This window comes from Micropterus salmoides, unplaced genomic scaffold (genome assembly GCF_014851395.1).
Source record: "Micropterus salmoides isolate LMB-PRFRI ecotype aquatic unplaced genomic scaffold, ASM1485139v1 Ms_hic_scaffold_1, whole genome shotgun sequence".
In the NCBI taxonomy this organism is placed as follows: domain Eukaryota; kingdom Metazoa; phylum Chordata; class Actinopteri; order Centrarchiformes; family Centrarchidae; genus Micropterus; species Micropterus salmoides.
In genome coordinates, this window is record NW_024040040.1 from 16,998,927 (window position 1) to 17,071,015 (window position 72,089).

General features: G+C 40.5%; 3 protein-coding genes and 1 long non-coding RNA gene across 5 annotated transcripts; 2 read left to right on the forward strand and 2 right to left on the reverse strand.

Annotated features, from left to right (window-relative positions):
* Nucleotides 1–1,058: 1,058 nt before the first annotated feature.
* On the forward strand, nt 1,059–10,133 carry filip1l (filamin A interacting protein 1-like). The gene is made up of 2 exons (XM_038720934.1): nt 1,059–1,211; nt 6,534–10,133. Exon 2 carries the CDS (start codon nt 6,649–6,651, stop codon nt 9,388–9,390), a length of 2,742 nt encoding a protein of 913 aa, XP_038576862.1. The 5' UTR covers nt 1,059–1,211; nt 6,534–6,648; the 3' UTR covers nt 9,391–10,133.
* A 5,468-nt stretch (nt 10,134–15,601) lies between these two features.
* LOC119904332 (epithelial cell-transforming sequence 2 oncogene-like) lies at nt 15,602–26,266 on the reverse strand. The gene is made up of 21 exons (XM_038720923.1): nt 25,519–26,266; nt 24,248–24,360; nt 23,889–24,051; nt 23,300–23,555; nt 22,953–23,178; nt 22,259–22,394; nt 21,951–22,116; nt 21,307–21,435; nt 21,106–21,198; nt 20,075–20,281; nt 19,843–19,946; nt 19,535–19,690; nt 19,360–19,446; nt 18,745–18,854; nt 18,524–18,671; nt 18,286–18,359; nt 18,003–18,159; nt 17,861–17,926; nt 17,656–17,744; nt 16,743–16,915; nt 15,602–16,627 (listed from the first exon to the last, which is right to left on the reverse strand). The coding sequence occupies exons 1-21, from the start codon at nt 25,663–25,665 to the stop codon at nt 16,494–16,496; spliced, it is 2,934 nt and encodes a 977-aa protein (XP_038576851.1). The 5' UTR covers nt 25,666–26,266; the 3' UTR covers nt 15,602–16,493.
* Nucleotides 26,267–26,408: 142 nt separating this feature from the next.
* On the reverse strand, nt 26,409–34,178 carry ccdc28a (coiled-coil domain containing 28A). 2 transcript variants are annotated; one of them, XM_038720971.1, is made up of 6 exons: nt 34,151–34,178; nt 33,860–33,980; nt 28,856–29,037; nt 28,337–28,491; nt 28,018–28,040; nt 26,409–27,838 (listed from the first exon to the last, which is right to left on the reverse strand). In XM_038720971.1, exons 1-6 carry the CDS (start codon nt 34,161–34,163, stop codon nt 27,784–27,786), a joined length of 549 nt encoding a protein of 182 aa, XP_038576899.1. In that variant the 5' UTR covers nt 34,164–34,178; the 3' UTR covers nt 26,409–27,783. The 2 variants fall into 2 exon arrangements, with proteins under 2 accessions (XP_038576899.1, XP_038576908.1); XM_038720980.1 differs by lacking the exons at nt 33,860–33,980; nt 34,151–34,178 and adding an exon at nt 29,182–29,946.
* A 30,455-nt stretch (nt 34,179–64,633) lies between these two features.
* Nucleotides 64,634–67,403, forward strand: LOC119899564. The gene is made up of 2 exons (XR_005443870.1): nt 64,634–65,139; nt 66,911–67,403. It is a non-coding gene; the product is annotated as an uncharacterized LOC119899564 (long non-coding RNA).
* The last annotated feature ends 4,686 nt before the right edge of the window (nt 67,404–72,089 follow it).

The window sequence follows — 72,089 nt, forward strand, 5'->3', positions numbered from 1 at the left end:
TTGAGTGGTCGAAAAGACTAGAAAGGCGCTATACAAATACGGAGCATTTACATTTACATTACACTCTCATATCTGTCTGTTAGTTATGAAGGTGGACCTAGGACAAAAGTTAGCTTAGCTTAGCATAAAGACTGTTAACACCCCAAAGTAACTGTATGGATAAAACAAACTACACTGAACAAAATTATAAATGCAACACTTTTGTTTTTCTTTTGGATTTTTTTTAAACATTCTGTTATTTCAACTTTTGCTTGATAGGGATCTGAATACTTCCTCCATTACTGATGTATACTAACATAATGTACCAAATCTCGCTTTAAGGACTTTCATGGTATAAATGTAGCCTGTGTAAGGGACCATGCTGAGAGAAAAGATGAATTCCTGGCAACTAAATCAGCAACTGTATGCACCAAAACAACACCCCTATAGCACACTAGCAGTGTTAGCATTTCTCAGTAAGACTAAGAGGTAATGCCACCAGACAGCTAGAAGCTAGTAGCCCTCCATCATTTCAATGAGGAATGGTATTGCTAACAAACCATTTCAGTGAAACTGTCAAAATGTCAGCTCCTCTTGGGTGTGGGCTGTGAATAAACATTTCACAAGTCAAAGATGTGTTACATGACTTGTCTTGTTCTTCAGCATTGGTCTCAATTTCAAATCCTCATCCAAGAATTTCTTATTAAATTTGCAAGCCGATTCTCTTTTACTCCCACCTTGGCTGAATAAATGACTTATGTTGACAAGAGCCAGAAAGAAACAGTGTAACTCGAACTCCTTGTCTCTCTTCACCTACTGCCCTGCCCCCGGAGCAGTGACAGACCAGGCAGATATTTCACACATTACATACGTCAAGAAAAACCTTTCCCTCTTCTCTGCCACATGCTTTCATTAAACAGCTACTTTAGGAGGCTCGCTCAAACACTAAGACTCGGCACACACGTGTACACACCACACAGTTACACATAGGAGCAAGCACACCCCCTTCTTGCGAGCCTCTGCAATGCAAAGCTCCATATAAGGACATGTTGATGATGTAATGGTCCATAGGCAGGGAGCACATCCCTTATTGTTTGGTCTGACTGCAGGAATGCCCACATTACGGCTACTAAGAGAGTGAGACACACACAGAGAGGAAGAGTTGAGGGTCGGGTGTTGTACAGCAAGATAATGAGCTTATGGCAGTGAAGCTGGGAAAGCCTTTGGCACAGGTAGGCACAACAAATATCAAAAACTCTGAATTTTTGGGAAAAAACTTGTAAAACTTTTTAAAAAGTTGACGAACTCTTGATTGGCTTGGAGAAGTACAGATGTTCAGTGTAGCATCATTTCATGCTGGTGTTCTTTGTAATACTAAGTTTAATAATGTGTGTTTTTAATAATACTTCTTTTTGGCTTTAGCGTTCCTATCGTTGGTGTAGTTACTTCTGAAATGTTTGAGGATCATATCTTTAAAACAACTAATCTGAGAAGTTAATAACACTCAGTAGAATAATGTTTTTCAAGTCAGCAAAAGCAAACATTTCAAACGTTCCTCATAGTATTTAATGTGAAGAAGCTTTGAATTATTTTAAAAAATGTTTCAATGATAAATAAACTGTAGTGGGAACTTCATTAATGTCTCTAAGCAAAGGACTGTATCATATCAGTTTAATTTCACATTGAACCAAATTTTACATATCTGTAAAGGAATGCTGAAACATATTTTGATTTATTAATAAGAAACGGAGGGAGCAGCTATTCTAACGTGCCGAGGAGTACGGCTCAACTATTTAGACAGTAATGAGGCTTGAATCTCAGTCTTGCTGGAAAGTCGAGTTAAACATGTCACATTCATGGCCCTGCTACTTAACTGTGCACATATCTGTCAGGGTAAGGTAATTGTAGTAATACTGATAACTTAGTTTCGCACGCACAAAATACCAATAATAAGTAGTACAAGGATCATGGCACCCCATGTGCATAGTAGAGAAAAATGACGAAGAGATACAATTAGACTACACATATTCTGTGATTATACTATTATGATTTATATATAATAAATAAACATATAAATATTTTTTTCCCTGACTGACTGTGGTTGAGGAAATCAAGATGGAAATCTAAATTTCAAAATAATATATGGAAATAATAACTCCTACTCAGATTACTGCAAGCATGAACGTTTAATTACATTAACTGCACCAATATACATGAATTTAGGAGTCATCTCAATAACTTCTTTGTATTAAACAGCAGCTATGTTTTAAGGAAGGAAAGAATTACCTGTGGTGTTAAAATATAGCAGCAACATTTCCATTTTATATATATATATATTTAGCATTTTGGACTCACAAAAAAGAAAATTGTTGTAGGACAGTCACATCTAGGTCTCTTTTGGTAACACACCACTCCATTAACCATATTACCACTACCAGGAAGTTAATAAGTATCAGAGCTACATATTTTACACATGTTGATTGCACTCTGGGGGCATATCACTTAGCCTGTGCGGACTTTAAATACAGTCCATGCACTTCATCAATCAGCGTCCCCCTTCAAACTCTGTCCCACATGAGGCATCCGGCCTGCCATCTACAATTCTGTTAAAACGGAGGTGGTTGTGTGTGTATGCATAGGATATATCGGTCTTTACATACATGACCAAATCACTTGTGGTTAGGGAATGGCAGAGCAGTCCTGACATATGGAACGTGTAACACAGCTTTAAGCAGCGGGTGAGCCACAGTTTCCAGCTTCAGGAGCCACGTAAAGAGAGGGAAGCCCTCTGTAAAGCTGTAATGGTGTGCTGGTGTGGCTAGTTGTGACTGCACCCAACTGGATGTTTCCTTTTGTTTTTCTAAATGGCATTTATGTTGCTCACATTTGAGGGAAAGTCAGAAACAATCCTGTAAAGTTAAGATATCTCACTTTAGCACCCTAACCCACCAAATGACTCGGTGCAGCCCTTTTTCCATGACACATTAATGACCTGCGGTGGTGGTCATGTATCCGTTTTTAGGTACAGGCTGCAGAGTGGGTGGTAAGGTGTCTTGTAATGTTGATAGCCATGAAACTGTTTATGCCATTAGCTTTATGTGGAGCACTTTACAATATATTCCTCCAAAATAATGTTGTTTCAAGCTGTATGGATGTGTGCATAAAAGGGCTGAGATAAAACATGATGGGGATGGAAATGTGGATAAATGCTATGTGGAACAGAAATATTTATGTGTTCCCTGGGTGTATATGGCAACTGCCTCTACTGACGTATATCAGATTGCGAAAGCTGGTCAGTTGAGCTACTACTAATCATTAAAGTTTGTTTTCTAACATTAGTTAGGGGTCAGCTGCAGGATAATATTTTTTGACCAAAGGTCACCCATCTTTTGTCCCCCCAACTATATAAAATGCAGGCTTGCAAGTCTGCACTACATTATATCTAACAACAAAAATGGTCTCAGATGTGGCTCTGTTGGCAAAACACACTTATCTATGTGTGTGCCCTTGATGAGAAAAAGTTCAGGAACAAGTGATCTGGATAAACATTTCCTTATCTACCACAAAGTGCATCGGGAATACAGCAATATAGTCCCATTAAGACATAAGTGATATCATTGGTCTGAGGCGAGCTGTGTATTTTGGGCATAGGAGCCATGCAGTTTCCTCCCAGGATTTGCTTTTATTAGCGCAAATATAACCCTTGTGTCAGTATACAGGATTAATACCCAGTTAAGGACAACAAACAAGAGTTTCCAGTCCTACAAGGAAACAAAGTAAACAAAGCAACAAAGTTCTTTCTATTTTGGCTGATGACATCACGAGAAAAACAGTGGGGACTGAGATAAGAGTTTGAATAAACAGTGATTACAGGCCACAGGCTAGTTTGCAAGAGATATGTCTGCTTGTTTCACTTAGCAACCCAGTGTTTCTACATACAAAGTCCATTAGAAAAAAAAGTAATATTCAACACATGTATGTTTCTAGATAAGGTGGGCGTACTTCCTTGCGTGACATTCTTATCCAGAGTCCTTGAAAAAAGTATGAAAGATGATTAACATATTTTATCAACACTTCTAGCAGCCAGATTATAACAAGGTCAAACTTTATGTCAGCAAAGCTAGTCCAAAAAAAGAAGAATCGGAGCACCTGGAACTGTCTGTAAAATAAAAAGGGATCAACAAAAACATTTGTCAAGTACTCAAATCCTTTTTTATCAAAAGTAGCAATACCACTGTGCAGAAATACTCTTTCATAAGTAAAAGTCACATACTCAAAATTTTACTTAAGTAAAAGTACATAAGTAAGCATAAAAATACACCTCAAGTACCAAAAAAAAAAGAAGTACTTATTATGCATAATGGCCCATATAATTATTGAACATTCTTTCTGCAGGTAGCTGGCAATGGGGCTTACTTAATCATTTATTCTTTATTACTTACTGTATTTTGTGTTAATAGTCTGATTCTGCAATGCAACTAGTAAATAAAGTTGTTAAATACATGCAGTGGAGTGAAAAGTACACTATTTGCCCTAAAATGTTCCTCAAATTTGTACTTGAGTAAGTGTACTTATTAACTTTTCATCAGTGCAAAATGTTAACTGTTAAAATGTGTCCTCTTACATTTAATCTTTTATGTATGTTCTTTTGCTATTATTAATATTATGTATTGTGTTTTATCCTTAGTGACTGTCTTAGGAGACAGAACCTCTGGTCCAGCTGATTTGTGTTGTAGTACTTCTCTGTTTATTCTCTTTTGTTAAATAAATTCTTCAAAGACAACGGTTTGTTGTAACTCAATTATTTGCTCAGCCCCTCACCAGGAATATAATTTCCACGATATTAACAACCAACAGAGGCTGTGTCATCATTTTGTCCCAAAGTTGCTCGGACTATACCCTGTTTAAATGGCACATCCTTTTGGGAAATGCACTTTTAGTTTTAACGGGATCCAGTTTACATAAAATAAAGTTTACAGCATTATTCATAATAATAGTGTATTTGCTTCTTGAAACGTTGCCATAAAACAAACCAACATCTCCAATCAATCAAAACCACACTCACAAATTATTATCCAAATCCTATTTTTGTGTGTTTGGTCTACATCTAATTGCAACACATGTGTCCAGTCACATGTGTCCCTCTACCTGCTCCCAACCCTTTAGCAGCTACTGAAGAAAGAAACGACACGCACTCTACTGCTGAGAAGTGACCCGCCCTACCACACTTACATCATGACCCACAACCCAAGTATACATGTGGAATTAGTGATCTCTGAGAGTGTGTGTTTGTGTGAGTGGGGGGATTTCTGTATAAACTCTGTGAGACTGTAATTGCCTTTGGGAGCAGGGGGAATTCCTTTAAATGTATAAGAAGAAAAAAAAAACCAAGGAGGGTAGGTGGTGGTGGTTTTGGTAAGGGGGAGGAGAGCTGGTAGTAGAGGAACCCCTTAATTAAACAATTGTTCCATGCCAGTGGGCCATCTGTGTGGAAATGCCTGGCAGCTGCACACACAGCAGTCATAACATACCTTCCCCAGGGTCTGTAGGCACACTGGCCTGGTGATGTATGCATGTGCCAGACACACTGACCCCGGCTACGCACTATACTAAAAGCAAGTGGCACACATACAATGTACCTTGACATCATTTGAGTAATTTGTACCACATCTGGATAGTTGTTGAAGTAGTTGAAATATAAATAGCACATATTTTCACCTTTCTAATTGACATTTTACTTTACTGCCTTTGATTTTTGTAGTCTATAGTGGTGAATTTCAACAGTAAGTACTCTACACTTTAATACATAGTTGATGTTTAATGAAAGATACACTAAAAGCACTGCAGTAGATTACCAACAAAGAACAGCAGCTAAATCAAAGAACATCCTGATAGGAAACATCCACATTATTGCTCATCTTATATGGTGAGATCTGGTGAGATCAACATTTGGCTGTGTGTCAGTCTTTTCCCATTATTTCCCAGAGGTCTTAATAGGCCATATGGTACACCTTCAAATACTATGGAAACTTTTTGAAATTCACTGATTGTTAAACTTAAGGTCCAATATTTATAGCAGTAATTCAAGTTTCCAAACCATAGGAGAATTAGCTGGCAACAACGAAACAAAAAAATTTAACCACAAGTATTTCAGACTACCAACCTGAGAGAGTTAAAGTAATGCTTTTTTATGATGTGTTAAATTTTCCATGACATAAAAATTTTAGTCTTCCTCAGAAATGCAGGGAAAATAACAGTGTTTATGATGTGTCAGTGCTTGGAGAAGTGGGCCCAATTGGTAATAACAGTGGGGGTGTAGAGCTTCTTTAGCACCTTTATATATAACATAAGAAAAAAGACAGACAGTTTAGGCTTATCAATGATTTAAATATGTATTTCACTGGAAGGTTTATTGGAAATGTAAAAGGTACAATGGTATAAATAGAGTGCAACTACTTTATAATGCATCTGCAGAGGGAAAGACCGGACTTTCTCTATTTTGTATGCATTGGACTCCTCAAAGATCACCTTTGCTTTGCTTTTATTTTTTACAGGTTGAAGCTGTTAATTGATCAGGAAAAGGCCTACCAGGAAAGAAAGGACACAGAGAACAATAAGAAGGTCACAAGTCTAAAGGAGGAGCTGACAAAACTCAAGTCATTTGCGTTGATGGTTGTGGATGAACAGCAGCGTCTCACTGAGCAGCTGAATCAACAAACAACTAAGGTCCAAGAACTGAGTATCAGTGCTTCAAAAGCCCAGGAGGAGCTCAGCTCAGCTAATGCCCGTCTGCAGGAAGAGGAGCAAAAGGTCTTTCGCTTGGAGGCTGAGCTGCGTGGCCAAACCGGTCGATACCATCAGGAACAAGAGGCCATGACTGCCAAATTGACAAGTGAGGATGCCCAAAACAGGCAGCTGCGCCAGAAATTGTCAACTCTCAGCAGGCAGCTTGATGAGCTGGGAGAGACCAACAAGACCCTGCGCAGGACCGAGGAGGAACTGCTGGAGCTAAGGGACAAAATTAGCCGTGGTGAGTGTGGAAACTCTAGCCTCATGTCTGAGCTTGAAGAGTTACGCAAAAGGGTACTTGAAATGGAGGGAAAGGATGAAGAGTTGATCAGAATGGAGGACCACTGCAGGGACCTCAACAAGAAACTGGAGAAAGAGGCCAATCAAAGCCGGAGCCTGAAGGCTGAAGTCGATAAACTGAACCACAGAATTATGGACTTAGAGAAATTAGAGGATGCATTCAGCAAGAGCAAACAAGAATGCAGCTCACTGAAAAGTAACCTGGAGAAGGAGAGGATGGTGTCAAAGGTTCTCACCAGTGAGCTAGATGTCTTGAAAGTCAGGGTCAAAGAACTGGAGGCTGCTGAAAGCCAACTGGGAAAGACAGAGCTGACACTGAAGGAAGATCTAACCAAGTTAAAAACTCTGACAGTCATGCTGGTGGATGAGAGGAAGGCAATGGCAGAGAAGCTAAAGCAAATGGAAAACAAAGTCCAGAACAGCACTGGCAAACTTCAGGCTGAACAAGACAAAGTTACGTCAGTCACAGAGAAGCTAATTGAGGAGAGCAAGAAAGCACTGAGGTCAAAGGCTGAGCTGGAGGATAAAATGTGCAGCGCTACAAAGGAAAGGGACGATTTGAAGGCCAAGTTGGGGGCTGAGGAGGAAAGGAGCAATGACTTGGAATCGAAGATCAATATGATGAAGAAAAGGTTGCAATCACTAGAGACCATAGAAAGAGAATACCTGAGAAACAAAGCTAAAGAGGAGCACATCAAAACACCTGTTGCTAACCGCTTCCAGCAAGAAGACAACAAAGTAAAGGATTTGACGCAGGAGGTTGAACGCCTCAGATGCAAATTAAAGGACATGAAGGTGGTAGAAGGTGACTTCTTAAAAACAGACGAATATGAATCAATGGAGAAAAGATTCACCAATGAACAACAGAAAGCTAAAGTCTTGTTGGAAGAGCTGGAAATATGCAGAAATGAACTTTCAAAGTACCAACTGGCTGAAAAGAAAGAGTGCAACCAAGAGCATGTTCTTTATAAACGTTTGAAAGAGGAGGAGGCAAAGTCTAGTCATTTGACCAGAGAGGTAGCAGCTCTAAAAGAGAAGATCCACGAATACATGGGAACCGAGGAATCAATTTGCCGCATGAAAACTGACCACTCTACACTGCAAAGAAAACTGACCCAGCAGGAGGTCCGAAACAAAGAACTGGCCAGAGAAATGGAGACACTGACGAGAGAGCTTGAAAGATACAGACGCTTTAGCAAAAGTCTTCGCCCTGGCATGAATGGAAGGCGCTTTTCAGACCTTCACGTTTCCACTAAGGAAGTTCAGACAGAGCCACTTGACCTCATGTCTCCTAACTGTAAGACAATGGCACCACTGGAATGTGCTGTGGTGAACGGGAAGCTGTACGACGAGAGCGAAGCTGAAGAAAATTCAAATTACAGCAACGAGCTTCAGCTCACCAAATGCAGCCCCTCACTAATGAATAACGTAAATAATCTCAACAACAACTTGAGGAGAGCGCGAGTCCCATTCCTTAAAAACAAAGACACCCCCCATCAGGTGAATGGTAAAGTGCAACCATGGCAGAATGGCAACCATGTTCAGCCTGGAGATGTTGTGTTGACCCACAGTCCTGGGCAGCCACTGCACATTAAAGTGACTCCTGACCACGGACATAACACAGCAATGCTAGAGATCACCAGCCCAACCACAGAAAACACCCAGTCATTCACCAGCACTGCCGTCATACCCACAAGTGGAGGTCCTCCCAAACAGAGAATTACCATCATCCAGAATGCTTCCATATCCCCTACCGCAAAATCCATTTCCCCAACCACAAAATCCAAAGGTTCCCCAATGACTGATGAACCGTGTTCACCAGATAGGGCCCTATCGCCTTTCACTATGGCTACATACTCAAGAGCAATGACTCCAGACTCTTGTGGCTCCGTCACACCAGACAGAGCCATGTCACCTATACAAATTGTGTCGGTCACAACAGGTACCCCTGAACGATCCCTCTCCACAGAGCCGATAGAGGTTGTTGGAGGGCACGCCGTCTTCCGTGTGACACCGGAAAGGCAAACCAATTGGCAGGTCCAGAGGTCTAACAGCTCTGGGCCAAACGTCATCACCACGGAGGACAACAAAATCCACATTCACTTAGGGAGCCCCTTCATTCAGAGTATTAGCACTCCGACGCAAACTCTGAGTCCATGCCACACGTCTGGACTCCAGGAGCAAAGGACTCAGGTGTTTGCAAATTGCAGTACTCCTACTGCCAAAGGCAACAGCAAAATCACGAGTAGCATCATGATTAAGCCCACCTCCACCCCAATCCAAAGGCCATCACAAATTACAGTAAGTAATGTCTATGACTGACCTGATAACCACCAAAACCCTCCATCCCATCCTTTGTTACTGAATCCTGCCCATGAGATCCAATACAACCATAGACCCTTATACAGTACTCCAACTCTATACCCGGATGCTTTTACATGTCTGTTTTACTTGATTTATGATCTTAAAATTGGGGTTTGAATGTTTTCTTTTTATTTTGGTTGGTTTGCTTGGTTCTGTGTGATTTAGTTCAAACAATTGTTTGCCTGCATGAGAAAACAATACCATTTGAAAGTACTAGAAATTTTGATTTAATTTGACATAACACCAAGTTTTAACTTATGTGCACTTACTGTATTATATTCAGTGGCCAATTTGCCATGGAGTCAGACTATTCACACTGATGTATCATACCAGTTTTTATACTTCATATTACACATACTGCATTATGATTACGTTGTTTGATTTTCTGAGAATTAAAGTGTGCAAAAATAAGTTTTATGTTTTATAGTTTGTTATCCATGCTTGCAAATTTCATTTACTCACTAAATCCAGCATGCTTTGAATGTGTAAAATTAAAATTATTTTAGGAAACTGCAATTAGATTGAAATCAGATGTTTGAGTTGACTTTTGGTGCATGCACAGTAACTGTTTAACACTTCAATCCAACGTGTTTGTTACACAGTGTGTAGTCAAAAGATTATAATTTACTTTCTCAGATTTGAACATGAAGACTGTCAACACTTTGTTAGACCTAATTAAATAATACCCAAGTGGAAGAGTTGCCTGATAAACCTTTGTGCTCATTTTTGACCAGATGACGAGACAAAAAACCTTCTGGGATTCTCTTGCTTGAGTTAAAATCATAGGCTGATGTCATAGTTTCTTCTTACATCCAGAGCACAGAAACCCAGTGACCGAGACTGAAAACCAGCATGATGTGAACTTGGTGTTCTCTTAAATGATACAACGGAAACTTAGATTTAAACCATTAAACCTCAGAGTGGTGCTCCATAACACTGCTGACGGAGGTGAATCTATTTTAAAAAGTGCAGTGATTTGTTGAATTACAGTTACTCTTCTTCAGTGCACTTTCGTATACTAATAAAACACGGTTAGGATGGAAGATTAACTGAAACATGGTTACAATTCAAGCAAGTATCTTTTTGCTTTAATGCATCAGACAGTGCAAAAGGTTGTTCACAAGATTTCAAACTCACATGTAAAGACTGCTGTTCAATCTCTCTCTGGTCCTCAATGACAAACTGTATTAGCAGCAGATCAAGACAGTGATCAGCTGAGATGTCCTTGAGCAAGACACTCTTTCCCTTAAATGGTAAATGGTCTGTACTTGTATAGCGCCTTTCTAGTCTTCTCACCACTCAAAGCGCTTTTACACTATGTCGCTATAATTCACACACATTTATACATTAATGGCATACGCTAAAGGTGCCAACTGCTAATCAGAACACAAATTCACACATATTTACATGCTGAAATTCACAAAGCCATCGGGGGCAATTTAAGTGTTCAGTATCTTACCCAAGACACTTCGAATGGGTGCTGGGCACTGCTCTGAAAATGACTGATCCACCTGGGATCTACATAGTATGACAAAGAAAATCAGATCTTTCACTGGTGGGTATGCAAGAGAAAAACTGCCCTTTATTGCTCATTTCTGAGAGTGCTGCCACCTCAGGAAACACAGTAAACATCAAAAAGCCCCTTCAGAGAACCTTAGACAATGTTTGGGTCTCAGAAACACTAATGTATTTGTTGATAGCTTAACCTCAGTGGTCTTTTAACAGAAAGTTTCACTTAGCTTGCTAGTCACTGGGTAGTAACCCAAAACGTCTGTTTTATTATGCTTTCTCCCATGAATCATGTCCTTTGATATGAGTCATCCCGAATGTTTGTCCATGTATGCATTCTTCTACATGTGGTTTTATGTGCCCACAGTGGAAACATTACCACATACGTGCGATTCATTTAAATTAAATCTTCTCCGAAGGTCAGAACAAGATGATGAGTGGATGGCGGAATGGAAGGGATGTGGGAAAGGAAGACAGCAGATGCAATGGGGAGGATGTGGAATGAGTTTATCTGGTGCAGTACATTCATTAATGTCATGTCTAAATACAAAGTTAATGTAAAAAAGAACTGACTATATAATGTGCCCATTATAGCCTTAGGTCACCAAAAGTCTGAATATGCACTGTAGTGGTACTTCAAATGCGTGGCAGATACGCAAGTAACTATACCATTTCAAACAATAGTTAATCGTGCTTCATCTGTCAGATGGATTAGCTGGTTTTTAAAGAACAGATGCAGAGCAAATTGATAAGTACTGTCTCTGTAGATTATGTGTGTGTGTGTTTACAGACAGTGGCAAGGCTAAGTCTTGTTGGTACAGTATATCAATAAAAGCTGGTATTCTTTGCTTCATATTCATCCAGGATGCTTATGTAGCTCACGATAAAGTCAATGTAGTGAGGAAGCTGACAATGCTTGCACCAAAGCAGCAGCCACATATGGGGAAGACATGTTTTCAAAACAATGTCCCTTGTAGTTTAAAAGCAGATGGGTACCTTTTTGGTGGACAGAGCTGAGAGCTGAACAATACTATAAAGCATGTACCAAGTTCTCAGTGGCATTTAGATGGAGGAAGACAACTGTTGCAGTAAAGTGGTGAACACACACAAATCAGTGTGACAAGGAGGAGAGAATTAAATCAAGCATTAAATTGAATGAGTATGAAGAAGCACAGCTGGAGAAACCGGATCCAAATCAGTCTGGGCACGATGCAATGATGCAGGGGCTAAACAAGATGCTATTCATTAGACCACTATCCGAGGAAGCAGCCAGCAGCTGGGATTGCTGTCTGCAACCTCAATTACCCTCTGACTCACTTAAGACTTGCTCAATTCATAAACTGCACTCATCTGGTTCAGCCAAGGAAGACAGATCTGCAAATGGTATCCCTGCCAGACTGATAAAATGAGTATCAAGTGACGCACTGAAAGCCAAAGGATATTTTCTTGAAAAGCCTACAGTGATGCTTGCTTCTGTTGGCTAAGAACGAGGTTGTAATCACAGTAAAGTCACAATGACACTGCTGATTAACAGCAGCATTTTTTGAGGGTGAAATAAAACATCAAAAACACCAAACATTTTGATGTCATTTTAAACAATCAGCTACTGATGTGAATCAAGTGCAGCCAAAAAAGTCTAATTACCACACTGCATGCCAGAAAGACAAGTTGCGTATCATACTCCAGGCGAGAGTGCATTTTCTCGTTTTAGCTGACAATGATAATAATTGCAGAGGAATTTGCTCACCTTGACTGACAGGCATAATAAAATCAGGGAAGGACTATTAACAGTGGTATGGGGGCTTTCTCTAAACAAAAGCCTTCATGGTGCGTGTGAGAGAGTAGACACTGAGAAAGTAGCCTCTCTCACACACCAAAACAAACCTTGTGTTTGGTTGCCGGGGAAACAGCAGCGCCGGTATTGCAGAGCGCAGAGCAGAGGAAGTACTTAGTTGAACTCCTGCTGCACCGCTGATATACGAGGGAACAAAGCCGCACATTAAGGCCTCTTTCCATGTAAAATCAACAACACTCCCATGACGTGGAGCCCATACAGATTTTCTGGCCCATTAGCTCTGCTGAAGCTCAGGCCCTACTTATTCTGAAATTTATACCCCGAATGAATATTTAAGGACGTAGTTCACTGTAGATTTTTGTTAATTCTTAAAACCTCACGCCACATGTGAACAACATCCAAGTCCTTTTCTCAAGTCACAGCGAGAGGTTTGGTGTTCAGTGTGTTGCTTGGGAATAAAGTCAGTGGGTGTGATGAAACTCATGGAAAAACTGAAAAGTTTCAGTTTCACACAGCTGCAGAAATGTAGAACACATCGATGACACATTTTGTCAAAGAGGTAGCTTCAACGTCTGACTCTAATTAACACTATTGCCCAAAAATTGTTTGGTTCAAAGAGGCATTGGGCATACCTATGCATATCTAAGATGCAATGATGTTAATTCAAATTGATAATTTTGCAATTAATTGATAATTTAATTGATAATTTGCAACTACTTTTGCTTTTGCAAATGTAGCTGCTGATGAAAGGAAGAACCAAACTGTGACTATGTGATTCAAAATTAAACTATGTGCCAATTAAATCCCTTGATAGCTTTGAAGAAAATAATTGCCAGCTGACTGTTGCCACAGTGTAATTTAGTATGAACTTGAAAAGACACAGAGACTCAGACATCTGTCTGGATACTCAGAGATTAAAAATGTGTAAATGTGTATTATTGATCTTTAGAAATATAGAGACATACGATATAAAAACAAGAAATATGAAAGAACATTTTCTGTGTCTACTGCATTAGATGACAGCTAGTGTAGCTACACACACAAAGTACTTTGGAAAATTGAGTTCATGTATGAGCTGTTTATACAAATCACTGTATCCTGCTCATGAATTTGCAATAAGTACACAAAACATACTAGAAATGAAAGAGGTGCGTATGGCTCAGTATTGTAGCTGATGTTACCCATAATTGTGGAAACATCTTATCAGAGTTTCTGTAAACAGGAAACGGTTTCTACTGTACAAGCACCAATCCAAAAGTGATGTACCTCAGTATCCTGGCACATTGCTGTGCATGTAAACACGCTGATTAACAAGTGATTGCACAGTAAGTGGAGCAGTAAGTTGTTTAAAAATCTGAGAAATGTGATGTGATGTTTCTCATGATAGTTCCTTTATGTTTGCAAGAAAGCAAACACTGGTTTCTAAGCAACAAACTCACAGAGTTAATAATGGGAGGAGCTCGGTTTTTCATCTTCATCTTTGACAGCATCCCTGGCAGAAGTCTCCTTTTCACTTGGAACATTAGATTAAAAGTTTAATTACAATTTAATTACAGAACTGCAAGAACTAGTAACTATGCATGTCAAAAACTGAAATAGGTACAAAACCAAAGTGCATTGTGGTCATTTACTGTCCATAAAATATGATTTGATATCATCTAGTGGTCATTATCAGTACTGCATCACATCTTAAGTCAACATCAATGTCATATTCGGGTTATCCCATTCTCTCCCCACCAATTCTTCATTTCCTTCGCTATAAGTCACAGTACTGTTCTTAAAACTACAATATTACCACTCTTTGTCAGACTTTACTTCATTGTTTATCTATGTTTTTCCACAGATCCCTCTAGAAGCATTCCGACGACCAGGACCGACAAGAATCCCCAAACCAAAGGGCTACAGCTCCCAGAAAGGGGCAAACAGTACAGCGGCGAACGTGGGCCTGCAGAACAAGAGCCAGCCGCCAACTGGGAAGGAGCAGCCCACCCACATGCCTGCAGCACACCACAACAACAACAATAACCCACATCTAGTGAACCGCAGACTGTGATATCAGTGATTCTTCTTTTTGGGCCGAAGGTCAGCTTACAGTACATTTCACCTACACTAAAAAACATCCCCTGAGTTACTTCAGATATTAAAAGACAGTGTAAAATCTATAAGCAAAAGAAAAATAACTCAATGTGTACCATTTAATTATTTTTTAACTTATGAAATTTTTAAGAAAACTACTGTTCCACTATTACATTATCTTCATATATGATGCTCTGAAGACGGCAAAATGCAGCATATTTCTGTGTCAATATCATGTTTAATGTGTAGCCCACAAACTGTATTAGATGTAAATAAACATACAAAATTTTTAAAAAGTACTCCCAATGTTCATTTTACTGTCACATATTTGTGTGATCTTAATAAATTTAACTGAAAAGTAATACTAGAACATTACGTATGTTATATAGTTATGTTGTTTGTATTGTCAGCATTTTATTGATCTTTAGTTACTTTATCTGTTGAGACATACAGAAAATGACACGGCCATTTATCTATTTCTAGAGATGGGACACATGGATATTATTATTTAAATAAGTGGCAATAATGTACATAAATGTATAAGTGATGTGTTGTAATGCAGCTCCTTGATAGTGATAATCTCTCAAATGTGACATTTGTGTTATTTTGGTTATCCATAAAGACTTTTTATACCTGGAAAAAGAGAAATGTCTCTCTTTTTTACGATGGAAAAAGTCACAGTGATACCTTGATGCTGTAAATATTGATTAAACTGATTGATTCAAAATAAACACCTTACTACAATTTTTAAATCAAAGCTAATTAAAAAAATTAAGCTGAAAAAATAGCATTGTCAACATGATTACAGTAAAAATAAAGCCCACAATGTTCCCAGTCTACAGTAAGTACGCATAGACTGTTTTACACACAGCTACTTACACAAGACAAAACAAAACAGGAAAATACAAAGCACTTTCTAATATCCACTGCCTCTGACAGGGCAACATATGATACATAAAACAACTAAACTAAAAAAAGTTCATAAAGGCTGTAATGAAACCACTAGAGAAGTTTTTAACTTAAGCCATAACAGGTTTACAGTGCAAGAGTAAAGAACTTGATTTTAAGGAGCTGCATCAATCATGCTGTACAGTCAAAGTTTTGTCATTTTTTGATGCTATTCTTCCAACAGTATTATGTTCAGGTATTATTTATATCCAAATATGCATGCATAAAAAAAGTTTGTTACGATCTATAGATGGGGTCAAACATATCTAGCAGACACTGAGTCATTACGGTTTTGGAGTCAGTGAGTGCAGTATCAGAAAATTGTGATGATGTAAGTGTAGAAATTTATATACATTTCTACACATACATCATGGTAACCCAGACACTGTTTGACATGTACTGTAATACATTGCACCTTCCAGCTATTGTACAGCAGTGACATAATAATTTATAACTTCCACATATTGCAAATTAAAAACACTTCTTCATTTCTTTGTATTGACTTATAAAAGTAATTACTGTGACTATAGGATTACCTCTGGAAATACTTTTACGGCGGGACACTAAGAATACCATTTAAACTGCTGCTGTCTTTACATCATATCATGGAGTGGAGAAATAACTGCCTTTTGAGATCTCCTGAACTTTTTAAAAAATTACTTTTTCAAATAACCAGGGCCAACAGTGGTGTCCAAACCTCCTTTTGCTGTGCTGGTGTTTCATCATAGTGCTGTCACTGATGTCCTGTTAAAGCAGAGTTTATAGCTGAGCGAAGCACAGACAGAAAGTGCTCTCTCTCTTCACCTCTTTCTGTGGCACAAACCCAGGAACGACAAGGACCCTCCAGGACAAAGGCATGACACACATCTGTAGAGAAAGACATATTCCCGTAACTTCTGCATTAATGAACAGATTACTGTAAATTATCATAGCTGTGCCAATATTCAGTATATATTGTAGTCTTTATATGGTTAAAACTCACAGCGTGTACGTGCGATCTCTCTGACAGACAGGCTGGCAAGAGCCACAGAGGCCAGGAAAGTGTGAGTGCTTTGGTGAGCCAATGTGAAAGGTGTGTGATGCACGTTTCGCCGCGTTAACACTAAAGCATCATTAAACAGGAACAGGCCCACGTCAGACACATGCTCATAGGTCCTAATCAGGCGCCCACACAAACACACACAGAATGAAACAAATTACTTATAGTATATAAATATATATACACAAGCTTGCATTTAACTCTAATGTCATTTAAAACATACAGCACTTCATTGTAGGGCTGGGCAATAATGCAATAATGATAATTATCACAATATAATTTTCCACAATAACAATATAACATGTTCAATATATGGTCAATAAATGTTTGAATGAATTAATTTTAATCACTTAATTTTTCTATTAAGATATTTATTTTGTTGAGGAAAAGGGACTGAAAATCTATTTACTCATCATATTAGTTATGATAATTGTTTTGAATGTTCTACCTCAGATTTGTGAAGTGATCCACTGTTTAACAACACAATTAACCATCGGGTTTCTTCAATTTTCACTCAGGAGCAAAAATCAGCCTTTAAACTTGAAAGAAATAATCATTTGACATTTATCGATATTGAATGGTATGAAATGTTTTTATCGTGATAACATTTTTGATCATATTTCCCAGTCCTACTTCATTGTGCAAAGTTTCCTAATATATGTGTTACTAGACATAGATTCCAAAGTAGCAGCATCAGTTTGTTCAGGTAAATCTGTCTTTCTGAATAAATGTTTGTATTAAGTAGAATACAACACTCAAAGTAAATAAGAAAAACTCTGAATGAGTAGGTTAAAGAATGTTTCTGGATATAAACTGATATAAATCAACTGATCAACAGCAATAATTGTGTTGTTACCTGAGCGATTCAGGAATCAGTTCATCAGGGCTCCTGAGCAAAGCAGCGTCCTGAGTTACTATCAGCTGTCTGTTTCCTTCACTGAGGTTCTGCACATACATACAAACAGGACACATAATTTTAAAACACTTCCACATGTTAGTTTCTATGTTGTTTTGAGAGAGAAAAAAATACAAAACACAGAGAGAGGTAGCTGTGTTTTTACCGGACAGCCTTGGATCTTCTGCTGCGTTTCCTCCATCAGCCTTTCTTTCTTAGAGTTACATTTTAACTGAAACAGAAGAAAACATCTGTACACAGACATACACAGCCACATATCAAATTAACGCTTTGTGTGAGTGTTGTACCTTTTGTATGAATTCTCTGAATTGTAGCAGGGTGTTGAGGGCGGAGGAGAGGTGTGTGTGGTCAGGGTGACCGGGGTGTGTGTGTACAGACAGAGCTTGAAGCAGAGTCACATACTCCTGTATTCTCCACACTGGACACAGCAGCAGCTCCTGTAGGCTTCACAAACACATCCATACAAACATGTGCGTAAACACTACAGTTCAATTAATTTAAAAAAGTCTTTCAGTCAGGTATGATTAATAATTCCCAAACAAATAAAAGATACACATGTGTGTCTGTTACCTCAGCATGTGTGTGGCAAGAGATCTGTCTGCTCTCTTCAGGAAAGCCCGAAATGAAGGCTTTGTCTCCCTGCACTGACAGACACACACACACAACACATTACAGTTACAGTTACATACTACAGTTGAAAGAAAAATAAAAGCTGACAAAATTCTACATAAAAGCAGCATAGACAGAACACACTAGGAATGATTTAGCTTGTTAGCATGATCGGCAAAAACATGTTGTTTGACTTTACCTTGTCAATGGTATGGAGGGCAGTGGGGTAGTTGTTGAGGTAGTTGGTGTAGACTCTGAGCTTTGAGCACAGTTTCACAAACACATCTCCGACACACTGCTCTGCACCCCACTGCTGCAGCCTGGCTTGTAAATCTATGTGAAACACCCTGCACCAAACACACACTGTGTCCACATAAAGGGACTCAAACAAGACTATCATACAAATATTTGTGTGTGTACCTGTTCAGCTCCAGTATTTGTGTGACAGGGTTGAGTACAATGTGGATGTCAGCATAGCTTAGTATGGCTCTGTTGGAGTTCAGAGCTGCTGTAAGAGGCTCCTGGTACACCTTCAGCACAGAGGAAGCACAGGTGGTAATAAAATATCTTGGTATTCAAATACTTAGACATACTTAGACATCAGCTCAAACCCTCCGTGCACCGAAAGAACAAACAAAAAACTTGCTGGGCTGGTGGTTGCTCTGAAAACATCTAAATGATCCTTGATGAATCTGATTCTAGTAAAAACAGCTGGGAAAAATAGGCCATGCAACTGCAGAACCATGATTCATTTAACATCTAAAACACCACGTTTGAAAAGGTATTTCATAAACTCCTCATAGATTGCTAAAAGGGCCCAGTTCCTATCAACTAACCATCAGAGTTGACAGCATTACCTAATATTAATTCAGTTTCAGAGAAAAGTCTGATTAGACTTCATGTCGAGTGAACTTGCCAACAATGACCTCTCGGCAACTAAACATGTGATAGTTGTTTCATAATTTCCTGAACGAACATTGACAATTTACTTGTCTTGTTGTTTTTAATGTTATAGTCTAAAAATGGAAGTTGTACCTTCACCACAGCGCCCAGTCTTCCCATATAAATACACTCGCTGTGGTGCAGCTCTCTGGCAACTGCGCCTCTCCAATCTAACGCCGTCTACAGACAGGAGGGAAAAAAAGAGGTTGTAAAGATGAAGTGTGCTCCTTCAATCTTCTCTGAATGGACAAGCTCAAAGCACACACACCTGTGGTAGCTCAGATATCATCGGACTGAGGCATTTCTGTGAGCTATGTGGTAAGAAAGAGAAATCATCGGCTCTTTTGTTTTGCCTCTTTTCCTCTCCATTACTCTCCTCACTCCATCTTGACAAGAAGACAGCAAGAAACTCCAAAGGTCTTGTCTGAAGATGTTAGAGCAGAAATATAGAAACAAACATGGATTGACAGACTGTTATGTACAACTGATGCATATAGAAGAGAACATGACCAAAAGTTTTTGATCTTATTTTTTGTACTTGTGTGTTAAAAAAAACTCCTTTACAGTAATTCCCACCTTTTCCTGTCTTGTGAGAGCAGTGAGTCCCTCAGTCAGAGCCTCATTCAGATCTTTGGACACACAAAGCTCCTCAAGGCAGATTTTCTCCCACAGAAAGTTACCTATAAATATATTAACAGACTCTTCAGAAACTTTACAGGACACAGAGTATGCAGGCATTTGTTTAAACCTGCTATTGGTGCAGCTGTGTGTGCCTGCAAATCTAAATCTACATGTGTGTGAAACCCACCCAGAGCTCGGCCCCTAGCCTGGAGGCTGACCCGTTCTAACTGTGGCCCCAGGCAGCCCCTCAGCTCCCCCAGAGCCTCCTCCATCCACTGAGCCTGTCTGCACCAGCCCTGCAGTACACTCTCACACACAAACTGCACTGCTGGGGCTACTGGTTGTTGGTTGGAAAGTCCGGTGCAAACACTGCTGTCAGACCACTCACTCAGGACTAAGAGAAGGCAACAAAAACACATTTCTTTACATACATATGGCTTTATATAACATGGTGTTTAACATTTTACTAATGATAAGCTAAACAACTTTTAGTTCTAATACATTTAGACAACACTAATGGTTAACGTAGTAACAGCATGTGTGGTGTAAAACTACAGCAAACACTCCTTGAGCAGCTGCTTTGTCAAAGAATGACATTTTTGATTATCGTGGCCAATGCCAACCACAGTGACAAATATGTACATTGTGTTTCCTGTGGCGTCTTCACAATAAAAGCCATCCCCTTTTTTGTGAGTTGAACACAACAATCTGAAGCAGTGGCAGTAAGATGTTCCGTTGACATTAATACAGCTCTGAGGTGTCGTAAAGAGAGTGAAGAGTAAACAATCAGGCTGGTCATTAATGACGTAAAATTATGCTGCACTGCATGCATGGACGTGAAAGTTTTTTGAATACAATGCTGGAATGGCGGACCCCGCCACTTACTATGAAAACTCCTATATTAAGTAAGTAAGTAAGTAAGTAAGTAAGTATGTAAGTATGTAAGTAAGTAATAACTAAATGTAAAACCATTGAATGGCTATTAGAGAAAAATTGGGTTTGATTTGGGGATTATACCTTTTAAAATTATTTCAAGAAAGTCAAGACATCCCACTGGGCCAAGAATCACACCAGGCTCCTGCTGGTTTAGATACTTTTTAGAGGTGTTAGAGGTAGTTTTGAGGTTACACAGAGAATATTCCTCAGCTTGCCGTTCTTGACAAAAATTTCTCAACTGAAGTTTGTCAGTTGAGTAGGTTTTGTGCATGAGTGACTCACTGTTCTGGAAACTTCCGGTGGCAAGACCCATTGGCGCCTGAACCTCCAGACCAGTCAGAGTAGAGAGAGTCTGGATGAGAGCCACTCCTGATGCTGCGGAAGAGAGAGAAAGCAAGAGAGGAAGTTAGTGAGAAGCAGAAATGGTGATTAAAACACAGACTCCAGAGAAGTGTGCGTGTCCTAACATCTGTTGCTACACACCAGATGCAGCAAGAGGGGAGAAGATGTCAATCCCTCCTCCCTCCTCAGTTGGTGCCACCCAGCCACATAGTTTTTCCCAGAATTCTCTATGGTCAGGGGTCAGTAAAGTCTTCTCTGACAGGCTACTACCTGAAGGGTGAAAAGGAAAACAAAGTGGATTATTGAACTGTAAAAAACAAAACATATAAGGTTCTCTAAAAAGTCACCTTTTCAGAAACTAAATAAAGTTATCCATTTATTAATGGGCCACAGTGTTATTTTGGGGAATCTTTAAGGTACTTTGTATGTATCTAGAAGTGGTTTATGTTTGTTATAGAAAAAGGAGATTTGAAAAATAAGTTGAAATATCAAATTAAAACCAGGGCTCACTGTTTTGGAGTGTGTTGAGTCCATAGGTAATGTAAAATTAATGTAAGAAAGATATGAGAGAAAGTATGATTTTTGATAGATACTCTTAGACCAACTCTTAGCCAAGAGATGGATATCCATGGACTTTTAAAAAAGGTACTATCAAAATAAAATGAGCCATGAAATGATTTTAGCAGATGTGTTTCATAGTATCCTTAGAGATAAACCTCTAGCACTGGAGACAAACACTGGCAGTGTTTCCACACATTAAGATACACAGAATTATTAATTCTCACTGTGAAGCAGATGGATTTCCTCCGTTCCTCCTGGAGCTAGTAGGCCCAGCCTCTGAGCTCTCTGCCCAGAAATAGCCCTCTCCACCTGGGTTAACAAAGCTGAGAGAGTTGCTCTATGGTCATAGAGAACCACAATCACTCCTGCTTTCACACCACTTAGCAGCAGCTAGATTGAGCACGGGGGAAAGGAAACGAGCAGACAGTGAGAAATGTTATGTCATCGCTGCTCTCTTCCAGATCACACAATATAGATGGTGATATAGCCTGCCTGACAGACAGACTCTTTCTTTATATTTATTTTACCTCACCTCATAGGCAGGAATTCTATTGGAGATCAGCAGTAAGAGGGCAGGAGTGGGAAGATGGATGTGAGAGAGTGGTTGTGGCAGTGCAGGTCTGTAGGTGAAGGATGACAGTGCTCCACTGGCTTTGTTCACTCTTTCACTAAAAGACAAGATAGAGGTTTGGGTAGCATTCACATCTCGGCTTTAAAAAAAACTTATTATTTAAAAAAAGTAATATTATTTGCTTTCTTGTAAGTAGTTAGAATTAGAAATCTTTACATTTTTTATTTCTGTCAGTTAAGTATGAAGCAAGAGCCAGTAGCCGATTAGCTTAGCATGAAGACTGTAAGTAGGGGGAAACAGCTACCCTGGCTCTGTCCAAAGTTTGAAAAATCTGCACCTCTCAAACTCAGTAATAAAAAAACATAGACTGCATTTGAATACAGCAGCACTTTTATCTCTAATGTACCTATTCAGACACACACACACACACTCACACACCTATGGCAGCAAGCTACTATGCAAGGTCGCTGGCCTGACCTTTGAGAGCAATTTGAGGTTCAGTGTCTTGCGCAAGGATTTATAACAGAGCTCTGTCTGTCTGTAACAGAGCTCTGAATTATGTTACACTTCTAATAAACAGGTACCTCCGTGTATTGTATCTTAAAACACAGGTAAATGATACCATTGGAGGTTAGTGAATATGTAGACACATCACCTGCTAGGACTGGAGGCCCAAACTCTCTCCAAGCTTGAAGCTGCTGTCATGGGCTGTCGCCTGTCCGGGCTAAGACCGAGGCTGGAAGACTTGACATTACTTGTAGGCCAGGAAAGCAAAGAGGTGAATGTTCTAGAGCTGGGCCTCGTTGTCTGGGTACTTCCACCTCTAACTCCCTCTGGTTTTGTGTAGCTGCCCCAGGCTCTCCTTGTTCTCATAGATAGTCCTGCAAAGATAACAAGCTCTGGTTACTAAAGAGAAAAAAGCATAAAAGATTTACTGAGGTAACTCAGAACCATTTTTTATAATTGTGAGACCGTGTAATTTATTATTTTTTTTCCACTCACTCTTCTCTTCCTGTATTTTGTCTCTGATCATCTGCCTGATCCTCCTCTCCTTCCTCCTCTCTTCCTCCTCCTCCGTCATCCCTGTGATCTGTTGGTTTAGGGTCCCATACTTCTCTGCCGCCTCCCGGGGAGTGAGCCAGTCTAGCGTGGAGACGCAAGAGACATAGTGGTTCTTCCACGCTCCATATTCTTTCTCTCCTGGAATGTAGGGAAGGAACCAGCCTCTTCTGATGCACCGACCTTCCCACAGGCAGTCCTGGGCAGAAAGAAAGAGGGAAAGTGGAAACGGCAGCTCAGATTTCACTTAAAGTCAGTGTTCCTGACTATCACCTGATCGTATACATTACATTACATTTATTCATTTAGCTGATACTTTTATCCAAAGCAACTTACAATTGCTATTTATGTCTCAGGTCGCACGCCTCTGGAGCAACTTGGGGCTAAGTTTCTTTCTCAGGGACACATTGGTGGACGTGTCACAGTGGGGAGTTGTCTTATCCACTGTTCCATCACCCACCCCATATCTGTATCCTCTATTACTCTTGGCCCACAAGTAAAAAATCTAATCTCTCTCTGCTGGTCCTCTCACCTGCTCGGCAAGGACCCTCCAGTGCCAGCTGACTTGGGCGGCAGAGCAGAGGTCACAAGGGGACAGGAATGACATCACATACAGGGACAGGAACCGTGGCAGCACCACCGTGAAGTCTACTTGAGTCACAGGAACTGACTCGATCAGAAAATCCCTACAGCACCTGCTCAATTTGTCAGAGGTTTTCATTTTAAATCCTGCAAGTCGGACTTTGAAACAGAGAAAAAAAGGTAATGTCAAAAAATTCTCTTGCCCCAGCTAAGTAGTATACCAAACAAAGTTACCACAAACAACAAATTACCAGTAATTGATCATTATGACACAAATACAACAAGAAAGGGGGTAGAAAAAGACCTTACTTGAGCTGTGACCTGGTGCAGCGTGTAAGCAGAGAGTGCAACAGGTGTTTCCTCTGTGTGTCAGTCCACAGATCGAACCAGTGGAACACAAGGTTCATCCTCTCTTCAAATAACTGGAAGTAAAAGGGAAAGGACATTACCAAGTTATACAGTCAGTGATGAACATATGGAAGGTGCAAGAGTGTCGCTGCTCTGCCAAAAGCTACAAAACTGGCTTCCAAAATACTAATGAGTCAGACTGCAGGAGTGGCAAAACTCCAGATAATTAATTACAAAGAACAAAAGAGTAAAGCTGATGGTGTGATAACAGCTGAGAACATTGGTCTACTGGGGCCATTGATAAAAGGATCAAGTCAGGCCAAGACCTGACTTACGTTTTACATTTTGGAGTGCTGGCCTTTTGCATTCTCTGTGTTTTTTGGGAGAAACAAGAGGCTTCACCTCAGGAAACCTCCGTGCTTCTTTTGTTTTACTATATGCAGGTGAATTTTGTGAGGATTTGGAGATGGGAGCAGCACATACTGAAACTAAAGATGCATAGAGCAGAATAGTCTTTCAACTAAAGTGGGGATAACAAAAAGTTATTAGTTATTCTTTACATGGCAAAAAATTTTAATATTCATAAATAGATGTTTAATTAAATGACGAAAAGATTTATCTGGGATTTTGACAAAATCCATTTATTTTTTACAAACTCAGGTAAACATGACAGCTTTTCCTCACACAAATAATGTGGATTAAATCCCTTAGTTTTGAGAAAGAGCTTCTGTGAAGAAGTGCTACAGTAGCTACAATAGGCAGGCTAGGGGATGCCCAAAACCACCTCTGCACACAATTAACAACATGCAATGTTGGATACATTACAAACTAGTTCATTTACCTTAGCGCCATCTATCTTTTCTTGGGCGCGCAGTTACTGGCAAGTGGCGACTTTGTACACCAGTTCCAAACCAGGTTAATTGGCCCTGGTGTTACTTCTTGTTAGGATCATTAATAAAACACAAAACATGTTCTTTTAAGGCTTATATGCAAGGTTTCAACACCACCCCCTACAACTACAAGGCCTGTTTGATAAGTCCCTAGGTTTTTATTTATGGTATAGTCCAATACATGTAGCCTATATGTTAAATCTGAAACAGGCTCATATGATGTGTCCTAGAAATTGGGTCATTCCTGCCATCTGGTGGCTTTTAAAAAATAAATCTAATGTCACTTAGTGATTTGTTCCATAAACTATCACAACAGGTTCTGCCGGTGTTTGTTGGTCTGACCTGCAGGTTGCTCGTCTTGTTGTTCAGCGGAGTCCAGGTGCTGAAGCGGGTTTCGGCGCGCAGGCTGCGGGCTTGCTGCGGGTCACAGTCTGTCCCCCTGAGCTGCCACCGCTTCACCGAGTGAGGGACCGACTTCAGGTTCTCCATGAACTCGCATAGGAAAACCCCACTTTGAGAAAACGCTTCGACTTCTGTTAAAATCCACAAATTCCCATTTACCGCCAGATTTAGCTTTCTAACACCAAACAACAGGCCGCCATCCCGCTGCTGCCAGTAACCTTAGAGACGCACCAACACAGGGATGAGCACATTCCTCCACACAGGACACCCCTCCTGCACATTAATAAGTAACGAGATGGGTTCAAGGCTGGGATCATGAAACGAACAGCAGGTTGTCAGCACAAACAAAAGTCCATCATGTCAATTTATGCGAAGAACAGTGAATTCATTTAGGAATTCAGAAAATGTAAGGAATAAGATGACTGCATACAATACCATATTGGACTGCAGGGCACTTGAGCTGCCATCAATAATCCCTAATGATATATTAAAACCCATTCACATTTTGCACATGTAATTAATCAATCACTGCATTCACACCAACTGCTCATCCCACATGATCATTTCGAGGAAAACCTGAAACAACACAAGCTCCGCTACATTCTAAACAGCAGCAGTACAGGACTTTTTAGTTTGTAGTTTCAAGAGCATTTAAATGCAAATGAATGCACAAAGATGATACTCCAAAATATCTGACTATTATATGGGGTTACTTGTTATGCAAGTACAAAGTTATTAGGTGACAGGGGGAGGAGGCAGATAAGCATTTGTCAGCACTCTTCACCTTTAAAAGGTTTGAAAAATGAATGGTTTAAAAACTGTAGCCAAACTTTTCAGACAACACATTTATTTAGTCAATAAAAATAAAATCACCAGCTAAACAGTTAAAACAGTAGAACACATCAATATAGTGCTAAATCCCCCCAGCACTGGCTAAAATAAGAAGTGATGAAACATAGTAGGATTTACAATCAAAGCAGCATCGAATGATTATATCATCTAAAAACACAGAGTCCAACAGTTAAAAAGTTATAACTAATAAGGCAGAAATTATTAAATAAAAGAATTAAGGCATGGTTGTGATGTCAACATTTGGATTATTCTTTTCCAGCGTCGTGTTAAACCAACACACCACTGATAATGTGCAGTGTGTTCCGCATGTTGCATGGATGTGTGCAAATGTATTCAACACTGAGCAAAGTGTTGGAGGTGAGATCAGGCCACTCACACGGAGAAAGAAATCATATGAAAAATCACAAACTGGGGTTTACTGCTTACTTTTCTAACCCATAACATACAGTGCAGTATCCCTGGTCAGAATCTACTGTGGGTTTAAATGTTTTTGGGGTTTTTTGGCCGGTTTAATAAATTTAAATATAAATTAAATCTAATCTGGGAATATCTTTAAGGTTTTTATTGCCTCACAGATAACATATAAACTTGGGTTTAAAGCTATAGGTTAAGAAATTTAACAATTCTAAACAAATTTCTGTATCTATATTTTGACAAGTGTAGCTCAGGGTCTTTAATTAAGACTAGCTAGACTTTACAGACGCTGACCTGTGACAATAGATAAGACAAAGTGCAACAGAATGATATATATATGAAAATAGCTAAACGAGCAAGTTTGCAGTCAGTTCACTTTTAACAAAGCTAAGTGAACACAAAATTTCCTTGCAAGGACTTGTGAATGAATCCAGTGTTGGACAAAACAAGGCAAGTGCTTTATATCAATCTCACTTTGGTTAGCAATGTATTAGTAAAGTGGCCACAACTTGACTTTAAACAGTCCATGACAGGGATGCACTGTACTGTAGGTCAGATATATCTTATAGATCTTAAATATCCCTCTATAGGCCGTATCTGATTTATCGCAAGGGGTAGTGAAATTCAATCATACCTCAGTAAGTTTGGTATTGTCCTCTTGTTGTTTAGTATGATAGGATTAGAACTATTTTGGAATTCATATTAGTGAAAAATAAGTCAGTGCATCCCTGTGGGGGCATCTTACGACACATCCATCCACCCTGTACAGACAGGGAACGCTGGCGTATAGTTTTGTTGTCATTTCGGCTATAATACTTAAGAGAAATAGTGCCTCAAGCTTGATTCTACTCCTCCTTATCCGTTGCTTCCCCTCAAGGTGGCACAAAACAAACAGTCGGGTCAGAGGGGCTTGAGAAGAGATGAGAGTAGAAGAGAAAATCAGATGCTGGCAGTCCTCGGGATCTCTTGGGAGTCCGCTAGATTCAGTTTCTGGCTGGAGAAGCAGAGTCAAGCAATAACACAGGCCAAAGTCTGACGTTATTAACAAGATCAGTGCTGGACGGACAGGAAACCTGTATGCAATAACGTTTTCACTTTCACTTTAAATGCCTTTAAAAAGCAATCAAGGATTTGATGCCTGGAGACTGGTGAATGTTAATATCAAAAGGATACATAGAAGTACTCAGCTCCTCAAGCTGTGGAGAAAAAAACATTTTGATCTTATTATGCATGTCAGCAGTTTGTGTGGCAATCTTTCCCTCACTGTAAAAGGACCTTCTAGACTTTATCCTGTTTGACGTGCAACAAGCAGCTAAGAGTTTAACACCTGGGAGGGGGAGTAAGCAGCTAAAGCCTTGTTAAGTAGTAACACCACATCAATGAACAGCTTTATCTAGTACAACATAATGTACAAGCGACAGCACAATGAGCTCAACGTGCTGTATCGGGATGAAGTTAGAACAGTTCACAAATTACGCTATTACAGTCTTACATTAAGAAGTAATTTGTCCATGTTGGTGTCACAGGCTATTTTCCTCTGGTCCTCAGGCATTTCATCCACCTCGCCATAGAGGTCAAAGTGCAAACGGGCCAGCTTCTCCTGCATCTCTCTCACATGCTCCATCTGGTCAATGGAGCACTCATTCCCTAACAGAGGAGAAAGCAAAGACATGTACAGGTGTCTTCAGCTGTTGTGTTTACTATTATGTTGTTTAAAACTCTATTTTCATTACAGTCTTGCAATCATCTGCTATATTTATTTCTTGTAAATACAGTAATCTTTGCCCACGATGCAATATTTTTTCAATTTAAGAACCAGAAATGATTATGTATTTACAATTAGAATTTACATATTTAGATGTTAAAGGTCCAGTTACCATTATGTGTATTCTGCCATCTGGATCTATGACATCACTCTCTGGCTCTCTAAAGTTGCACAGGGCTGCTTTCATAAGACACATGTGGGACAATATTGTGTTCTGGTTAAAGGTTCTTTTAAGGCCCAAATTACCAAATGCTTGTAGTTTCCCTGAGTGGAAGTCGTTGAGGAGACTGAGCAGGCCGTTTTCCATCTCCTGCACATCTGAAACATCAGTAAGAAAGGAGTGCTGGATGGTAGGTGCTGCCTGGCCCTGGCTCTGATTAGCTTTCCCACCCAAGCCCGGATGATGCCTGGGTTTATCTCTAACTCCCCTGGAAAAAGACCAAAAACACAGCACAGTCTGAAGAGAGTGATTCAGAGCTGACTAGCAACTTCAAATACTTTATTTCTGAGGAAGATAAACACATAATATACGACTGTTATTGGTAAAACAATTGTGGTTCTACGGTTGCTACCTCCTACTCTTGCTCTTTTGGCTGGAGTGAGTCCCCATGTTATGGCTGTAGCCTATGTGTCGTCCTCCGGAGGAAGCGTTCGTTTTCCGGCCAGAGCCACCAGTCGGAGCCGCCGTGTTGGTGGAGGACCTGGGACTCTTTCTTTTTAGTTTTCGCTCCTCCATAACTTCATGTTACGGTGCTGTCCGGTTAGACAGATAGAGGGTAAACCACGACAGCGGACACCAGACACTGGAGATAGTAACGTTAACTTAAAGCCGAACCCTGTAGCCAACCACGCAGAAAAAACACCCTTACACAAATTAGTGTGATAGCGTTTCAGCTAGCTAACGTTAGTCGGCTAATCTTCTGCTCAGACTGACAGAGTATCCATTTAAGTTAAATACCACAAACAAAAGCCGATGGACAAATTTACTCAAAACTACTGCTGAGCTAACCGCTTGTCGTTGTTGGCACTGACGGATAGTCCACACTATTCTAAAATTTGACATGTAAAAATGCGTATGTACCACGCAGGCTAGTTAGCTAGCCTGTAAACTCTGACACTTCCTGTTTTGGTCGGACGCGACGGACCCACTCACGGCAAAATTTCTGGGTAGTTAATATTATTAAGGACTAAAACGGTATCATTACGCACGGCGATAAAATTACACTATCATTTGGAATAGCACAAGAATACTTATTTTCTAATAAAAGTCAACCGTAACTTCATGAAAGTTTCTCACCTACTCTGCTCAGAGGTCCCTAACTACGAATTGGAACAACCAATCGGTCGTATTCCATTATAGTCTTGTCTTTTCAGTGTAGTGAATTTTTTTGTAAATCTTCTTATGCAAGAAAAACGGTGAATATCTTGCAAACAATACAACTTTGCTACAATTTGTTAGTCACAAAATTTAAGCAGTTAAGAATGAATGAGACTTTTATAAAATCCTTAAGCCATACATTTATAAATATTTCTCTTTAAAATGAACCTGTGACTGAGATGTAGTTGCAGGGTGAAACCACAAGGGGGAGATACGCGAACATCTAATAATGATCTCCCTCTCTCCCTTCTCTTAATTAATTATTAATAGCTGATAAACATACTTTAATTAACTGTGCATGTTTTCATAAACATAAATGACATTCAAAATGCTGATTAATTGAATTCCACGGCACCATTCAAGTCTTAGTGTACACCAAATATTTTGCACAGAATAAGCATTTAAGTGTTTTGGACTCTGCAGGTGATGCTATTCCAGTCGAGTCTTGCATAGCTGCACAAATAGCACAAATATTTTATACACTTTTATTAACAAAAGGGAAACATTTCTCTCATGTTCTGCTTTTGCAGTGGCATTGCTGTCCCTTGTTGGTATTTGCAAGATGGCCTTTATAAGTCACTCTGGAGGGAAATAGAAAATGATTTACGGTTTGCAGCTAAAAACTCTGACATCCTGTTGAGAGGTCAAGAGAAAAGAGTTCCCCAATGAGGATATTTAAAATATCACATTATTATATATACTTAGTCATGTTTCTTATGTGCAGTCCTCGTCACTGGCCAACATACCCAGTGATCTTGTCATATTGACAAATGCATAGTGATATCCTCAACATGGTTCTTGACTTCATAAATTCATGTGTCTCATTAACAGTTAAGTTACAATTTAAACTGTAGTAGGATTTCCATTTATATCACTTAACTATCAGGCTCTGGTGGCTCAGTTCATTGGATCAATGCCTTATACTGAGATGGACATGGGTGCCGGTCAGATAAACTTGTTAGTTTCTGCATTTCTCCACAATGCATTCTTGGAAAGGATTTAGTCTAGTCTAGTCACGGCTAAGTAGGCAATTGGATGTCCAACTGAAAGATAATTCTTATTTGGACCATTTTCCACTAACAGAATGAAAGAAATAGGATCTTTTAGGTGGAAAAATCCAGTAATGTGATATAGAGCAAATCAAGACACAGCAAGTAAAGTAACAAACGTTAGCTAAGTTATAGGCTGGCAAACTGCTACAGTTGCTGCTGCAAACTAACAAGCAGAGAAGACAAGACAGTCCCAGAGTCCCTTGAATGAAATGTAAGCAACATTATTGTTTTTGAATTAATCATCATTGAGGTATTTTTATATTTGTATATCAATTGCATGACTTACTTGTGCCTGGCACAGCCTAATTGAGAAGTTTATTAAAGGACTTGCATTCTAGATCACTGTTTTAAATCGGTTTTAAACTCTCAATCTCATCTGAAACTTTGCCACCGCTTGGTCCAGTCAGTTGGTTGCCAATACTTAACAAATGACCAATGGGAAGCTGAAATATTTGTTGGCCATTAGTTTTTTTTTTAGGATAGTACCTTGACCAATGAACAATCTGAATTCTTGAAAAAGTTCCAGAGTTTGGGGGAAAATTACCTGCTGTGGAAAATGGACTCATGCTGGCAAATCATTTCTCTCTCACTTCTCTCCACGTTGTCTTTTCCTCCTCTCTCCATCCTGCCCTTTCCTGCTTTATGAGCTCATGTGTGTGTTTGCTGCGTGACGGCGGCTGAGTGAGGTGAACCAGGATAAAATGTTACAGATGAACACATTTGGACTGTCGCTTCCACACAGCCATTAACTTAGTGGATGTACACACACACACACACACACATACACACACAGAGGAACACACACACACACGCCTATCTCTCATCTGTAATTGCTGTGTAGGTGCTTGTTTGGAGAGCTAGCTACTAGTTACAGCCAGTTCTTTTTGTCATGTGCACGGCTGCCTGAATTATGCATCGGATTGTAAATGAATGACAACTGGTTTAATTACACACTCCGTCTTACTGCTAATTCTAAGTTACCTGCCTTTCTAATGCAGCATTATTTCAGCATTTTAACAGACTCACTTTGGCCACTAAAGACACTGTAAGCTGGGAGCGAAAGTGAACAAAAAGCATAAGAATACATAGCAGTTAAGATTATTGAGATAAGAAAGCTACCCATACAAATTTATTAAGAAAAATAAAAGCTGCTGTTTTTGTGTGTAATAAATAATATTATTCTTTCACAGAGAAATTAAATACATTTGTCATTTCTAAGTTTTTCGCTCTGTGGACTTGACCCACAGTCAGCGCAGAAATGTTCATGTTGTTGCAATCGGAGAATAGAGGCATGAAGGCCGCTCTTTTGTTTCCATTCATGTGTGTGCTCCATGTAAATCCCTGTTCAATACTGTGTCACAGGACACTCAGGGGACTATAGTAGACACTGGATGTGTGTGCAGCTCTATTGGGAATTAGGGCTAAGCAGAAGGTTACAAGTGTGTGTGTGTTTTCATCTCAGCAGCTGTTACCCAGAATAATGTTTTTATCCCTTCATATTCCTTCATACGCCCCCCCCCCATGCTCCACACACACAAATACAAATGTCCACACAGGCACACTTGAAGTGAGTGTTTCCTATTACAATTGACCACAGTAGATTTATATCTTTCCCAGACTACTGTATGAATAAATGTTTTATGTGTGAGGAAGCCAGACATCTTGTCCTTGTCTTCCACTTGTCCTCCCCGTGCAAGGAGTGAGGGACATAACGGACTGGCAGAGGTGAATGGGGGAGGTAGGCAAGAGAAATGAAAGTAATTGTTAAAAAAACAAACAGGGATTTATTTGGTTTTGTATGCCTGCCTGACGTTCATAGAAACACTGGATATACTGGAAATACTGATAGTCATTTAGATGTGTGATTTTACATGTGGTGATGTGAAGTGTTTCTCTGCATGTACCTTTACACTGCATTTAAAAAAACACACCAAACAAAGCAGAACAAACGAGGAAAAACATCCTCTTGTAGTTACCAGAAAACAGTGGAAAAGTGCCATCATTCCAGAGATTTTAAACTTTCCTGAGACATGTTATACATCCCATTTAGTCACCTTTCCTTTTCTGTGACAGTTACACAAAGGCATTAAATGTTGTGTTGGTACAGTATGTGGGAAATCAATCTAACAATGTATGGAAACTGGTCAGCAGCAACATAAAAGATATGCCTTTGTATTTAGTAGACTATAACATGCACCAAAAGAAGTCTTTTTAAGAACTACTTTTGTCTGTCAGTATCGGTGATAAACGTGGTGACGCTTTTTTGTTTAGCATGAGTAAATATACTGCAAAGATCCAACAGGTTTGTTGAGGATGACATAATATGAAAAATGATAAAATAAAAGTTTGTTCCAAGAATTCTTGAAAGGTATATATGTAGCAATTATCCAACGAAGGTTAAAATCAAGGGCAACTGGACTGAGCTGAGTTTCCCTGCCAGTCAGTCAGAACTGAAGAAGTCCTTTGGATGAGGGACGAAACGTCTTCCAGTATCTTCAACCAAGTCCAGTTGCCCTTGATTTTAACTTTCGTTGGATAACTATGACCTGGATGACTGAGAATCTTCATAGACATATGTAGCAATTGTTAAGTCACTATTATTCTTCATGATGACTGTGCTATGGGACTGTGAAAATTTTATTTTGATATAAAGTGATTCAGTTTCTCACTCCGTCAATTTACCTGTCATCTCAAACTCTTTTGCCACGCTACACGTCCTCATATCTCCTGTTAAACCTCTGTCTCCCTCTCCTTCAATTCCCTGTCTCCTCCTTCCTCCTCCCCCGCTCTCCCATTCGCCTCTTCCTGTCCTCCTCTCACCACTCTGTAGAGGGTCCAAGTGACATTTGGCTGTCCCCTGCCTCGAGGGGGTCCAGGAGATGCAGACGTTTTTGGCAGGCAGGCACAGGGACGCCTAGGGGTCCTGACGGGGACTCCTGGACTAGGAAGAGAAAAAAAGTACACATCATAAAATGCACCCGCAGTCAGAAACACACATAGGCTCTCGGGGTGCACACGCATAAGCAAACAATTGCACAAACAGAGAACAGCTAACACAGACACACACTGACACGTGTAAATGTGTATGCGCGCAAACACTCATGCACCTACCAATCAAACACATGTAATGAAGACACAGTGGATGATAAATGTGAGAAGGCGAGGGAAGCTGCCCCCGTGGAAAAATTTGAAAAAACAGTACATAAACTGGGATTTGAATTTGAATTGCTAAACTATTGAGCTTCAACATGACTGGCTTCATTCCCTGTCCGCCGCACTACCAGAACTTTATTTATTTAATGCTGACAAATAAAACGACTTGTCAAAAATGAATGAAGTCTGTTTTATCGCAAATCCCTAAAATATACTGGTCATAAAAGTGCTGGTATTTCAAACCTTTCTCATTCCCAACTCGTCACATATGGACCGTCACTTTTTAACATACCTGGGTACCTCTTAAATGTTGTTTATGCGGGCGTAGGGCTCTGCTGTCAAGTTAGCAAGACTAAATATGCAACATCCGGTCAAGTTAGTAATAATACACATGCAATATCCTGTTGGACTTTCAAAATAAAACTAGTGGTTAATATTGTGAAACGTCGCAATTTGGTTAGGTTTAGGCTACAAAACCACTTGGTTAGGTTTAGGAAAAGATCATGGTTTGGGTTAAAATAACTGTGTTACTTACCTGGTGTAAGTTAAAGGTTCAGTGTGCAATATTTAGGCGGACCTTAGAATGACCCATTTCTATCTACATACACTGCGGGTCCCCTTACATGGAAGTCGCCAAATGGTGCCGCCATGTTTCTATAGTAGCCCAAAAGGACAAACTACTCTACAGAGCGCATTTCGTCACTACGTTGAATACATATGAAGGAGAGGGGAGAAGAAGAAGTATTAGAAGTAGTAGTAGTAGTAGTAGTAGTCGTCTGGTTTGTTAGAAGTAAGAAGAGAAGTGAAATTTGGACAAATGGAGGACCACACGTATTATTTAGCACAAGAGCTGACAAAGCGTGTCTACCACCGTAGTTTCTCCTGCAATATTGCAAATGGAGGGGTGAGCGGTGACTAAAGGTGCTTTCAGACCAGAAAAAGAGGCGCTGCCAGCGACACGAAGGCCTTCGTATGATTTGAATATTTTCAACTCCAGTGAGAAACTTGCATGGCGCTGAGTCGTGATAGCCTATCAGCGTTGAGATTGTCCGTACGTCACCGATGGCTTCAGAGCGTTGTGTGGCAGAGCGGGAGAGCTGCTAAACGTGGGGGAGAGTAGCCAGGAGCAGTGCTGCATCTTTTGGACAAATAAACACCCGTAGCCGGTTTGGATTATGCTCTGACAACTATGCTGTTTACTCGCGAGAGGAGCTTGGAGTAAACTGCTTTTATTAAATTCGCTTTTTACTTTAGTTTTTGGGATTACAACATTGATTTATCTTCACTTGAGCTTCTCAGCAGCTAGCTTCCATGCACATCCGTTTCCAGTGTTGTTGTTAATGTCGGTTACCGCGTTGTGTGTGAATACTTAGCAGTTGTCCAGCGATAAAATCCCCGCGAGGAGAGCGTTGCATGGATTAAATTCGCGTTTGGTCTGAATGCTGCATAAGGCCGTTGGTTGCAATTCGTAAGCCTCGACACTAGATGCCACTAAAACTTACACACTGAACCTTTAAGTAACGTAACTTACTCAATACAACTGAAAAAAGTTTTATATATATATATATTCTTTTTTTCTCAAATGGAAAATGAACACCAGTCTCCTGGGTGAAAATCAGAGTTTTCTGTTAATTATTCTAGGCCTACTCTTAGCATTGACCAGTGACGGTAAAGGGCTTCTCAGTGCATTGAACTATAATGCTAAAGGCTGCCATGTGCGTTGGTATCCAGACGTCGAAGGACGTGACAAAGCATATCTGACTTCCTGGGAATGACGGGATGGGTATTAAGTATAAACATGTGACAGTTTAACTTTCCTCACATATAAGACTATATAAGATTCATACTGTACAAAATCGCCAAAGACTACAACAAGGCAGTTTCTTCACCATGAGGTCAGGACCCAAAATAATCACTTGATGTTTCCCGAGAGGTCAATCCCACAACCTCTCTCTAACTGGTTGGACACTGGAAAACCTTGGAATTTGGCATGTCAAAGCTGAACACGGTGGAAGCAAATACATCACACCCCTTTAGTGTATGTACCCTTTCTGCTGCCTCAAACTCAAAACATCACTTCCTGTGCATTAGAGGATTTTCAGAAGTTCACAGACATCCATATATCAACTACAGGTTGAAGAGCAGTAAAACTAATAATACTAATAATATCATTTGGTGAAATTATTGCCAAAAATTATCCAAAGAAAGCCAAAATGAGGATTTGAAAAAATAACATTACTTGCTCAGATGGACATTTTTTGTGGTGTTACTGTGCCCATCTTCCACCACTCGTGTCCCTCTGGGATCACTCATCTGTCTTTTCCCCCACTCTGCACTCTCCTCTGTCTCCCGGGTCTCTTCAGAGAGATAATACGCTGGTCGTTGGGGGAGATGGAGATGCAGGGCTAATTGCGGGGTGCCGGAGCTTGTAGGCGCTGCACTGGCCGCTGTTTTGGCTCAGCCATAATTACCTGGTAGCTGCAGATGTTTCACACCATTGTTGTACACCCAGACAGAGAGGGATGGATAGATGGCTGGAGAGGTGGGGAGACATAAAGAGGGAGAGACAGAGGTTGATTCTCCCAGCCAGCTGCAAACTTCTGCACACACGCAAAGAAACAGCGAGCAGACGCTTTCTCTCTCCATTCATCTATCCATCCTTTTACCCATTCTTTTATTCATCTCTTTCAATCCATTATCAAACCAACCCTTTTATATTTGCACCTTGAGTGTTGATAGGTGATCATAATTCTTTGTGTGTGTGTGTGCGGGATGCAGCCTTCCCACTGAGGCAGAACAAAGTAGCGTAATAACTCAGACACTGAGCTGACCCTCTCTGCTGCTCTCAAGTACACTTAATGGAGGTGTGTGTGTGTTTTAGCATGCATGTGCATCTTTGTATGTGTCTGTCTGTTGTATTTGACTATAACTGCTTGCGCATACCCGACTATGTGTGTGTGAGTGTGAGCTTGTGCATGTGTCTATCTGTATGTGTGAATGTACCCTGTTATCTCTCTCTCGTGTGTGTGTGTGTGTGCGTGTGTGAGTGAGAGACAGAGTGTGCTTGTGCATGTGTGTATCTGTCTGTGTGAATGTATCCTCTTCCCTTGTGTGTGTCTGTGTGTGTGTTCAAATAGCTGATCCCCTCCAGGGGTGAATTGTTATGGATGCTGTTCTGTTGAAATTACTGTTATTTGTTTCCTTTAAAACAAGCTAATTGCAGCATAGCGGATTGCTCTGTGTGTGTGTATTTGTGTGTGCGTCAATTTGTTTGCTTCCTTGTTTATTGTTTGTTTGTGTCGCATTGCAGACCCCTCCAATTTCTTTAGCATGGACACATTTTCACTCCGGCGTCAAAAAAACCCTCATTCTGCTGCAGCTGTTGGGCCGTAATTTGACTTTTTAGCCAATTTTTTTTTCCAAGCTAAACTCTACTGTTCAATAAAAAGGGAATAATTTAATAAACAATTTGCATATAAATAGAATAACAAAACAATAAATCTCCCCCTGTGAAAAGGATTCACTTTTGTGTTTTTATACTCAATTCTTACTGAACAAGAAAAGTACTGTTCTTCTAAGTGCTGAAATCATTCACTTCACAGTGATGTTTAATGTCTTTATCTAGTATTTTTCTTGCAAATAAACCCATTAAAAATACTACACCAACTATACAGATACAAGCACTAATTGTCAACAAAATTAATTAGTTAATTTGACTATCTGATCACTAATCACCTCACCCAAAAAAGACTATTATAGTGATAGCCTACTATGCAGATAGTTTTGGTTTAATTTGTCTACATTTTTAAATATCTTTCACTAAGATTTCCTGCCTCCACCTCTTTACATTGGAGGTGAATGGAATTTAGTTTGTGGTGCTCTTCACACTGACAAACAAGAAGCTAATAGCTCTGTGAGGGTGCACTTATTTTAACATGCTGGTGGTACACAGGTATAATTTTTGTTTCTCACCAATAAAGGCTAACATTTGATAATTAGGACTTAACACAACTTACCGCTGAGGCTGATGGGAATGTCATTAGTTTTTCAGACTGATGACAGCGCTTGATGGAAAGTCAGAAGATTGCCAAATATTTTGCAATTCAGGGGGGCATGAGTCTGTGTAAAAATTCTAAAATTTGTGAAGATGTTTCATTCAAACCTAAAAAGTCATGGGGACACCTTCATGACAATAAATGAGTTATTTCTGTCTGGATCAAAGTGTTGGACCGACTGAAAAGACTGACAGTGCCATCCATAAAGCTATAAAGCTGCTAGCAGGGCTAAAAATTTAATTGCATAACATGATAACATGTTTTTTCATAATTTAAGTGAACTGACCCTTTAGTCATTTTCAAGGATGAAAGAATTAAAACTGAGCACCGTGATGTCAACACAATCCCTCATTGCACAGCAAGTACGGTGAGTTAAAGCTGGTCTGTAAGCTGTGATGGATGTTCACAATGGATAGTTAGTTATAATTTAACTTTTAATTACTTCATTTTCTTTTCAAAGTAAGCTTGGGTAACCTGGGGTTTTGTTTAAAACCCTTTGCGATTGAGGTTTCTTATACTAGGATCCAACATATTATTATCAACACGATAGTAACCGCATTTAGCGGATCGAGTACTGGCCATAATATACAATCAGGGTTGGGAGGGTTACTTTAAAAATGTAGCCTACTCCTATAAAATAACTAATTACCTGTTAAAAATGTATTTAGTGACCTAATCTGAGTATCACAAAATTAAACTAATGCTGATTACTTTCCATTACTTCTGGATTAAGTCAAAACCAAATATGCGAATAAAGACAAGAGAAAACACATTTCAATAAGATTAGTCAACTAATGATAACATTAGCCTACTGGATTTCTGTGTTGGTCTTACTTGTAAGTGTTTCTTTAAATTAGACATTGAGTCCTCAGCTAGTGAAAGGAATTTTACAGCTGGCAAGCAAAGGCTGCATTCCATTGTTATGTTATTACCATTTACTGATTTAAACACAAAATTGTATCAAGTGAAGGCGTTTTTGTTAATGTTTGTTGATTATTTCAGCAGCAGAAAATTTCAGTTGAGCGTTATTGTGGGATATTGTATGAGCATGTGCATGGTAGTTTAAATTCATTGCTTATTATTTTAAAAATGCATTTTTAGATTGTAATCCTGATAACAATAATTTTAGTAAATGTGTTGGTAATCTGATTACATCTTTCTTGTGTGCCTTTAACAGAATACAGATACCTTTTTTCTGTATCCTAATTAAGTAACAACATTCCATGTATTCCGTTACTCTCCAAGCCTGCGTACAATCATCATACATCCACATGAACAATCCACATTAAATCTTTGTCAATGTCAATATGACATTCAGCGTTTAGTGTCAAGGCAATCCTCTGCAATGTGTTACCTTCCATAAATATGCTTCAAATGTGTTTTACACAGTGAGGGAATCTTGTTTTTGGGAACTGGATTGGAAATCAGCACTGAGGAGAGAAACAGCTGGATCGGTGCATCCCTTTATCTTATTACATCTGATTTCGTTCTGAAAATGCTAATAACTTGAGTACTACTTTACTAGTACTGGGAGGAATGATTGCCACAACTACAAAGAGCCAAGTTGTAATTAACAGAAATTGTTCCTTAATCAGCATGGAATGAAAAAGTATCCAAACTCAAACAACATCAAACAGATGCAGTATGTATATGTCAGTGTGTTTGAAAGTGGCTGGGAAACACAGAGCAAGAAAGAGGAAAGTGAGCCCATGCTGGTGTTGAGTGGGTTAAGTGTGTGTGTGTGTGTGTGAGTGTTAAGTGGGACATCTCAGACAGGCAGGCCATCCTCTCACAGGCATCGTTGTCTGCCAGGCAGGTGAGCTAGTGTCTCTTTATCTGTTTCTCTCTCTCTCTCTCTCTGACACACACCTCTGCCAGCTCCTTCACGTCCCCCTGTGCCAGGTACGTCTACGTCCCGTCTTTGTGTGCGAATGAAAGCGCGGCAGATCTGACGAGGAAGAAAATACACACATACACACACACGCCCGCACGCTGCATTCTCACGGGGGGAAGAGGAGGGACGGGAGGAGGAGAGGGAGAAGAAGAGGTGCCCTCGCCTTCCCTCTCATCCCTCAATCCAACACTTCTCCTCCTTTCGTTTGGTTCCATTCATTCGTCAGTTCTTTCCGTTTTGTGCCGTTCCATATGCTGCTGCTCTGTCTCTGCCTCCGCTCTTCTCCTGTCCTCCCTTTCTTTGCGCTCCATCCTTTTTCTCCCCCATCGCATCGCTCCCTTTCTTTCCCATCCATCCTCTCTTTCTCCTCGCCTCGTTCCAGTTTCCAAGTGCTTGGACGCGGGGCTTACCGCTCCGGTCACTGCTCAGGGAATGTGGTGAGCTAAAGTAGGCTCGGTGTTGAAGAACATCACACACACACAGACACCAACACACACTTGAACAAACAAACAGAATCGGGCCCTTTCTCTTGCTCCAATTTCAATTGTGTCTTGTTTGCTACCTGCATATGTCTCTACCTTCTCCAGATCCCAAAGCTTATCTGTACACGCAGCCTAGAAAGCATTATGAGAACTGGTCTGACATCATACGTATCCAAGCACCAAGCATTCAGAGATAAGCTTCCCTGCTCCTATCTCAATCAGTTACTCAGCACTCCAGGCCAAGCAAAGTTCAGCACAACAGAACTGCACTGAAGTTCAAATCAGCAGAAGAGAAATTGCTCTATTATTCTTGCTTTTGTAAAATTATAAAAGTTTTTGTGTCCTTGAGGATAACAGAGGCAGGCAATATGTAGATTTGTAAGGCCCTGTAGCACAAACGTCAGAGCCAAACCTGACCCAAAGCTTTCTATGGCTTTGTCCACAAGAAAGGGAACGGATCCCCCATAGACTAACTTAAAATACAAAAGTTAAAAAACCTTTATTATCGCGGCTACGTAATTAAAGACCAACACACACTGATCACACACAAGCCGCTGTCAGGTTCAAACAGTCACACTAATATAAGCACATGCCTCAGCAACACATGAACATTTGCACAGCCTCGTCTGGCTCCTCAATAAAACCTGTAATCACTCAATGAATGAACAGTGTGTCACAGATCATAGAAATGGAAATATACTTATTGATTCTAAATCTTTATGGGATTTTTTAGTTAGATCAGGCCACAGAATGTTTGGAGTTGTTAATCATTACCAGTTTTGACTGATTATTTTTGCCATTTGGTTGCAGTGGAAACAAGCTCAAAACACAAGTCATATATACATATACATCAATCACACATCCAGCAACATTGGCATTCATTTGGAGTTGTATATCTATCCACCTGATGAATGGAAGTACAAAAATACACCATTCTTTTAGCTCTATTTTTGTTCTGATAAAGGCTCCACCATGTTCACCAGCTAGTTGCTAACTTTGTCCAGCTGCTGTATGGTGCTGGCTAGGCAGTGTACGGAGGGTTTTCACTGTAAACAGCTTCCTATTGTGGCAGAAAAGAATATTAAATTCGGCGTTGAGAATGAACCAAAACAGAAAAACTATCAGAATAATTTGAAAGATGCCATGATGACAAAGAAATTTACTGATAGGGGCCTTGACAGTTACTTTGTAGAAATAGAATGAATGTAGATGCTGTTTTTTAATATATCATTTTAAAGTTCTATCTAAATGGAGCACGACTCTAAGCACAGACAGAACCTCATTTTTAAGATCATAAATCAAACGGTCAAAAACTCCCTTTCACTTAATTTTAAAACTAAACAACTGACTGATTTTTTTGTTTGTTTGTTTTTTTTTGAAAAACTGAGGCCACACAAAGCAAATACATCAGCCCAAGTCTCAATTATGGTACTTTGTATTGTGATATATTACCTTATCTTAAGAGACACTTATTTGGTGGACGAGTCGTGCCAATAATGTTCCAACTAAAAGCCAATTTTACTTGAAAACAATTAATTGGAAAAAAAAAGCCCGGGTTGGAAGTTAAACAACACTTGTTTGTCTGTCTTTGCAAGATTATGAAAATTTAGCAACAGTACTTATATTTACCATCAACATCCGCTCCTTCTTTGTGTTTGCCATCAACATACTCACCATCCTCTTCCTTCTGTTATTCATCCTCATCATCATTGCATATTGATTTTGTCGTAGCTCTCCAGGCGTGCACTGACCTTTCATATGAGGTGCTCGTTCTTCAAGACTTCAAGAGGTGAGAATGATTGATGTCTAATCTTTGATATCCTCTGAAGATGTGTGTGTGTGTGTGTGTGTGTGTGTGTGTGTGTGTGAGAGTGTGTGTGTGTGTGTGTGTGGGTGTGTGGGTGTGTGGGCAGGTTGCATAGGACCTCCTACAGTTAAGGAACCAAAGGTCCTCAGGGTATTAGAGCAGGAGAGCAGGAGATCAGGGAGGCAGCTAACACACACACATTTGCGCACATTGTGGTGTCTCAGCGACCTCTTGGTGAGTTCAGTGGCAAGGCGTGGTGAGAGTAGTCGTTTGAACCTGTAGATCTTAAAGATCACACTCACACTGACAACCACACACAGATTAATGCCAAAAGAAGGAAACAGTTGAACCTTTTTTTTTTGTCTATGGGGGTTGAGGGGTTGGACTTGTGAAAGGAAAGCAGGGGGAAATGGAAACAGAGACCTGTAGGAAGGGAATTAGTTTGAGAGAGAATGTGTTTTATTTTGATGAGCACAAGAAAAGGGGAGAAAGAAGAAGATAAAACTAGTGAGCTGTGGTTGTAAAAAGAACAATGAAGATACTGACCAGGGTCGATGAAGTAACTTTTTTTGTAACTAGCTGTCAAAAAATGTACACAACATTCTCTGTAATGCTGTTATTAAAAACATGTCCAAGCAAACTATAACCCCACACCTGGTTCATGGCCTCACCTCTTCTGTTGAGCCGTGACGTTTAGACCGCAAACGTCTAGGCCTTATGGGAAATGGTACAAAACACAAGTAGTGAACTATCGCTTTTCAAAAATTACCGTCCTACCTTTTCTAGCGGTTGTCTAATTAAGGCGTGTGTTTCCCATACAGATGTCCATCGGTAAAAAACGTGGTATTACCTTACCAGACGCGGTGGATGTTTTACAAGCCCGGACTGGGTAAAAGCTACAGTGAACACAGGAGTGCAGATATTGATTACTATCATTTGGAAGGTCGTCATTACGTCATTAAGAAGCTGGCATGTGGCTCACATGCTGCCGTGAAAACCTTTCGAGGTTGGAAAAAACGAGTTATGTGTCTTTTTGGAAAAAGTCAGGGGAGCAGACACATACAGGGAGCGAGAGAGAGAGAGGCGGGGCAAGCCGGCTCAACATTGTGATGTCATTGTCAGCCATCAGTGATAGGTGATGGCATCGTCTATGTATACATAATTTCTATTGACAAAAAACTGCTTGTTGCCATTTTTAGCTCTTTTGCCCATGAGGTTATATGTAGACTGTCATACCCTTACTCAAGTAATTATTTTAAAGAGTATATTTACTTATACTTCAGTACTTGTGATTATATAGCAACGATATTTTTTACTCACATTCACAACATTTAGCTGCTCTATTCACCGTGGTTGCGTAACATTTGCTGTGAGTGACGTGGTCAAGTATTACAGAAAACACACTGTTTAGTTTCATGTGATATTAAAAAAGTAACTTTCATACTATTATGGAAAGTAAAATGGCACCATGTTGCACTGGGGAATACAAAAATATGGCATGGGGAAAGAAGGGACAGAGAAGCAAAGAAAACATTAGCCAGAGAAAAGGAGAATGAGAGAAAGAATGAAAGAGTTACGCAATAAATGAAGAAAGAGCAGGGGAAAGTGAGGAAGAGGGGAGAGATGAAGGAAATCAGAGGAGTCTTTAATGTGCGTGGGTCTTGTAAGGTCAGACAGGGGCTGGGGAGGGGGGGAAAGGTTACAGGAAAGGTTACCATTATTTATTTAATCACTGATCCATCAGACGCAGCACGCACACAAGCACAAAAACAAATTCTCTCTCACATACACACACTTATTATCTCCCACTCACCTTTTTAGTTTGCGCACACACACACACACACACACACACGTGCAAAACAGTTTAATCTTCTGTCAGATAAAAAACAAAAGATGAAGGAGACATGAGATTGATTTTAGAACTACCAGCTTCTCATACAGAAGCAGAGCAGATGAGTAATACAGTACAATAATGTTGCAACTATATGGATTGCCATGAAATTTGGTACAGCCATTCATGTTCCCCTCAGGATGAATGGTAATAACTTTGGTGTTCCCTGACTTTTCATTGCGCACCACATGTATCCAGTCTGTGGAACTCAATGTAGTCATTTTTATCTAGGTTACATTGGGCCATGAAAAAATCAGCTGCCTGTCATCACTGAATGAAAAGGTAAGTGATATAAACGAAACAATGAATTTTGTGACACTGACTAACAGAATCTGAATTGAATGTAGATCCGTCAATGTAATGTTCGTTTCACTCAACACAAGTTGGACTCATCTGCAGGGGACAGAAGGCAGTAGTCAAAATTAGATCAACTTAAATAAACAGAGGCAAGGCTCTAAAATCTAAAACAGCTACTTGAGAAAGAGTGACGCAGCATCACCAAGCAGTAACTGTGCTGCACATTACTATACATATTTACATACGTAGTAGAGTTCATTTTTATTGACTTTAAAACACAGATGATTTTGTTGCCAGAGAAGATTTAAGGCCAATATTTTTTTAGTAATGTTAGCTACAGGTAAAAATTTACAGTATATTATATATGTATATCTTGTTTTTTTTGCTTTCAGTGCTAATGTGTGTTCAGATTGTGTCATATGATTAATACGATATAAAATGATAGGTTACACTCAAATACAATTGGTAGCTTATAGTTACTAAACTTGTAGAGTTGAAAGAATGTTTTTAGTTCAGTTTTATGGGTGTATCTGCTAATTTTGGGGGTTATGGGAATTGTCAGCACATTTGGAATTTGTCTTTGACCAATCTGGCAAACGTATACAATATTGCAGCCAACAGTGTGATATAGCGGCTTTTATCCACAAACTGACATATTGAGGACATTTGGGCAATTCCATCACAAAGATTGTTTCGACTACATTCATCCAAAAATAAGTCCATACAATCCTGAGTTTTTTCTGCACAGCAGTTGTATTAATGCTGTATTTGGTCTTCCTAAACTTAGTTTCACTGAACTTGAACTTAGTTGGACACCAGCATAAACTGACAGTAACTACTAATGTTACCACAACTGCATTTTGTGAACTTTCCAAGGTATTTTTGGCACAATTCCCTCTTGGATTTCTAACACAACCTGATACTGATATGAGCACAGGGTTTCCTGGAACGTGTAAAGAGGCACAGGAAGACTAAAGAGAATAGGAGAGTGGTGCATCGCCTGTGCATGCAAAAGAACACTCATGAAATATAGAAAGCGTTGGAATAGCCAATGTAATTAATGTTAACGTTGAAACAAAACGTCCACCCCTGCTGTCATATCACCTGTTTCCTACACACACATACACACACATCTTGTGCGGAAGAGACAGAGGGTCGAGTAGATGGACGGAAAGGGTGATGGGAGGATGAAAGTGCCACACTCGTTTTTTTTCTGCCTTTTGTGGCAGAGAATGCCCTGAGGCAAGATTTAACAGAGGAAAGAGACAGAGAGGAAGTGAAGGATGGAAAAAAGGGACGTCGCAAAAAAGGGATGTGTCTCAGTGACACTGCCAACCCCTCCACAATCACCTCCCCCCTCTAATTCTCTGCATGTATCCCTCTCTCTGCTCCGTTCTCAGTTGTCTTGCTTGAGGCCCCAGTAGCCCTTTGCGGGGTGCGACCTTGGTGGTCACTGAGCTGGTGTGAACATGCAAGAAATGGGCCATATGGGTGAGACAGAGCGAGAAATGGATGTAGAGATTCAAGGAGAGAGCCATCTAATCCTTGATTTGTGTCTGTGTCTTTTCTCCCCCTCCTCTCTCTCTCTCTCTCACACACACACACACACACACACACACCGTCTGGGCTACATATGTGCTCCTTCACCCCTATCTCTTGGCCTGGGCCGGGGCCAGTGCCCCTGCCACCTTACCCAGGGCAAGGGCTGCATATGTTGGGAAGGCGGGTACTACAGAGGGGGGGAGATGGGCTGGGTGGGCAGCAGATGGCTGAGCCCTAAGGCCTCCGCTGGTGTGGACGGTTGTGAGTGTGTATACTTGTGGTGGGGGTGGGAGGTAGGCGTGTGTGTATGTGCATTAGAGGTGTGTGTGTGGTAAGTGGGAGGAGTGTCCGCCTGTGTGTGTGTGTGCGTGCAGGTTTTCTGCTTGGAAGGATGGATGGAGGGGCACCAGTGCAGAAGAACTTCTTCTGGTCACGGTGAGAGAAAAGGGGAAGAGGAAAGAAAGAGAAGGAAAGGAGGGATGGAGAAAGAGAAAGTGTACATAAATGCAACACAGTGGAACAGCAAGAAGCGCTACCTGGCTTTACCTTTTTATTCTTAATATCATTACCTTCATTATTCTTCACCCACAGTAGGAGCGGCAGCAGATCTAAGCTATTTGATGCTGTACAGTACACCCAGACAGCGAGTTCAGTCACTGTCAAATGATTGCGCAAGAGATTAACAAACCATTCAACATTTGATATAATTGATTTCTCTGTCATTTCTTTCCTCCAAGTACATTTGGCACGTTGGTAGTGTAAGTGCAAGGTTGGCTTGTATAATTTGCCCTGCTTCACAAAAAAGATAGATGTTCTACCTGCTGTATGGGTGGTGTCTGAATCTACAGTAGACTCATGCCAAATGAAGAAAAAATTGCAAAATGTGGATTGTGAATTTAAATTTGAATAGAAAGAAACTCCTCACAAAAACAAAAAACAAACAAACAAGCATTGTGTTAATGTTTAGCAGTAAAGCAATAAGTAGTACACCATTCTTATTACGAGGGGAAAATAAGACTAAGGAACCAGAGTTTCCTTCCTGTTTCCTACTAACAGTTTGTTTCCTTTAACCATGATGGAATATCAGTGTTTTAGTGAATGTCAGTAATAACTTAATACAATAACTTATTTGCCATTACCTTAAAAGATATACACCTTAAGATTTCAGTCTTGGTTGACTTAACACCTGTGTCTTCTTGTGGTAATAACAAGTGTCTTTTAATCATACATGTCCCAGAGTTGTGTTCAAAAGAGACACACTACACAATTTTAAGCCCAATTTGCCACTCGGCGAGCTCGGCGACCTTCAGGCAACGATCGGGGTGGTCGATTGGTGGCCAGTCGTTATGTGTGAACTACACCACGACGCATCAGAACAGCTCCCCGACACATTTCTGACACATCGCCAACACCAGCCACATCTCTAACATGCCCGTGTGCTAATCCATTCTTTCACTCATATTACCCATATTACATATCTTTAGAATTGCTCTCTTTATAATAACAACAGCTGTTCCGTGTGTAGGTTCGCATCATTTCCCATTTCACGTGTGTTTTCTTGACAAAACGTGGTTTGGAGACCAGCGTTGGGTGACAGAGTCCTTGTCAGCTCGGTAACGTAGTGTGAATGCTTCAAGACTCCCGTCACAAGACGGCAAGTTGTGTATGCGAACAGCACGGCCATCGAAAGAATACCACACCAGAATGACAGTTTGCATTAAGTATTAAATACACAGGGCTGGTACATGCATAAAAACAGTTATGAAAAATAAACAAAAATAATAAAGTGTGCACGTAAATAAAACCCTTTTTTCAGTTTCTTCGAGCTCAGTTCGTCCTCGGTTCCACTTGCCTATTGACAAGAGTTCAGTTTTTACTGTTGGGGCCCTTTTTAGTTTGTGTTAGTATTTGTCCTACCACCATGAAGATGAAGGAGATGATCCTGGCAATCCGTCTAAAGTCAGAGTCACAAACACGGCTGGCTCGCTACCCAGCCACCCGGACTAGGAATCTATGAATCTCTGGGAGAACGTCTGGAATGTTGGGATCTGTATCACTCTGTGGAAAGGATCTCTGCATGATGTTTCCAACTCTCATCTCCCAAAACCTGACCTATAAATAAGGCCAAATAATTTCTCTCAATTACCATTCAGTGAATAAAACAGACTGCTACAGGCTACTATAAAATAAAATGAGATAATATTTCGGTTCACTTATAATGCAATTTCAAAATCTCTCTCATTGTACAACAGCTCTGATGTTTCTTCTCTCATCACAACTATGAATTTCTCTCAAGTACATTTACATCCAAAATTACATCCTTCATATAAACACACATTTTTAATTTTTATGTAACCTTAATAACATTAGCAGTATCATAAATAAACTGCATGAATTGCATGCAAATACTGATCAACTTGTATTACTTCAAATTAGAGGCATTAGCGTGCTTATTTATCCCCATCTGAACCAGTAACAGTGGAAAGAATGCACAAAAAAAAGTACCTCTTTAACCTCCAGTAAACAATTAAATCCACAATTTTTACCATCATTATTTAACAAACTAACCATTTAGCAACAGTATGGAAAGCTAACATTTTTATAACAAAATAGTTTGTTGTTTTCACAGGCATGAAACAGTATTCCGCTAGCCTATTGTGGCTACTATTACCAAATTAGCATATAAATACAGCAGGCTCACATTAGCTTTACACAATTAGCACCTTTGCGTCACTTTACCCATTAGTGCTGAATAGCATAAATGCTAGCGAACTCACAGTAAACTCAGCAGGCTAGGTTAAATACAAATGGGCATCAAAAGCCTGAGGCCTGTTAGCATGGATGCTAGTGAACTCAGAGGCCTAGCGCCAGGTAAACAACTCACCATTTTAGTGAAATTCACCGCTTTTCGCTCCATGACAACAGTGGATTCAGGCACAGCTCTCTTTTACAACAACGTATAGTCAGTATAAGCAATAATGATTATGGAATTTGTAAAATTCACTCCCTGTCGCTTTTTCCATCTTACCAATTGGATAACGCAGCCTCCTATACTCAGGTGCAGGCGCCAAAAGAACGTGCAGAGACATTAACCTAGAAACGTAACTGTAACGGAGCCTATGTTAAGGGTGGTGTGGTGGGGGGACAGAGAGGACCCAAATGCAACGCTCAGAGAAAAGGAGGTTTATTGAGGGAAAAAGGGGTTGAGGGACCAGAGTGGAGGGAGAGGTGGAAGCCGGGGAAACACAGGCACGGGGAACCAAGTTGACTGAGACCAGAGAGCCGGGGGACACTGGGGCTGAGGAAGGGAGGAGGCAAGGGAGAACTGGGAGGACGCCGTGGGGGAAGTCTGAAGAGGAGAGGACCGGAGGATGAGCCCAGCCGACAGAACGGAGGACGAGGGTGAGTGAACCTGGGAGGGAAACAGACAAAAAGACAGGGTTAGTGCGAGGAATAACCAGGGACTGGAAAACAAAGATCATTTAAACCTGAGCTTGAGAGGTTGGCACCAGGTTGGGAGCAACGACGATCAAGCAGGGGTTGATTGGAGCCCGGGGTAGAAGAACTGTTGGAGATGAGGCTGATTGCTGGCAGGTGTGGCAGGCAGAGGAGGTGGCTGACGAGGTGCAGGTGTGGGTCGTTGGCTGGGCTCAGCAGCAGAGGGAGAGAGAGAGAAGGCACACACAGGGGAGGAGACACAGTGAGGCAGGCAGAACAGAGGAAACCAGGGAAAAAACAGAATCACAGACAAAAAGGAGAAAAAGCCAGGACAACAAGAAAATAAAAACACTTTTGTGACTTGGTCAGACAGCTAAAAAGTGTTTCTCATTATTAAGCCTGGGCTACACTATGGTGGCCGACACAGGACAAAAGGTGTCGTCATCTGAGACAGCAGAGAGTAGCCTGTCAAGAAATGAGGTTTCTTTTGGTAGATAATATGTTAAGAAATTTTATTTGCTTAATTATTTAGTATAACCATATGTTATTGTTACTTGGCCACTGACAGATAACATGGAATATGCAAGTCAATAGGGAGTAACATTGTCTGCACCATAGTCCATTATAAACCACATAACAGACAGCACTGGTGAAAATTACTAATGACCTCCTTATTGCATCAGACAAAGGACTTGTCTCCGTACTGGTTTTATTAGATCTTAGTGCTGCATTTGATACCATTGACCATCAGATCCTATTGCAGAGACTGGAATATTTCATTGGCATTAAAGGAACCGCTCTAAGCTGGTTTAAGTCCTATTTATCAGATCGATTTCAGTTTGTACATGTTAACGATGAGTCCTCCATGCACGCCAAAGTTACTCATGGAGTTCCTCAAGGATCTGTCCTTGGACCAATCCTCTTCACTTTATATATGCTTCCTTTAGGCAATATTATCAGGAAACATTCCATAAGCTTTCATTGTTATGCAGATGATACTCAGTTATATCTATCGATCAAGCCAGATGAAACTCATCAGTTAGCTAAACTTCAAATGTGCCTTCAGGATGTTAAAACCTGGATGACCTGTAATTTTCTCATGTTAAACTCAGATAAAACTGAAGTTATTGCTCTGGGGCCTAAGCACCTCCATGACGCATTATCTAAAGATATAGTTTCCCTGGATGGCATCGCCCTGGCCTCCAGCACCACTGTGAGGAATCTTGGAGTTATCTTTGATCAGGACATGTCGTTTAAGTCTCACATTAAGCAAATTTCAAGGACCGCCTTTTTTCACCTACGTAATATTGCGAAAATCAGGAACATCCTGTCTAAAAATGATGCAGAAAAACTAGTCCATGCATTTGTTACTTCTAGGCTGGATTACTGCAATTCCTTATTATCAGGCTGCTCGAAAAAGTCCATTAAGACTCTTCAGCTGATCCAGAATGCTGCAGCACGTGTTCTGACAGGAACCAGGAAAAGAGATCACATTTCTCCTGTTTTAGCTTCTTTGCATTGGCTTCAGTAAAATCCAGAATAGAATTTAAAATCATTCTTCTTACCTACAAAGCTCTTAATGGTCAGGCACCATCTTATCTTAAAGAGCTCATAGTACCTTACTACCCCACCAGAGCACTGCGCTCCCAGAATGCAGGGTTATTTGTGGTTCCTAGAGTCTCCAAAAGTAGACTAGGAGCCAGAGCGTTCAGCTATCAAGCTCCTCTCCTGTGGAACCAGGTTCCAGTTTGGGTTCAGGAGGCAGACACCATCTCCACATTTAAGAGTAGGCTTAAGACTTTCCTTTTGATAAAGCTTATAGTTAGGGCTGGCTCAGGTAGTCCTGAACCATCCCTTAGTTATGCTGCTATAGGCCTAGACTGCCGGGGGATTTCCCATGATGCACTGAGCTCCTCTCTCCTCTACTTTCTCTCCCTCTGTATGCAACCTTATCCCATTATTGCATGTTACTAACACAACTTCTCCCCTTTCTGGTAGTCTTGTGCTCTCTCGTCCCTCTCCTCTCTCCTATCACTTCCTGCAGGTTTTCTGGCTCTGGAGCTGTGGAGTCTGGATCTGTGGCTGCGGGTCTCCTGCTGCCCCCGTGTTCCTGCTCGACATCCTCTGCTGCAACGACTATTGTTGCTAGTCTTATTGTTATTATTGTTATTATAATCATTAACATTACGATGGTTACCATTAACACTATTATACATATCTGTACCATTTTTCATTTAGTTTATAGCAACATTACCTTCACTGTCTGTACCTCTGTGTGTATATTGTGTAGGCTCTCTCTCTCTCTCTCTCTCTCTCTCTCTCTCTCTCTCACCCCAACCGGTCGAGGCAGATGGCCGCCCACCCTGAGCCATGGTTCTGCTCGAGGTTTCTGCCTCTTAAAAGGAAGTTTTTCCTTGCCTCTGTCACCTAGTGCTTGCTCTTGGTGGGAACTGTTGGGCTTCTGTAAATATCATCACAGAGTACGGTCTAGACCTGCTCTTTTATGAAAAGCGCTGTGAGATAACTGTTGTTGTGATTTGGCGCTATATAAATAAAATTGAATTGAATTGAGATAAAGTTTATACAAAGGCATTTTACAACATTAACAAGGGGAACCTATTATTATTTCTCTTGGTGATTATGGACCATCGCCAAAACTGCCTGCCACCAATACTATCTGGCCTGCTGCCAGATTATGGTGCTTTGATAGCAGCAAAAAATAAAGAAATACTTTGATAGCAGTGCTGAAATAAATGACAGCAACTGTTACTCACATAATCACTTCCTCTTTAGTGGTTTTGCCTGAAAAATAAAAGTGCGACAATGTTTTTTTGCAGCAATGCTTTATTTCGTTTTGAATTGAGAGCTATGACTTTGAAAAATTCTGAACGGACATTAAAAACAGTCTGTAGCCTGCTTGACACACCTCTGAAAGAAGTAGTTCATAATCAATTAGTTGAAGAGGGGGGAAAAAGGACTGATCTCACAACCTTCAAGGTGAGAGTCTTGCACTCTATCAACTGAGCTAAAGGAACACCATAACATTTAGCTAAAATATTATGCCTTATATTCCCACCCACCATCTAATGGATAAAAAAGGTTGCTCTGATGCAAAACATATTTGTATATTATTACATCTTCTTCTTTGAATGTTCATATTCAATGTAGTGATGAGTCTCTATACTGCCAGAATTCTACAAGAAGAAGAAGAAGAAGAAAAAGAACATAGTAACAACCGCGCTTTGTACAGCAGTTTGTCTGTTTTTGGCTACTGTAGAAACATGGCGGTGCAACATGGTGACGTCCATGGAAGGGGGTGCCCGCGGATATGTATATAGAAATGCCTCATTCTAAGGTAATAAAAAAATAACAGTTCATTATGTAAGGTCTTTATACAGCACTGAAAACATAATTATGGATCTTATATTGCATTTCTATCAATAAATCCTCAGAAATATTCTACACTGGACCTTTAAATACAGAGATTATCCATCTTAAATACAACAAAAGATGAGCTGGTCATGTATCTGTTTACAGTTCAGCCAAAAACCTTCAGCTTAGAGAAAAGGAAGTTTAAGAGCAGATGAAATTTCACTCACATACCTATAGGAGTCAATTTGGAAAAAAAACAACTATTTTTGGTGTTTTGGTACGAGGACATTTTGAAAACAGAAGTAACGGAATTGCTCTGAATTTAGAGGACATACTCATTAAAAGTTACATTACATGATCTAAATCATCAGTTATTGACTAGTGCGTTGTTTTAGGTTGTTTTAGGTCTTATTTGAAAAAGCATCATAAAGAGTGTTTAAGGTAGACCGTGTGGCTGAGAAACACTCCTGATATTCTTGAGTGTGTTTGTTGAACATTCGCATTAAGCATGTGCAGCCGTGCGTGCATTGTCCGAGTATATGGGAATGTGTGTGTGTGCTGAAGATGTGTGTATATGGCCTCTGGCACCCTGTCTCCTCTCTGCCCTCCAAGGAGGCGAGAGAAAACCGCCCTTCCTCACACGTGGAAAGCAGACATGGAGAGAAAAAGACGAGAGGGAGGCAGAAGATATCCGTTTTGTCCTTCATTTCTCCCACAATCCCCCTATTTTGCTCCATTACAGACAAGGAGAGTGTCCCGAAGATGCTCGCAGGTATGACACAGCTGCCACGCTCTGAATCTCACACACACACACGCACGCACCTTGCAGGTATGGGCCAGTTGCCATGCTCTAGATAATTGGCTGTTGAGGGTGCAGCTTGTTAGCCAGCCACAGCTGACATGCCAGACACACACACACACACACACACACACACACACACACTAGTTGAAAGAGCCAAGAACTGAACAGAGAGTAACCAAGGATGCAGTGATGACTCAATCTTCTTTCTTCAGGCTCATTCTTTCTATATTTCTTTCTTGCTTCTTTTCTGTCATTTGATCCCTTTCTCTGAATCCACTCATCGCACTTTCTTATTATTTTTCTGCCTTTATCACTTCTATGTCGCTCTCAGACAGATGGGTCGGCCGGCTGCTCCTGATGTTTCTATTAAAATGATATTACCAACCATAAAAACTTGCACTGGATCGTCCAGCAGACCATTCATAACCATTTAGGCTGCACCTGTTTGGTAGAAAGGTGTGTGTAAATCGTTTGTGTGCATTTTTTGTGTGACTGAGACATTGTCAGATGGAGGCAGCTGTAATGTACCGAACTCACACCTTCATCACCCACATGTCCAGACACACCCATAGACACCCCCCCCACAGACTCCCAGAAGGTCATCCTCTTGGAGAATGTCTGTTTGAAGTGTGGACCTCTGTCGCAAGCTGCTGGAGGCCTGATTCACTGTCAGGTGTGGATTTTTACATACCTATGCATGTGTGTGCATGCAGTTTTTCTAAATTTATGAATATCTGAGTGGCTGCATTTCTTATGAAGCCACTTGAGTGTTTAAATTGGAAATTGGAACTTCTATTTGCATTGTGTATGTATGCTTTAATCTAATCACCTATGTACTTTATGTGGACTTCCATCTTTTCTGGAAGTCTGCTCATGCAAGAATGTGTGTGTGTTTCTGTGTGTGTGTGTGTGTGTGTGAGTGTGTGTGAGTGGAAATTAAACACCACTGGCTGTGGTTGTCCATGCCTCCTGGTAATGGATACTAATGGCCCTGGGCAGGCCTCCATGGAGCAGGGGAGTAGATTTGTCTGTTTGACCCCATCCTGCTGCCCTCACCCTGGGAGGGGACAGCCTGAGGGATGGGAGGCCCTGTGGGGGTCTGGGTCACCATCAACATGCATAACACTCAACATAAATTCACACTGATAGCTTCGTAAGTGAGAGAGAAGGTTAAAAAAGCTTCTGAGATGATTAAAGAGGAACAGCGGTATGATTCTGATTTTTTAAGCAGTCTATATCTGTGTTACTGTGCTTCATATAGTCTGATTTTCATACACTCTATGTATGAACTTGTGCATTCAACTGTGTATTAAAAGAAAAAGGATAAAGCCACTTTTCCAAACCATCTTTTCTAAAGAGCACCTCTTAGAAGCGCGGCTTGTTAGATATTTAAAGTGTCCTTCATCCATCAATAAAATGGTGAGGGACACAGGTGCAGATGCATACTGTACACACACATCATTCTAGTGGGTATCTCTGCAGCATCCCTTTTAAAGTGGCCACTTTTTTCATGGCATACAGTACCTCCAGAAGCCCTTTTGAAGTGAACAGAACAAAGGGTTTTCACAAATATATAAATATGTCATGTGTCGCATAGAACTTAATTCTTTCTGTATAAATCAAGGATCAACTAGGTTGATGTGAATGCATTTTAAGGATTGGGAAATTTCAAACTTACTTTTTCAAGCCATAATGAGCCCTTTACTTTAACCTTCGTTGGGAAGCCATAATGACTTTTATCATACTAATGCAGGGCTGGACTGCTAATCTGGCATACCGGGCAAATGTCCGGTGGGCCAATGCACATTTGGGGCAGATGTAATGTAAATTATTTATTTATATAGGCTAACTGTTTTTTTAAAAATGGGACAACGGTCGTCTCATAAAGCATGGACAGCGGCCCATTGGGTAATTTTCTATACTGACATTGGGATGGGCCAAAAAAAAAAACATTCTTCAGATGTCTTCCACCAAATGCGCAAAAATAACTGATCTGTTTGCTACCGGGGCTGCGGTAGTTTTAATATCAGCTGCAGTATCCTGCGTAGTGCAGGTACAGGCACTTGAAGGAGTAAAGGCGAGCCGTGGCCACTGCCAGGAAGGAGGCTGTGTTAGCAGAGCAGAGTGACAAAGTGACAGGGCTAAAGGCGAGAGAGCAGGAGGAGAGATGAGGTGAAGCGGTAAGCATGGAGTAGCTCAACCTGTAGCGAGGGGGCAGGGAGGGAGGGTCGTTTACACTGGGGACGCTAGGGACACATACCAACCACTTTTTGAAAGCATGTTCATCAAATATTTCATCAACAAATATTTATTCTAAAAAGTAGACATATTAAACAATATTCTTGTCTTATAGTCATGGCCACCAATCTTTTGAAATGTCTCAGTGTTTAGTCACACCCCTAATCTGACCCCCTAAATGGAAGGATGGTGTATTGATGAGGGGTGTCTGACCGATTTTGGTGGGCCACCTGGGCCAAAAATGCCAGGGCCAATTTTTTGTCCAAGTCCAGCCCTGGACTAATGTGATTGGTTAAAGGACAATGTCATGCTTTTAGACGATTTACTTGAACTTGTTTCGTTTCAGCTAAAGCTTAAACACGTGAGAAGGTGTATAGTGATGGAATTCCACCTGTATAACTGCTGAACATTGGTGCAAAATATCTAGAAGAGAAAAAAAGAAGATGCAACCATGTTGGAAAGGTTTTTAAGACCCATTGTGCATTTGTCATGTGCCGCTGATTAAAGCTTTTTGCAGAAACGTGACATTTTGTTTCCTGTGCCTGTAAAGGTTTTGTAGAGCAACCGACCTCCAAGCCAAGAGTAGCTAAATTTGTTCTTCCTTTTTTCTCCTCCTATCTCCAAGTAGGTGAATGTCAAAAGGAGGGGAGCGGTTCAGGTAAACAGGGCTCTCAGGGGAGAGGCGACCTTTGGGTTCGCAGTCAGGGGGACAAAAAGAGATGGGAAAGGCAAGGGAGGGAGGCCGAGTGGAGAGAACAAGGTTGAGTGCGGGGAGGGTAGACAAATGAAAAAGCATAAAACAAAAGAGAGGAAAAGGAAGGGGAAGGGAAGAAAGAAAAGGAAGCTACTGACTATAGTTAAGCCATCAAGCTTCAGAAAGTATATAAAAATCCATCTGAAATTATTGACAGTCACAACCAATGATGTTTGTTGATAGTATTCAGTGAAATTTGTCAGAAAGGAAGTTAAAACATTTAGAACTCATGGCAGCAAGATAAATATCAACTGGGCTGCCTCGTTTCTGTGCTGTGTAATGCTGAGGTAAAATTTAGCTTTTAAAATGTTTTAAAAAATGAGCCTTGAGAGTCTCTGCACCTCCATCCCATTATCTGGTGCCTACAGCAGGGAGGGGTGTTTGTCGTAAATCATGAGTAAGGCTGTATTTAGATCAATGTCTTCTCTCCACAGGTACCTGCCACTACTCATGAAGATGTCTGCCCTTGTGTTACGGGAGGCTCAGCGTGGTGATGTTCAGAGGAGAACAAAAGTGACAGATTTTCTCTTTAAGTTCTCTTTTCCCATCTTTTCCCTCCCTTATATCTCATCTTGCCCAGAAACGTTTTCTTCGTGTTTCACTACCTTTCTCCATGTCCCCCTCAGTCACTTCGTTCCCTGACTCTTGTTCTCTCTCTGTCTGCCTGCCCCTCTGTCTCCCAGCGTGGCAGGCAGACATCAGTAGCCCTAGGGAAGTGCTTCGCTGTGGGAAGGAGCCTTGGCTTTAAGTGGCTCTAAGTGGCTCTCGCTGTTTGTCTCTTTAGTTGTTTATTTTCTCCTTCGCTCGCCCCGGGCAGGGAGGAGAGAGGGACACTTAGCGTTGAGAAAAACACAGCGTGGCCAGGCAGGGAGGTTTAATACCGGCTAGTTGCCTGCCGAGTTTACATGTGAGGGAGGCACAGAGAGACAAAGTGCAAGTGTGTGCAAGTTTATTATTGCAGTTTTGTGTGTTGATGTTTGTGTCATTTTATCATTAGAAATGTTATAAAGATGTCAGAGGGCTTGTGCGCATTTAACTATGTTGTTGTAATTCTAGTGTGTGTGCATGTGTGTGTGTTTGTATTGACAAAGCCGAAAGGTCCAGGTATGACCTTCTAAGATGACATTATTTGCCATTGATTTGCCTCTGTTTCATATTTTGTCTCACTGGGACTACTGTACCAACAATTGCCCTCTATTGTTCTGTTTTTAAAGACAAACAGCTACTTAATGTTCCCTCATGAAAAAGGCGAAACTGTTGTGTTTTTGGTCAATGCCTCAAATCAGGTCTGACAATTTAAACCTGACCCATACATACGAACATATTTTAAGTGCTCAAACCAAACTAAGGACCAAAATGTTAAAGATTAATTGGTTAATTAATTATCTATTCCTTTAGAAGAGAAAAATGTCATGTTCATGTCATGCGGGATGGCAGATGAGCAAAATTTAAATCTTGATACTATTCACTGGAGAACTTAAGAGTTGGTTGTGTGGCCAATTACAAAATACTGTGCATGTTCAATATAGCACTATACCCATCAAATTAGCATTTAAATACCTTGAATGACTGACTTTTGCCGCTTTTCCATTACCAGTACCAGCTCAACTCGCCTCGACTCTTCTCTACTCGACTACTCTACTGCTCCGTTTTCCACTGCAGATAGTACCCAGAGATAGTACCCCTCATTGTAGCTGGTCGTCATAGCAATCCACACACTGCTGTCTCTTGATTTAAGTTAAAACGTTTCAACCTTACTGAGAATGTAAAGACAAATAAGTGGTATGAAAACCTTACAGCTGTGTTTTCCTCTGCCGTTGTTGCTGCAGCGGCCTGTATGACGGTGGGACCAGAGGGCTCCGTTAGCAGGCGGCTGGCCGGCCTCGCCAGCTCCTCCCGTGGGTTGGCGCAGGCTTCCACCGCCGCCACTTGTGGAGCTCCTGAACTCCGAAAATATTCAAGCACATTTTTGTTCCGCCATCACTTCTCGTAAAACTGTCAATATTCGAAATCTACAAAGTTGATTTCTCACCTCAAAACTTCTCAGACGTGGATTTAGTAATGAAATTACATCCGAAAACTGTAAAATATAAAACTTTCTGTTGCTGGCCTCTGTCAGGCGCGCATAATGATAATGCAGTGGATAGGGATGATTTTCTCTGACCAATCTGCAGTCTGCTGTGTTTTCATGTCACATTTTAGTATCACCTCAGGTCGCTTTGAACCTCGACGGAGGTGATATGAAAAAACTTTTCCGCAATGGAAAACCAAACAAAGGTGAGTTGAGGCGAGGCGAGGCAAGCTGGTACTGTGCAGTGGAAAAGGCCCTTTGACTGACGTGGGGCATACCTGTTTCCATTTCCAAGGATGTTTGTACTATTTAGTGCAAAGTTGGATATATTTTAAGTTTTTAGAATATATCAGCGCTTTCCCTGTTATAATCATGACATGGATGTTAATGTTGAAATTCTTGAAATGGTATAACTCCCACATGATGAAATTAGCATAAGATCCAAGTATATCGTTCTGTGTTTGAGTCCTGTATTTTGGCCACTATAATATCTTTTATTCATATATACATACTGACTATTTTGTCCTTTTTGGACAAACAACACAACATTGACATATTACCGCCTTATACAGTTGTTGGGCAAGTTGACCTTGTCTGTCTGCCGTTCGGTGATGGAGAGGTAGTGTACAGAGAGCTTTTCTGCTGAAAACATCTGCCTACTGTGGCTGGAAATAAGAAAGCAAACTAAAACAATGAGCTGAAAGACACTACTTCTAGAGTTATGGGAACTCCAGAGTCGGGTGATAATTATCTGTGGGTTCATCACTGCAAGTGACTTCTTGCATTAGTCATTTGTTTCATTGTTCATATCAAAGATTGATTAGTGCAGCTTTAAATACGTGTAGTTTTCCCAGATAACACCCAGTGTGTGCCTCACCTGGATCTGTCCGTGGTGCTGATTTTTCCTTCGCACAGACAGGCCAGCCTAATGACATCATGCCAATGTAATTTACCCTGATTTACACTAACATACCTTCTTCTATGGAAATTTAACCCACATTAGTAGAAGAAGAATAGACTTTCTCAACATTTACAGTAAATAACAAGCATGTGGTCACTGGATAATATGCCTGTTCTCAACAAGTCACAATAGATAGTACAGCAAAGGCACGTTTCTACTATCAAATATAATCTATGGTCATGACAAAGGAAGCTTTACATAACGCACACACAGTACATCCATGTAGATGCAAGTATAAAAACATCTAAAATGGTCTACATGGCCTTACAGACAGGGTTTCAACTGAAAGTAACTTGCCTGTTTGTTGCCATGAGTTTGTGTTGTTCAAAGATTAAGGCAAATAGGGGTTTAATATCTCTAAGTGGTATGCAAGCATGAGTTGGGAATTCATGCGAAATGCCAGCGAGCATGTGTTTGTAAATATGTCTGTGCGTGTGTTTCCAAGAACCTAAGCGAGTGCATCTTAGTGTGTAATGCGTGCAAGGCCACGCAGATGCACGGAGAGAAATCAGCGCTCTCTTAAATACTCACCTCACCTCACCCATAACAACGCACGCACACACACCTCACAAGTGAACACTTCCACACCGTAATGAGGATTACCTGCATGGCCTCACACTGTACTTCTCGTCCCCTTGCAAACAGACACATACTTGTGCAGTTGCTCATCTGTCCTTGTTCCATCCTCCCCTATCACTGTCCTTGTTCCTTGTTTTCTCTCTCTCTCTCTCTTCCACACACAAACACACACACACCCCTCCAGTGTCCTAGCGGTCTCAACTTGAGCAGCAAATGAACACAATTAGCCACGGCTCCACAAACACACACTGGGGTATTGTTTTGCTCACACTCATTCAGACCTTAATCTGGTGCTCCAGAGGGACCTTGTGTGTGTGTGTAGGGGTGTGTGTGTGTGTGTTGTGAGGCAGTCGAGGGGAAGCGTTGCAGAGCCCAGCTGACAGAAGGGGCTTCCAGGCCTTTTTCCCCTCAGAGGTTTCCACGACGATGTTCAACTCCTCACGCCTTAGTCCTTACTTTGCTCGCCTCAGTACCCACACACACACACACACACTCTTTGAGCAATGGCTCATTCGGCTTGAATGCATTTCAAGCGCGCGCGCGCACACACACACACACACACACACACACACACACACACACACACACACACACACACACACACACACACACACACACACACACACACACACACACACCCCTTCAGTCAGAGCCAGATGTTACGGGGTGAACAAAGGCATTGAGTCACAAGTTACTGTTCTCAACAGCAGGTTGAGCCTCAGGTCATTATTAGCACACACACACTCCTTCATACACACTGAGCGGCTACTCACTACATTGCACATCCACTGACTGTGCTTGTCGTTTCTTCCCCTTGAGCAAGTGTGCTGCCTGCCTAATTAGAGAGCAGGTATCTGCCTGACAAGATTTCTTGCAAGAACACCTACACTAGTGGGTGCCTAATGACTGCACTTTAAGATGCCTCGCAGGTCTTTCTAGAGGAGGCGCAGCCAGCGCTCCCCCTCGGTGGCTCCAGGCCAGTCAGTGCGGTCACACCAGCAGCCTGTGTTTAACGTTTAGCATCAGTGCTAAAATGCCATCAAACTGCTGAGACCGAAAAAAATATATTTTTAGTCTTATTGCTTTCAGCGGAGATACACTGTAATGAACAACATTGTGATACTACAAAATCAGCTCGAAGGTTCATTCTTGACCCTGAAAACAGCAGCTTAACAAAAATCCTCTACACTAAGTCTTACTTTGTGCTTCTGAAACTTTGAACCACACCTTCCTCGGTGGATAGAGTTGCTCCTTTGTCATGTTAGTTGATATCATAGGACCCAAATATGGAATGTTCCTCGATCTGCCACAAGATACGGTTAAAAGCTTCAGAAATACCAAATAAATGGACCTTGCGTTGACATATTTAGACAAAATATTCTGCAAATGTTTGTTATCCAGATTATTGATTCAGAGCAAATAGATAATAACAATAAAATCTTTGTTTTACACATTTTACCACAAAGTTTGGTCTCCTATAATGCATGGCATAGGGCTATTTGCTTTGAACATAATTTTGATAATTTAATTATTTTATTTTGTAAAAATTGTGATATATAGCTGACCATATCGGTACAAACATTTAGCCAGTACTAGTCAGACTCAGGTGGATTTAAGCACAGACTGGGTAGAAAGTGTTAGGCAGATGGAAAGATGAAGTATGGGTAGTAGAAGCTGAGAAGAGAGAGCACCTATCGAGTACTTTTTAAAATATTCATTGTGACTTTATAAAGGAAAAATAGATTTACAGAAACAAAACCAGCTGGGTCAACTTTACACCTGCTGGTTGTTGGTATGGCTTGTAGTAATAAAAACACCCCGTTACCAGAATGCTATACAGGAAGTCAGCACAGGGAGGAAAAAACACTTTTTGCTGCATCTGCCTGAAAAACAATTATAACGAAGTAAATTGACGTTACAAATGCATCCGTTCCAATTCAGATGTAGAGCCTTTTTTATCATGAGCTCTTTTTTCGTTCTCCTGTGAGTGACAATGAGAGGAGCTGAACCCTGTGAAGCACTACAGTGGCATTTGGAGTGGACACACACACACACACACACTCATACATACACAGACACACACACACAGTCATTACCATCGCTGCATCGAGCCAGAACTCAATCTCAAAGTGCACCAGATGTGCTCGCTCGTGCAATTATTCCAGCAAAGACATTGGCTCAGATGTATTTATATTTGTGTGTGTGTGTGTGTGTGTGTGTACATACGGTCTTGTTTGAGCTGTAAATGTCTTCCATTTGAGCTGCTGGCTGACCTTCTAGCTCTTGGTTTTTCATGTTTAGCCTTTCCCAGTGCTCTCACCTTTCCTGCCAAGTTAACCGCAGTCTCTATTTTGTGATACTTTCAGTCTTTCTACATTTCTCTGTCCCACTCAACTCGATCACTTTTTCTCTCACTGGTGCTATCTATACTATATCTGTGTACTGCTGTGAGCAACCACTATTTTATCACTTATGTATTTTCCTGCCATTATTCTTGCCTTTTATTGGCTAACTGAAGAACATATATAGTATATATAAAAATAAATACATTTAATTTAATCTAATTAAATTGAATGGGAACAAAGAAGGGAAAAGGAAAGGAAAGGAAGAGGAATAAGACAAAACAGGATGTAGTTTCCAAAATATTGTGCCTGTAAAAGCACACTAGATTATGTATTTGACACTGGATGTAAATGCCTGCATATATAAATGTGTACACTTGTATGTGTGTGTATGTTTACACCTTTTTTTTAAATCCATCATATTTTCATGTCTGTAATTTCACCAAAACAAAAACCATGTAATAAAAACTTCTTCACACACACATACACACACACACACAACAAATTAGAGTAACATAGCATAAATATAGAAATACATATCGTCAATTTCAGTCCATCTCCCATGAGTTCAAATGCATTCACACACACACACGCGCGCTGAACCTTTGTTAACGTGTCCGTCAGTGGTGTCACCTCCCCATTCCCTTTATTTGACAGTAGTGCTAGCTTTGTTTGGGTAAATTGCTGCGGAGTCATTTGCATATGTCTGTGCTGTGCTTACAAGTTCACATTGTTTTTACTCGGGAAAAAAATGCTAATGCTTTTGTGTGAGGGGAACGTGTGTGATTGTGCTCATGCCTTGCCCCAGTGTGTGTGTGTGTGTGTGTCATGTGGCAGGCCTTGTAATAATAGCACAAGGTGAGGGTGACAGAGGTGAGAGCATGTGTCGCATTAATACTCACTGCAACTATTATGCCCATTTGCATTAGTCCATATGCTGCTGCAGAGCTGAAGTGCTGCCCTGAGATCATCTTCTCTCTCTACATCACCCCAATAATGTATATATGAAGTAGTTGTCATGGTGAGTGGAGAGTAGCGAGGATTCTGAAACATAAAATTTTGACCCTGCAGTGCGATTAGCCGTGAGAAATTCCCAGAGTGCCCTAGGGTGTTGGTGTGGGAAGGGAGTTGACCCAGCATCAGCATCCACATGACCTCTGTGTTAACCTGAGATTACAGTGTATTAGTCAGGGTAAACAACAATTTTCCCGCCAGCTGTCACCATTGCTGATTTAAAAAGAAAACAAAAAAATATGTATTTATCAGCACGGATACGGCTGAAAAAGACACGGAAAGAAAGGAGACTTTGTGAAGAAGAATAAGATCTGAAGTCATGACATTTTAGTCTACCTTTTGACTAGGGATCATGGGGCCTTTGAAAATGTGCTGGCTGTAATTATCTACAACCTCATGTCATTTATTTTTTCTCTTCAACTTTTGTTTCTTTCTTTCCCCCCATTCTTTCTCTCTCACCGCCACACACATTAGAATATACGCATACATCTGTACGCAAATAGACCACACATCCCCAACTGTGTTGGCATTACTGCACTTTTTTTTGCCTCATTTGTATTATCTTCCTGTCCAAATCACACTGAACGTAAACCACATACTACTTCAAACCAGGTACTAAGAAAAGCCTTATTTTAGCTTCATGGCTGACACTTTTTGTGCAAAAAAGATTGCGATCATGTTCTTGTTGCAAGCTACAGAGAAGCATGTGATCTGAAAGCATCAAATTCACGAAACTGGAGGTGTAAGCTTTTCACACGAAAGTGATGATATGATGATTTTGACCTTGTACACCTCCCCTCAAAGACTTTTATGGACATTTCTAAACACATTTCTGTCATTCTTTACTTGGTCTCTGTGTTTTTTAATAAAAATATGCATATATGCTCTTCTCTGCTCTCCTCTCCTATCCTCAGTTCTTCTCTCTTTCACTCTCAATGTATTTCTCCCTCTCCCTCTCTCCCCAGAAATACACGGATTGAGTGTCTTTCTCTTCTTCTGTGCTCCTGCCTCCAATTAAATGCGTAGGTGTTTTATCCTATGATTAGTATCTTGGTTGTTCAGTGGGCAGGCTCATTATCTATGCGCCCTGTTAGTAAAAGCCTTAACGATGCCTAACGAGACGTCTAATCAGACTGGTTTTAGCCACAAAGGGCTAATTGCAGCTGTTGCTTCTGTCCTCTGTCGAGGCTGAGAGAGGCGACGGGTAAACCTGTTTGGATTGTTGGGTAATTCTAAACATGCACACGCGTGCACATAATAAAAATATTAATGTGCACAGTTATTATTGGTTGTTTCAGTGTGATGTGTGTGTGCGTTTCACAGAGGGGAGTCTGTCTGTGGCTACTTGTCATCACAGAGCTGCAGGTTTGACATGACGAGATGACGAAAATGCTGGAGAGTGCCTCAGGTAGCTACACACACACACGCACACACACACCTCAGCTCTAAAAGGGTTTAGCATATAAATACCTAACTGGGCAGTACTACAAGTAAGCACAATGGCGTTCTGAGTGTGTGTGTGTTTGTGCATCAGTGTGTGGGTGCGTGCATGTGTTCAGATGTCTTTGTTGATGTTCTCTCTGATTCTGTGCCAGCATCACATCCATCTGTCTCCATGACACACACACATGCATACACAAAAACACACACACAAACTCGCATGCACGTACAGGTAATGAGTTTTACTTTGTGCATTTAAAACCAAACCAATAGTGACTAATTTTTCCTTTCTGTTGTGGGGAAGCATCCGGACACATCTCAACTTTCCTCAGCGTTTTTATAGAAATGGTCTAAACCACACACACACTTAAAACACACACAAATGGATCAGAAGGAGGAAACACACGAGCATCATACACACGTCCACAGTTGCAGATCTCCATTCAAATCAGGTGTTTTTAATTATTCATTGTTAGTGAACCAATCAAGCTGTACGACATTAAGCTCACTGGTCTGCTGAAATAGGGATTCTGATGCTATTTAATGTTTTGGACACCTAAGAAAGAATACTGAACGTATTAAAACATATTTATAGTGAACACGCTATATCTTTGCAGTTGAGAAACAAAATTACACTGAGAGTTAACTTTAGGGTCTCACAGGGTAATGATTGCTACAGGGAAACAGAAAAATAATCTAACAAAGAGTACAAAGCAGAAATAGACAAGTATTTTACTTCAATTTCATAAAAAAGTTAAGAAGCAAGTCACATAATAGATAATATCACATATTCCCCTGACATACATTTCAGCATCTCTCCTCCTGTCACATTAAAGTGGTGCTCTGCCTGGTAAAATTAGAACAGTGCAAATTCTAAAAACCTGTCCTAAAGTGAGTGAGATGTGTATTGAGTAAATTAGCTACATTTATATTTGAATTTTAATGCATTCCTCTGCACTTAATCAAATAACGTGTTTTAAGAGGTACGGTGCTGCTTAAATGCATATTTGGGGGTAAGGAGAAGACTAAAAATGTTACATTGTTAATACAATACAATTTATTTAGTAATATTAGTGATTTGTATTTGAATTTTAGTTATACTTAGTTATACTAAGTATTTTAGTTATACTTATACATTAACCTATTTCAGTGCACACTCATCTGTACACAATGACAATCACTTAAAATAAGGACTTCTCTTTATACAGTTGTGACCCTGCTGTTGAATTACTGCAGTAACAAAAGATTCTACACCAATATCTTAATCACTTGTGTCTCTTTCTGTTGTTATTTGTCTTCTTTTACTTGATTTCAGTGCCTGTTGACTTGTAGCTGCCATGTTTGACCAGTAGATGGGGACATGTTCAACTCTCCTAAAACATTTCTCCTCCTGTTTCTCCATCCAGCAGAACTCTACTTCACAGAATAAAATTTGGGGAGGATTTTTTTCATTGAAATCACATAAATCAAAGGCATTTAAAGAAAATCCAATAGGGTTAAAAATCCATTTTAAAGTATGACTTTTTTCTGTGTCTTGTGTTGAAAAGAAAAGAAATGTTAAAGATGTGTTTAAAGTGACATTTCTTGCCTAGAAATGATCCAATGGACACAAAATGTTGCTGGGCAAGATTTCTGAGTGGTAAAATTATTCAAAGAATAGTTAAATGTACAAATGTTTTTAACCAGTTTTTGTTTAGTGAATATAAATGTAGTTATTTCTCACTTCTCTCGTCTTTCAGCCCAGCTCTCCTGAGGCTCTCCTGGAGTGTATTTAATTTGTCCTGCCTGAGAGCGCTTATCAGATGGCATCTCTTCCTGTGTGTGTTTGTGTGCGTGTGTGTGCATGTGCGGCGGACTTCAGTGGGTCCTCTTTTGTTCAGTTCAGTAAGTATGTCTATGTGCGTGTTGACCTGATAATCTGTGTGCTTTATGGAGTGCTGTTCACACATTGGTCTCCACTCTGATCCCAAACCCAAACACAGCCCCCACCTCCCCCCTCCTTTATCAACCCACACACACACACACACACACACAGCCATAGCATCCCTCCACCATGTGATTACCAAATCACTCTTTTTGTCCATCCTACTTTTTTGGTGAGACAGTGCTTAGGCTGAACACACAGGAGAAAACTAAATAATTCTGTGCTTAAAATAAATTGTAAAAGTGTATTTATTACCAACACGTTGGGCCACGAATAAATGGATTTATGATGAAGCATCATCCAACTTATTTTTCTGTCTTCTCTTTTTAGTAAATCACTGTTCTGTAAATCTCTGTTTTTTCCCAGGGGCCACTCGTGCTGATCACACACTGAATCCTACATAAATCCCAAACTCAAACAAAGATTCTTTATCAGAGAACACACTCCCTCATAATCCCTGGATAACTACACCTGCGTGTGTGTGAATTTGTGTGTACCCCCTGTCCTGTGTTACAGCACTGAAGAAGAAAAGTGTATTGCTGAAGTCACACAAGTTGGTTTACATAAACTTGTCCTATTCAATACAGACACTCAACACCGTACATGTGATTACAAGTATTTTTGTGCGAACAGGCTGAACAGATGTTAATGCCACCACCTGCACCAGAGGTAAAACTCAGTGTAAATGCACTGCCAATATCTGCCTGCAATCAGTTACAGTTCACAAGGGTTTTATTATAGTTTCATTCACCTGGCAAACACTAATGCAGATAAATTATAATGCAGGTGATGTCTGATAGAGCATAATTGTGTGTGGGCAGAGTTATATTCTTTAAACATCCTTTTTGCTAGAGAATAACCTCTTTATATTAAGTTGTGCTCATCTTTAATTTATTTACGTCTTCTACGCTGCCAACAGTCAAAATGCTGTATGGAAACAGCAAATGTTGATAAACTAAATAACTTTACAAGACAAAACCTCTGTGCTTCATTTAGATTAAAAGGTTTTCAGTAAAGCCTAGTTCACACTACACGATTTTTAGCCCAATTTGTTACTCGGCAACCGTCAGGCTGTGATTGGGAGTAAATCAGTTATTATGTGTGAACTACTCAACAAGGCATCAAAACGGCTCCCCCACACATTTCTGACACAAATACCTGGCGGAGTCGGCCGACTCGACATCCACATCCAGCCAATGAGAGCAGGCAGCTACTTTTTCACCGCAAAACATTTTTTACTCACCTTCAGCTCTCTGTAGCAAAGACAATCCCTGCTACCTGAGTGTGCTAATCCATTATTTCACCCATATTCTTTGTCTTTATAATTGCTATCTTTATACAGTAATAACAAACAACAGCTGTTTCATGTGTAAGTTCGCGTCATTTCCCGTTTCACATTTCACGTGTCTTTTCTTGACAAAACGTGGTTTGGAGACCAGCGTCGGGTGACACAGCTGCTCTCAGCCGCTCTCAGCTCGTGTAGTTTGTGACCCCCTGTCACCGATCAGCCACGTAGTGTGAACGCCACAACGACTTCAAGACTCCCGTCACAAGACGGCAAGTTGTGTAGTGTGAACGGCACAGCCATTGGCGACGCTGAAAGTCGTGTAGTCTGCACGAGCCTTAAGTTAAAACATTTTTTAAATTAGTTTTAAATCAATTTTACTGTCAGAATCCTGAGATACAAATGGAAAAATGGCTGTAGTTTGGTATGAGAAAGTTGGATTAGGTAAGTAGACATCATCTAAATGTGTAGGCTACATATGTTGTTGACATGCAAGCAGAGTTCTGCAGAGGTCCCAGGCTTTTATACCTGTTAACAACAGATTATGTCATTCAGCATATATTCATCCTGTTGCTAACATTTGCTTAAAGAGAAAAATGTATCTTCCCAACTTTTTTCTTCAAATCTTAATACTTTTTTCTTTCATCACATAGTCCTTATGTTTTCAGCTCAAAGGCATAATGTGACGATGCAATTACTCCACACTCCTTTCTATTACTTGCTGGCAACCTGAAAAAATCTTAATTTACCATAGTGACTGTGGGTAAGAGTTTTAAAAACTAGGGCTGGGCAGTTTAATGCATATCGCGTTAATTAATTAATGCCGACAATTATTTTATCGCACCTTAACACAGTTTTTTTTAAAATTATCATTATTTTGAAAGTCCGTTGCTCACTGGCTCTCAATACACATAGGCCTACAGTGAAACCATGGGTCACAGGAGAGGTGGGATGTTGATCAGCCTGCAAATCACCCACCCAAACAAGCAGCAGGGGGAGGCTTCGCCAGACTACGCTGAATGCAGCGTGTGGGAGAAAGACAGCGCTCTGCGGGTAAACGGCAGGCGCTCTATTGAGAGTAACCATGGCAACGGCTTCTGTGCGCTACGCAGTTGTAGCCTATTTAAGTTAAAATTATAGGCTACATAACTTTACCCGATAGGCCTTCATCTAGTTTTGCGAGGATGCTCTGCCGTGCGAATTCCCTCCTGTTGGTGTCCTATTTAGTAAACAGTAATATATTCCGGAAACTCACAAACAGTGAGGATCAGTCTCTCTTCCAATAATTCGTGCTGCGTGTCAAGTACAAAAAGTTCAAGACAATTCAACTACAGCAGTGGGCAGGCGTGTGCGTGAGGCGAGCACAAGTGTGACAGGTTCACGGGAACGCACCCGCTTGTTGGTACACCTTGTGCTTGACCATCACTCTAACAGGGAAACTTGCTACTGATTGAACATAGACTGTTTATGCTGCTCCTTGATAAAAGAAAAAAAAACAAGAAAACTGGACTCTGATGGTAACTTGTTTTAACAAGCTTAATAAAAGGTAATGCCCTTGCAGTGGAAAAGAGCTTTGGTTTAATATTTGATTTGATTACATTAATGTTTAAGTTGAAATTTACAAGAAATATTTTATTGCTACTGTGTTAAGAGAATACTGCTGGTAAAAAGCACCTTATTTGTTTAAAGTGTTTGCAAAACACGTTATTGCACTTTTGTGTATATAGCAGTACATTTAAATTAAAAGTACCCAATACACTACTTTAGAATTCATTATTCAATTTTGTGCCTAACAATGCAATTAAAAATTTTAATCGTTGCCCAGCACTATTAAAAACATACTAAAAATGATTTGGCAAATTTTTGTTTATGTCTCGTCTCACTCTAATAATGCTAAACCTATTGGATGCCAAAGATGGGCCCGCTTTGCACTAACACAAAGTGAGGCTCCAGTTTATACTTTTACAAATAAAGAAAGTAAAGATATGAATGAACAGCAGTAGTGAAACACAACATGATTTTATTTGGAGTTTTCTTAAGCAAAAGTTCCATTTCGAGCTCTAACCAGGGGATTTTCAAGCAACGTTGGTGAGGCAGAGTAGAAAAAATGTCTAATGATTAAATGGGGCGCACTGAGGTTTCCTTGTTGATGTCAATTACATCTTTAATTAGTGCATGTGTAATGTAAATACAGTCTGTTTTGATTGCTCCTGTGCCTCCTGTCCCACGGTAAAACAGATTTTCTCCCTCATTAGGCAGTCACTCCTTCAAGTGGCTCTGTCCCCCAGGACCTGCCCCGGATCAGCCTGTGTGTGTGTGAAAGCGAAAAAGGAAGGAGCATATGGATCCACACAGGGAAGTACTGTTAAGATTTTTTTTAAAAAGGTCACAAGTGGAAGAAAATGACAAAAAAAGATGGTACAAAAATAAACATAAATTGTTCAACTTTTCAACAATTGCGCCTCTTTTCTTATTGACACGCCTTTTATCTACCCCAGAAAACGTCAAAAAGCATGTAATCACCAACCTTCTTTTATGCGTCCCAGTCTACAGACCCATTCTCCTCAGTCAAACTCTGAATGCTCCTTTAGCTGCTTTCATTGTTGAAGATGTGATTATTTATGTCTCATTATTCCTGGGGTCTTGTGTGAATGCTGAGGCACATGAAAGGAACTGGACTATTTGAATAAGTGAGGCTGAAAGACAGGATTTTGTTTTCCAAGAGTTGGAGCTTTTGATGTGAACACGAGCACACTGAGTGGTCAGCCGCGTTGTCTTCATGGGATGAAGGCGTGCAGGTGTGCGTGCCTGAGTTTGCCCCAATGCATGCTCGCCACATTGTGAACTATTAACAGCCCTTTCAAGAGTCTGCCAATAAAAGGGTCCTGGAAAAGTACAGCAGAATGCAGAAGGTGACAGAAAAAAAGACAAGAGAAAGAAGGACGCTGGAGAATGAGCTCAGGGAGTTTTCAAGGGGGATAGAAATGATGAGGAAAGGGAAACAGAAGGAGGAACAAGGCAAGTCAGCGAGAAAACAAGGGAGAAAAAGAGGGAGAGATGCCATGTGTTGCACACCTGAGCCCGGAGAAAAGGAGGGAGAGTTGGGGTTGGGGATATGAGGATGAGGAGGCGGAGGAGGAGGAAAGAGGGGGATGATGGGAGAGAATCAGTTCCACTACACGCTCATTACCACCTATTCATCTGGAAGACATCTCTGCACAGATCCAGAGCTGGCTAACTCAGCCGCGCTGGCTCTCAGTGTCCCAGTGTGTGTGTGTTCATGTGTTCGTTGTGTGTGTATGCCTAAGTGGGGGTGTGTAAATGTGTGTGTATGCATTTATGTAGGTCTGCTTTTGTGTCCTTCCCCTGATTCCTAATAAGATAAATGGCTCCATAATGACCCATATGTACACTTCCTTTCTCTTTTCAAGTCCTTTCCCTTCTTCATACAGGCTGAATGACTTCCTTTCAGCTGGCCCGTTCTTACTTTGAAGGCTGTGACAGTAATTAGACCCCTTTAACATGAAAAATGTGCTTGCATCTTATTAGTATAATGAAAGTTGACGTATACTCGTTGTATTACAAGGTCTCTCGTCAGGCCAGTTTAGTCCTTTTGCGATTAAATGCAGCATTGAATATGCTTCTTAAGAACGCCACTCAAAAGCACAAACGGTGTACTTACAGTATGTGTACATATGTTTCTGTCTAT

Bases quoted from the DNA above. Each gene is read 5' to 3' on its own strand.
- filip1l (XM_038720934.1), top strand. From the start codon at position 6,649: ATGGTTGTGGATGAACAGCAGCGTCTCACTGAGCAGCTGAATCAACAA.
- LOC119904332 (XM_038720923.1), bottom strand. From the start codon at position 25,665: ATGGAGAACCTGAAGTCGGTCCCTCACTCGGTGAAGCGGTGGCAGCTC. The intron at 24,052-24,247 runs GTAAGGTCTTTT...CAAATTGAGCAG, and splicing joins TGCACCAGGTCACAGCTCAA to GTGCTGTAGGGATTTTCTGA. The intron at 21,199-21,306 runs GTGTGTAGCAAC...TCTCTTCCGCAG, and splicing joins CTCCCCTCTTGCTGCATCTG to CATCAGGAGTGGCTCTCATC.
- ccdc28a (XM_038720980.1), bottom strand. From the start codon at position 29,345: ATGGAGGAGCGAAAACTAAAAAGAAAGAGTCCCAGGTCCTCCACCAAC. The intron at 28,492-28,855 runs GTAATTTGGGCC...CTCCTCTGTTAG, and splicing joins AGGGAAACTACAAGCATTTG to GGAATGAGTGCTCCATTGAC. The intron at 28,041-28,336 runs GTAAGACTGTAA...TTTTCTCCACAG, and splicing joins TGGACAAATTACTTCTTAAT to CTTGAGGAGCTGAGTACTTC.